Below are 66,870 nucleotides of genomic sequence, written 5' to 3' on the forward strand. Positions count from 1 at the left end.
TATGGACTTAGATGTGGACCAAGAAGGTATTATGCTAAGTGAAATATGTCATACAGAGAAATACTATCTGACTTCACTTACATGTAGAATCTAAAAATCAAGACAAACTAAAGAAACTTCCTCATAAATTGGTTGTTGCCAGAGGGGAAAAAGGTGGGAGGATAGACAAAATAGGTCAAGAGGATAAAATGGTACATATTTCTAGTTATAAAATAAATAGGTCACAGGCATAGAAAAGTATAGCATAGAGAATAGAGTCAATAATACTGTAATAACTTTGTATGATGACAGATGGTGACTACACTTACCAGGGTAAGCATTTTGTAGTATTTATAGTTGTCAAATCGCTATGACTTACTCCTGAAACTAATATGTTATAGGATCAACTGCACTTCAATTAAAATTTTAAAGAAATCTTTAAAATACTTTGTGTGATACTATAATGGTGGATACATGTCATTATACATTTGTTCAAATCCATGTATGCCAAGAGTGAACTCTTATATAAATTATGGACTCTGATGAGTCAAAAGAGGTTCATCATTTGTAGTGTATGTGCCTGCCTTATACGGGATATTGATGATGGGGGAGGCCATGTGTTGTGTGGCAGGGGGAGTGGGTATATGGGAAATCTATGTACCTTCCATTCAATCTTGCCGTGAATCTAAAACTACTCTAAAAAATAAATTTTATTAAAATTAAAAATTTTTGAAAGCAAAAAAATTAGAAATTAAAAAATAAAGTAAGTTGCAGACATCAGTACTCATCAGCCTATCTATATACTTCAGCATGGCCACTAACCAAGGCTCAATATTTATTTACATTTTAGGTAAGACTTACACATGGCAAAATGGACAGATACCAAGCATACCACTTAATGAGTTTTAAGAAGAGCATACATCCATGTGATCCCAAGCCTCTATGAAAACATAGAACACTATCACCCTCAGAAAGTTTCCTCATGCCCCTTCTTTGTTAATCCCTCACTCCCACTCCCCCACCCCGGAGGTAACAACAGTTCTGATTTTTTCCCCATAGTTTAGTTTTGCCTGTTCTAGAACTTCTTATAAATGGAATCATACAGTATGTGTAAACATGGTCCTGTGTAAGGCTTCTCTGACTCAACACAATGTTTTTGCTAATTATCCAGGCTGTTGTTTGAATTAGTAGTTCAGTTATTTTCATTGTTAAATAGTTCATTCCGTTTCATTGCTGAGATATACGAATATAACATTGTTTTCCACTCTTCCACTGATGGATATCTGGGTTATTTCCAGTTTGTAGCTCTCCTTTGACATTTTATTATATAAATGTATAATCATAACTAGACTATGTATTTAATCTGCCTCCAACTTTTATGTCATTGTACAAAGTGATTCAAATAGATAAACAATTTCATAAAATTTACAAAGTATCTCTTCTCTGTATGTTTTTCACATTTCTGACTTTACTACTGTATAACTAGTTACTTCTCTTTACTCAGACGCAATTCTCTCTGGTAAGCTAGTGTTCTAGAATTTGTCTCAGTGATATGAGAGAATCTAATTAGTTGTGTGTTATATACATACACAATAAACTTTCTGATTAATTCATAAATCCCAGAACTAAAACAACTAAGTAAGCAAAAAGGAGAAAAACAAAACAATAAAATATATCCTTGTGGAGAAACCACTTAAATTATATCTTCTTAAATACTGTTTGAGCCAAGGTACTTGTAAATATACTCTTGAAAATAACTTTTATGGCCCTTTCCACAAATATTTTTATTCTCTACATTATAATTTAAGTTTCAACATAGACTTATAGTTTACTATCTCCCTCATCCTCATATCTTTTCACTAAGACCCACCAGATGTTCCTTTGAATTGTCTTCCACATCGACTCTTTATTTTGCATTCTTGCTGTCACACAGACTTCAGGCCATTCCCCTTTACCTCAGAAGTGCCATTAAATCTCCCTCATTTTCACTCCTATTCAATCTTTGCTATGTCCACACTCTCATATCCACCAATTAATCTTCCTAAAATCTTATTTCATCCTATTACGTACCTACCAAAGTCCTGAGCAGCTCATCAGCACCTATAAAGTTTTAGCTCCTATCCTAACATATAAAGAGCTCCCGAATCCATTCTCAAATCTGCTCACTTGATCTGCTGCTGTTCTGCAAGCAACACAGAGTTCCACTTGCCTTCCCCAGCCATGCCGCATGCTTCTCCATTCTGGCACCTATGCCACTAGGACCATCTGGAACACCCTCTTCCTTACCTGCCCTCATTCTGCACCCTTTAAGACCCAGCTACAGGTTTATCTTTGTTACCAAGCTCTCCTTAATTTGCCCTCTCCCTAATCCACGGAATTTAAGACACCTCCTTTACCTGAAATAAAGCAGGGCATAGACAATAAATAAGTGACCCAAAATGACATCTCTCTTTGGACTTCTTTTGCACTTGCCAGCCCTCTCACTCATTCTTTTAATTTACACAGCTGGCTATTACTATCTTTACCCATCTATCTCTTATTTCCCCTATTTTATAAATTTCTTCAGAGATACACTCATCTCTTTCACTTGTTTCTCCCACTATATCTATCCTGGAGTCTTACACATATTAGGTGATCAATCATTTTTTCAGCCGATTCACTTTTATAACTAAAAAATAAAGCAAATCCTTCTGAAGAAGCATTTCCCTTATTAGATGGTCTCATAGAAAGCATGTGTATTCTTAATCTGTGTAATCCTTCATACATAAATTATAAAAACATCAAATGCTCCAGAAATTTTTTTTCTATCTTGTGGGGGGTTTTATACCATGTTAGAGATTATCATTGGCAGACTGCCAAATGACTAAACAACATTAATTAATCAAGACTAACTCATCTAAATTTACAAAATATTTTTAAAAGTTACTTTGTCCTCCATTCCTAACATTTGCTGTAAAGGGCCTGGTTTTAGTTTCCTCAGAAATGTATTAAGTCCACATGTAAATTAAGAATCTTTATGTCACAAAGATTTCAATAAATGTGTTCCTAATTGGAAATACTCTCTTCTTCAAAGTGTGCAATATTTTAATGTTGAGTCTCTTCCTAAGAGTTATTACCATAGCCTTCCTATTTATAACTGAGCTTTCTAGTTATAAATCACAAAGTTCCCACATGGCATATTAGAGTATATTTACATGAAAACAGCATAATATTAACCTAATAACAGGAGTCAAAAGAAAATCCCCACTAAATTCCCCAGCTCACTACCCCAATTAACTGTTACTATTCATTCTAAAGTTATTTATTTTCCCCACACAACTATAATTACTGAAACTGAGTGCTTTGGCCAGACGTGGAACCTCATTGCCCCATGTAGTCTAAGCTATGCAGATGATTATGTACACAAATTATAGCACATTGAGTAAAATAGGTAAAGAAGGTATTCCGGGCAAGGTCAATTGGTCAGTCCCTGAAAGACTAACTACAAATTCAGTAAGATCTTCTTAGCCTGCAGGGAGAGGTGCAAAGTATGTAAGAAAGCACTGTAGGATGCGGGCATGAGAAAAAGAAATCACAATTAGGATGCATGATACTTTCACAAATTTCACTTAACACAGCAAACGATAACCTCTATAATAGAGATATTTTCTCCACCTATAAAAGGGTGTAGAATGACATTTGTCAAGGTATTGTATTTACAAGAACTTAGAACCTACCATATGGAATTTTGTTATAATGTAAAACAAGAAATGCTCAAGCTTGGACATAATGAGGTGCTTCTAAAAGTAAAAGTACTACTATATCAAAGCCAAACCTCAGATAAATACAACCTTCTAGGGGGGCGCCTGGGTGGCTTAGTCGGTTAAGCGTCTGACTTTCGCTTAGGTCATGATCTCGCGGTTCGTGGGTTCGAGCCCCGCGTCGGGCTCTGCTGACTGCCAGCTCAGAGCCTGGAGCCTGTTTCAGTCTGTGTCTCCCTCTCTCTCTGACCTTCCCCTGCTCACGCTGTCTCTCTCTCTCTTCTAGAAATAAATAAAAAAATAAATAAATAAAATAAAAAAGTTTAAAAAAAAATACAACCTTCTAGGATTTAAAGAATAATTGTTTCTTTAAAATGTACTAAAGAGGATTTGTCTTGAGTTGAAAATTTTTTTTTAAGAGAGAAAGAAAACATGTGTGAGGTTGGGGAGGGGCAGAGAGATAGGCAGACAGAGGATCAGAAGCAGGTTCTGCACTGACAGTAGAAAGCCCGATGCAGGGCTTGAAGTCACAAACAGTGAAATCATGACCTGAGCTTAAGTCGGATTCTTAACCAACTCAGCCACCTAGACACCCTGAAATATTTTTTTTAACTATGAGTCATGACTATATGTACGTGCAAACATATACTGGTTAATTTCTCAGTGTAGATCCTGGCCCAAAACAATTGAAAACTGCTAATTTAGACAGCTTCTCAAGAAGTAGGATTTTTTTCTGTGGCGCCTGGGTGGCTCAGTCGATTGGGTGACTGACTTTGGCTCAAGTCATGATCTCATGGTTTGTGGGTTCGAGTCCCATGTCGGGCTCTGTGCTGACAGCTAGCTCAGAACCTGGAGCCTGTTTCAGATTCTGTGTCTCCCTCTCTCTCTGACTCTCCCCTATTCATTCTGTCTCTCTCAGAAATTAAAAAAATTTTTTTAATTAAAAAAAAAAAGAAGTAGGATATTTTCCTAACATTGAGACTAATAAAAGGGCACCAGGTTCAAAATAATTTAAAGAATCTCTTAGTAGTCACCACCAAAACTATCATCATTTATATCAGCATGCAAAGATTACTGTTGGCTTTGTTTTTGTTTTTTGGTTTTTGTAGTAAGCTTACTTTTAAATTGATTTTTTGGGTTTTAAGAGATCAGGGGCATGAGGGCATGCAGAGACACAAACGGGACAAGTGTGACTTTTTTCTCTAATGATAAAATATAAAGAGGACCACATAAATAAATAAAGAGGACCAATATAATAATAGTATTTGTGATATGCCGTTTTTAAAAAATTGCTGAAACAAAGTGAGATTTTAAAATCCACAGTGGAAAAGAGGAAAGGAATTTTAAAAACAACTGTGATTGCCTGTTCCAAACACTTAAACCAACACATTAAACCCCAATCCTCAAGTGAAGGCACCTTGTCAATAAATTCCACCCTTAATTTGCAGTAAGGTTTTCCTAGGACAAGTACAGAATGATGGGATGATGCTGGGAAGAAGAAAGCAAGAAGAACACTAGAAAGTACACTCTTCAGTCCTGGATAGGTACATTTCAGGAATAAACACCACAAATAAGTTCCCTCTTTTTGCCTCCCACGTAGAAGAGGTGGACATTTCATGGTAGACAACGTTCATGAAAAGAACCCAGGTTTCCTGGAAGTCCTCAAGAACCAGACAAGGATCTGGGATAGCAGTGGTCATAGGGAAAGGGATAAGTACTCTGAGGATGAAGAGTGCATAACTGGAGAATCTGGCTAGAAGTGCAGCATGAGTACTAACTGAATCCTCTTGCAGCTGCCAACTTTAGGCCAAAGACAGCACCCCACAAATGTTGTTAAAGAACCAGAAGAGATGAATGCAGATTTTGAGAAGATCTACCAGTAGCTGAGTCCCTTGGGTAGGACAAGTATTGGAATAAAAGTCTCCAAGTGGGGTTGCTTCTGAAAAAGAAATGAGGAATTCACTCTGTGACCACCCAAACCCTAGTATCTAATCCTTGGGGAGCTTTCAGAGACCATTACCTACTCATCTTACTACTGGTTTTTTATGAGAGGATCCCGGAGAACACCAATCAGGGCCAGAACTAGGATCTTAGAGACCGTGTATGCTCTATCTGTTAAGAGAAGTAGAATGATGGGGAAAATGTTCCTTTGAGGAATTTGAATCTACTAAGGAAAAGAATATTACAGAACAGCTTACTGGGATATTAATTTGCTTTGTTTTTAGTGCTTGCAGGAAAATGAGACCTATTTGTGTGTCACACTTTGTATTCACTCCATGATTTTAAGATAGTTATCCAGGTCTTCCTGTGTCAAATGAGATTGCCTGGCCAAAACAGAAGGTTCCTGAAGAGAACATCTCTTCTTGACTTTTACTTTGGAAAACCTAAACTGAATGAGGGGATTCCCTGGGAGAGCAAAGTGAGATAGTGTCTTTCAGGGGGAAAGAGAATGCAAAGCAGCCTCCCACGGTTACAAAAAATAGAAAAAAAAAAAATAGGGATAAAGGAAAAACCCACCATGACTAAGAAGGCAGAAGTCTGAAGTTTTAAGAAGTAGAATGGGAACTAACCACTTCCTCACAATTCACAGGGAGATAGCAAAATATGATGAAGAATGGCCTAGCCACATGATAAGCCTAGAGAGGCTGATCTTTAACTCCAGGGGTCTTGGCCTCAGCAAAGATTTCCATGTTCAAGTATAATATAGGCTCAACAGAGACATCTGCACCCAAGGGACCATTTGGGCTTACACAATCAGTATATCACTAATGTGATGAGTGTAGACCAAAGACCCAGACTATCCTGACTATCCCCCTCCTTACGGGACTCTCCAGGAACTGTTGTACCACGGTTTAGGGAGAAATGGGAGGACACTAGCCCCGATTAATAACTGATATCGACTTTACCATGAAGAAGAATTGGAGTCTGACTTAAACTTTAAGATTAAAGAAATGTGGTATTTCTTCATGCTCTGTCATTTCGACTTTACCATGAAGAATTGGAGTCTGACTTAAACTTTAAGATTAAAGATATGTGATATTTCTTTATGCTCCATCATTTCTGATTCATCTATGATTCATAATGGCATAGATAATGAGGGCTTAAAAAAGGAAACTCCATTAAAACAAATGAAAGAAATATAAAATTGTATATTTGTATCTGCATCTGAATTATAATTTTATTAAATTCCATACAGTGAACTAAAAATTTGAGCAGCTCTGTACTGGACTACATTTAAAATAAAAATAAGTTTGATAATAGGGAATATAGTCCTATTGATGTTTACGGTGTATCGAGCTCCTAAGTTTTACCACTCTGCATCACCAATGGCTTTTGCAAATACATAATCTCTCCCTCCAAAACACATAACACCATCTTTCAAATAGAATTTCCACTTGTTCTTGCTTCGATGAATCTGGAGGGAGAAAAATAGTCTTAATTAATTAATTTTACAAGTTAAAGGATCATTTACAATACTTTGCACATCATATGGGATTGTTCTGACCCTAAATGGGAGTTCTTTAAAAATAAGACCTCCAAGATAATATTGATTCATTCAGCAAATATGCACATCCCTTTGTGTCTGTCAGACATTGTTTTAGGCACTGTAGATATCAGTTTAAAAAACAGAAAAACATATATGGTCATAAAAATTCATATTTTCTGATATATTACTTTGTAAAAACTGAAAAAATTCCTACCTTTGAAAAGTTTACATTTTAGTAAGAATGGGCAAACAGAAACCTAATAAATACCTAAATTATAAAGAATATTTAAAGATGTTAAGTATGAAAAAGTATGAAAAATAGAGCAGGAAAAGGAAGACCACAAATATAGAGGAGGGTTACAATTATAAATAAGAAATCAGGGTGGGCCTGATTTCTGAGGTAGCATTTAAGCAAAGGCTTAAAGAAGGTAAAGCAAAAAAGCTAGGAAGATATTGACTAGAGAGCATTCCAAGCTAAGGGAACAGAAGCACAAAAGCCCTGAGAAGGGAGAGGCCTGAACTGATCAAGAACAGTAAAGAGTTTCGTATGTCTGTGAAGGAATAAACAGAGAGGATGTAGTTTAATATTATCAGGAATTTTAAAAAGTGGACTTTCATTTTGAAGGAGAAAGTCATAGTAAAGCTCTGAGCAAGGTCAGAAGATACAGCTTATAATCTGTTAGATTCTACTGGCAGTTCCTTGGATTTAATAAATCAGCCTAGATATGGACAAAATAAAAACTAGAAAATCCTACTACCTCAAGAGGGGAGAAATCATAAAGTCATTGTTACCTCTGGGTAAACCACAAGTGACTATTTAAAAACCTTAGAAATGTGTGATCTGAAATCAAGGGTAAAAAATTAAACCCACTTGTTTACAGCAAATAGTCAAATCAAAGAAGAAAAGCCTGTGACCAGTATTCAGATGTATTTTGTGAAGCATAAGAAAATACAAATGCTAAAATAATGCTATTTGTGTGGGGAAAGAAGTCCTATTAATGGTAAATTTCTTCTCTGAGTTTGACTCCCAAATTTACCCTAGAAACTATCTCTAAAAGTCACTGGGAACACAAAAGTGACAGAGATCTGAACTCAGCACAGGTAATAATATCTGCCCAGAACCGGAAGAACAGTAGCAGCAACTCATTCTAGTAACCTAATTCTAGAAATAGTGCATAAATAGTACATTTATTCCTGAAATGCAACAATGATTCAGTATTAGGAATTTATTAATATAACAACTGTATTATCAGACCTATGGAGATAAATCATGTAATCGTCTCCAATGACATTGACAAAGTATTTGATAAATTAATGCATTTTAGGTTTTCTTTAAGAATCAAATATTGCATCCTACACACACACACACACACACACACACACCCTACACTTCAGCATAAAAGCTCTCTTAGTGGTTAGTGGGGAACCCTAAATGTAACCGCACTAAAACCCCCAGACAAGGATCATCCAGGTTTTTACTCCAGAGGTCCCAGCTAATACAATTCGGTAAGAGGAAAGTACAACTGGCACAAGCCAATGCCTGTAAACAAGAAGAAAGAAGCAGAAATATAAAAATTGGAAAAGATAAAAAGGATTTGCAGATGCAATGACTGCATGTCTGAAAAACCTAAAATAATCAACTAAAAAATTACTAAGAATTCAGTATTCATACAAAATTAATACACATCAATTCATAGCCTTCATGCATACAAGCACTAGTCAGAAGATACAGAGAAAGAAGCCTTTTACTATAACAGCAAAAGAGATAAAATAGCTAAGAATAAATTTTTTAACTACTTGATCTACTGGCATCATTCAACACTCTCTCATCTTTGAAATATTTTCTTCACTTGGCCTCATGAAGAAGTACTAACTTTACCAGATATGAAAAACCTTAATAATTAAATCAAGGTAGTATAAATCAATGGACAACCAATGGGGCAAAACAGAAAATCAAGTAATAGACCCAAATATAGAGAGAAATTTGGTAGATGATAAAGGAATCATTTTCCTGTCAGTGTGGACAAAATAGGCTTTTTAGTAAGTGGTGTTAGGAAAATCGAGTAGCCACCTGGAAAAAAAATGTCAGAATCATATGTTACATTGTAGTCCAAGATAAACACCAAATCAAACAACTTATATTTTGGGAAAAAAAAAAACAAAGAAATACTAGAAGAAAACATGAGGGAATCCCTTTAAAATCTTAAGGTAAGAAAGTACTTTCTATTATGACTCAAAATCAGAAGCTATAAAAATTAAGGTTGACAAATATAACCTCTGTATGAAAGAAAGAAAAAGCACTGAAAGCAAACATCTGAGGAAAAGTAATTCTGCAAATAGCAAGAGCCAATCTTCCCCAAAATGATATAGAGCTATTAAATATCAATAAAGAGCAAGAATCCATTTTTTAAAAAATAGATAAATGTTATGAACAAGCAATTCACATAAAAGTAAATATGAATGGCTCTTAAAAACAGGAGAAGTTCAATTTTTCACCCAGACATCATTTTTCACTTTTTATAATAGCAAAGATCCAAATATATTATTACACTCTGTTGGCAAGACTGGAAGAAAAGCAGCACTCTCAAACATTGCAGTGGGAGAATATACTGGAATATAGTCTAGAAGAGCAATTTAGCAGTATCTAACCAATTTTTTAAATGTTTTATTTATTTCTGAGAGAGAGAGACAGTGTGAGCAGGGGAGGGTCAGAGAAAGAGGGAGACACAGAATCCGAAGCAGACTTCAGGCTCTGAGCTGTCAGCACAGAGCCCAACTCGGGGGCTTGAACCCACGAACTGTGTGATCATGACCTGAGCTGAAGTTGGATGCTTAACCTACTGAGCCACCCAGGTGCCCCAATATCTAACCAATTTTTACACTTGCCCTGTGACCCAGTAGTCCCACTTCAAGGGATTTTTTTTAAAGATTTTATTTTTAGTAATATCCACACCTAATGATAGACTTGAACTTAGAACCCCACGATTGAGAGTCACATGCTTTACTGACAGCCTGCCAGGTAATCCGCTGGGGATTTTTTTAAGTAAGTATAACTGCGCACATAGGAGATACATTATGGATGTGATCATTCAATAGCAAATGAATGAAAAATATCTCAAATATTCATCAGTTGGGAATTGGTAAAATAAATGTTAGTATTTCTGCAGTAGAAATACAGAAATGTAGTATTTCTGCTATTATTAGATAATAGCTATGAAAATATTAGCACAAAGATCTCCAAGATATATTGTTAATGTCTTAAAAGACAAGGTGTAGAATACAGTGTTGTCTAGGCTATCTTTTAGGCTTGTACTTGAATAATAAGACCCCGTAAATATATCAAGAAACTAATGGATATGGTTACTTTTTTACACTCAAAGAAGGGAAAAGAAACTACTGATAGGAAGCACAAATGGTGAAGGAGTAAGAACCAGACCTCACGGTATGTATACCTTTTATAGTGTTTTGTTTGTTTGACAGATGTGTATGCAGTATCTATTCAGAAAACGAAGCATATATACATATATATATGTAAAGAGAAACATATCGTGTTACATACTTAGCAATTACTTATTGTACCAGCATCTGACAGACAAGACCAAGCTATAAACTAAAGTTTGCTATACTGTTACATGAAGATACAACATATTCTAATGGTTTTACAATGCAGGATAGTGTCCTATTTATGGCATAGAACACTCTCGTCTATAGTAAAAGATTTCATTTCACCATTAATCTTCCCCAAAATATCATAACTTTAACCTTATATTAATCTTAGTCATTCTCTAAGTCTCTGAAATAACATGACTGTATTCTTTAATTCTCACTCAGCATGGTGACCAATGACCCTCATTTAACCCTTTTTCATAACACATCTTAATATTTTCAAAGTTTTCCCCCAATTGTTAACTTATACATTTTAAAGGTAAATTCCATACGGTAGTCAAAGCCAGATAAAATATACTAAAAACAAAAACAGAAACCGCACTTTCCAAAGTTTAATAAGCATGCAAATCACCTCAGGGTCTTGTTAAAATGAACATTCTGATCCAGTACTCTGGGATAAGACTCAAAATCCTACATTTGGAACTCTCCCAGACAAACTATTATTACTGGCCTTCAAAACACACTGACTAGTAAAGCTCTTAAAAGACTACTGAAAAGTATTTCAATTTACTGGACTTTGGTTATATTAAATACTACTTGAAACAAGCCAACCAATGTCCAGAACTGGGAAGTTATTCTTTCATAAAAATCCACTGTTGGCAGTGGTCCCTCCCATTCCTCTTTGACCTTATAGATACATTTTCTTTGCTAGCTATCTTCTCACTTCATCAGTCCCTTTTAAGAACAATTCAATGGCCCCCCAATGCCATGGTTTAAAATATTTAGTACCGTTTTTAAGATAATCATCAATTAGAGAGGACTCTCAGACAACTAGATTTGTTAGCACTATACACCTAATATCACTCCTTTTGTCTAGCCTACAAGGTGTCGTAAGAAGTAAAAGACAATGTAGGAGAAAACACATTGAAAGTACAAAGCACTATGTAATTAATTATTTCCCACAATGCAGTATAACAAAGGATACTATATCCACAATGGTCTAGAAAATTCTCTGACTCTATGGAATGCATACATAACATAGTACCTTAGTGTTTTCTTCATGGAAAGCAACACACTGCTTGTAAGAAACTAAAATAAGTTTCAAACTAAGAAACAGTCTCTTTTGTATTACCTATTTCTTCATATGCTTATGTTTACCAGAATCTAAATTACCATTTCTATCTATATAAAATGTTATAAGGGAGAAAACAATCTTATTTTTAGAGAAAAGAATTTATTTTTATAACAATTCAAAACACCATCCTCTATTTCTCCTGAGTATATTGGAATTGTTACTGGAAAAAAGGCAAAGATGTACATATGCATTAGTCATCAGGGAAATGCAAATCAAAATCACAATGGGATACCACTTCATACCAAATAGGATGGCTAGAATCAAAGAGTCAGATGACAAGTGTTAGTGAGAATGTGGAGCAATCTAAACCCTCATACACTGCTGGTGGGAATGGAAAATGGTAGTGTTACTTTGGAAAACAGTCTAGTAAAACCTCAAACTATTACCATATAACCCAGGAATTTCACTCCTAGGGATATACCAAGAGAAATGAAAATACATGTTCACACAAACACTTGTACATGAATGTTTAAAGCAGCATGCATTCTTTATAATAGCCAAAAAATGGCAACAACCCAAAGGTCCATCAACACATCAACGGATAAACAAAATGAAGTATATCTTTTCAATGGACTAGTGTTCAGCAATAAAAAAAAAAAAAAAATGAAGAACTGTTACATGCTATGACATGGATAAATCTTGAAACACTGTGTTAAATAAAAGCAGCCAATCACAAAAGACCACATATTACAGAATTCCTTTCATATGGAACTCCAGAATAGGGAAATCTAAAAAGACAGAAAGTAGATTAGTGGTTTCTTAGGCCTGAGGTGGGGAACGGAGGAAATAGGAAAATATGGGGGTGAGAACTAAAAGGAATAGGGTTTATTTCTGAGGTGATTAAATGTTCTAAAACTGACTATGTTAATGGCTGCACATATCCATGCATATATAAAACCACTGAATTGTACACTTTAAATATGTGAGTTGTACAGTATATCCCTCAATATACCTCAAAGCCACTAAAAAAAAAAAAGATGTAAATATGCATGAATTAAAGACAAAAGCTGGCCATTCTACTACATAATCACAGAGTATTTAAAAAGAAGAAAAAGGAGTATTACATCTTAGTTGCTAAAGTTAAATTTCTTCTAATTTCATTTCTAGATTTGAAAACTGAAACACCTTCAGCTCTCTCTGTTGATCATTTTCTAATCGCCATCAATCAAGTCCCCATCACCATCTCTGACTCTTCCATGTTCTACACTGCAATCCTTAGCTGCGCTCTTGTTATTTCATTTCTGCACTATCCCTGTTCTTACCATCACAATCCAATTATAATTTTTTCCAGTAACATTCTCAGAATGCTAATGTCTACCAAATCATTTCAATTTCTCCTACCAGGATTCTAGGTTTTCCAATCTGGTGGGAACTCTGTCCCCAGCTCAGCCTCATTTACTAATACATCCAAAAGAAGAACATTTCGTTCAAAGCAGAGCTGTCTCTTCATTGTCCTTTGTACATTCTACATGCATTCATTTCTCTTTTATCAAGCTATTCTATTCAGAATGTCTACTCTCCACACTTATCTATATCTTACAAATCATTTAAGACCTATTTCAGTGTTCTCTATCACCCACGAAGGATTTGTGGAGAACTCCAACTACAAATGATTTCTTGTATTTCCTAGCTACTTTTTGGACTTACTGTCTGTGCCACATATCTTAGCATTTGATTTACATGCCACTCATCTTAGCATATGATTTATATGCCACATATTTTAGCATTTGATTTGCCTGTCACATATTTTACCTTCTGATTTACCTACCATCTTATTGTGCACCATTCTTTTATTACATACAGAAAGAAACATCTTGTTTCAGTAAGATATATCTTGTTTCAATGAGATAGTTCTTGTCTTGAGGAGACCAGACTTTCTTGCTATCTCTGAGACCACACAGCAGTGTTAGACACAAAACATATATAATTAATTAGCTTTTTCAAGATTAACTGTGAACTGTAACTCATCACCGTATTTTCTATCATTTTACGTACCTTTCTACCATAAATGCAATTAATAAACCCAGAGTCTAAAAGATGAATATGGTACCTTGTCATACTGGCAGACAATTACATTATCCGTGTCAAACAGGTCTGGCACATCCTGCTCACTAACATCATCTCCAGAATTTAAAGGGTCCTAAAGATGAAAGATGGTCACATTAAGGAATTTAATGATGCTCTGAATTTTTTTAAAACAGAGATACCTATAGAAATAAAGGACCTTGGAGAAAGAATAGTGTTGTACTTAAAAAGTCAATAGCCTGAGTTTGAATCCCAGGTTGGCCACTTAATAACTACAAGACTGACCTTCATCAATCTACTAAAACTCCTCCAATCTCAGTTTTCTCATATGTTAAATGAGGATGGTAGTAAGACCCATAGATAGGGTGGTGGGAATGTTAAATAACATAAACCACGTAAGACTTAAGTATGGAATGTGGCACATCCATAAGGCCACCATAAACGACAGTACCACTTACATATTTCCTAATTACCACATTCCACAAAAATCTTACTTCATTTACTAGAATCAAATCAGACACTGTATGCTTCTGACCTGGCTGCTTTCTGTACCTCTCCTCCCATCCTTTAAATCTCCCATTATCTCTAGTTAAGACCAACAAATATAGCGGCCAATTCCCAAATACTTAATACTAGTTTCAATTATAGTTTAAGATTAAAATTTGTTTTTTTTAATGTTTATGTATTTTGGAGAGAGAGACAGAGCATGAGCGGGGGAGGGGCAGAGAGAGAGAGAGGGAGACACAGAATCTGAAGCAGGCTCCAGGCTCTGAGCTGTCAGCACAGAGCCCGACGTAGGGCTTGAACTCACCAACTGTGAGATTATGACCTGCGCCGAAGTTGGACGATTAACCAACTGAGCCACCCAGATGCCCCTAAAAGTTTAAATACTAGGGTAAAAATAGGTCTTATTTTAAATGACTAAAGCCAGAGTTAATCTTAATTGTTATCCCTCTTGATTAAAGTATGTTAAAGTACAAAGTATATTGAAATACAAATGTTATAAATTAATTTTAAAAAGTTTCAGCTCAGAAGTGATCCTCACCTCTTCTACCACTTCTGTTTGAGGGTCTTCATTATCACTGCTGTTGGCAGTTGAATCTTCATTTGATATACTGTCAGCTTCTTCTTCAAGCACCTTCAGGTCTCCTGTCTCAATAATCCCTAGAAATTCGTTCTCATCTACATCTCTTGTACTTCCTATTTCATCATTGGAAGACGTATCACCAGTTCCATCTATTTGAATTATTTCATTAATATCATCATCAGTTACCTGATTGCTTAAATCTATCTGAAAATTAGAATCCTAGAAAGAGAATGAAAGGTAATAAAGTCAAAAAGGTATATAACATCGAACCACATGAAATATAAAATTAAACATTTCACAAGTGATCTTAAAATAGATTTCCTATATTTCCTTCCTTTTCTATATACGTTCCCTAATTTTGATTTCTAAAACACTCCCAGAATGTCTGTGCAACATGGGAATTTTTTTTAATTTTTAAGTTTATTTATTTATTTTGGGAGAGAGAGTGTGAGCCGGGGAGGGACAGAGAGAAAGGGAGAATCCCAAGCAGGCTCTGTGCTGTCATTGCAGAGCCCAATGTGGGGCTTGAACTCATGAAACTGTGAGATCATGACCTGAGCCAAAATCAAGAGTCGACACTTAACTGACTTGAGCCACCCAGGTGCCCTGGGAATAATTTTTAAATCATAGATAAAGTAAACCCACTTATACCCTCAAACAGACAATAAATGAGTTCACTAGTTTCAGATACTAATTGCCAATTTTTATACGTATCACCTTAACTTTATAAAGTGCCAACTAGGTTTTACCTATTTCATTTTATTTTAAACAATAATTCAATGCAGCAGAAAGGACAAATGACATCATGCTCAATATATAAATTAAAAAGCATAAAGGACTCTACCAGTTAAAAAGCACAAAAGGTAAAATATAAGAATATAAGTCAAAGTGGATAGAACTGAAAAGAGAAATGGACAAATCTAATTATATAGTATTCAACATTCCTCTTCCAGTGATCAACAGAAAAGTAGATTTAAATTTAGTAAGGATGTGAAAGACCTTAACAGCACAATCAAGCAATTTAACCAATTGACAATAATAGAATACTCCACACCAAAACAGCAAAATGCACACTTTTAAAGAGCACACAGAATGTTCCCCAAGATGGACCATACTCTGGGTTCTAAAAAACAAACCCTGAAAATTTTAACACACACAAACCATGTTCTCTAAGCACAAAAGAGTTAAACCAGAAATCAGTGACAGAAAGATCTGGAAAAATCCCCTAATATTTAATAATAAACACATTTCTCAATACCCATGTATCAAAGAGTAAGTTATGGGGGAAAGCAGAACATAATCTTAATTGAATGCAAACAAAAACGTAACACTTCCAAACTTATGTAATGTAGCTAAAGCAATGCCTAGAAGGAAATTTACAGCATTACATGATTATATTAAAAAAGAATCACACTCAATCAATGGCCTAAAATTCTACCCTAAGAAACTAAAAAGAGAAGGCTGAATTAAGCTCTTGGCAAAAGAGAAAATAATAAAGATTAAAAGTGAAATAAATAAAATTGAGAACAGAAAAAAATTGAGAAAGTTAGACCAAAAGTTCATTCTTTAAAAAGAACAATAAAATTGATAACCCTCTAGCCAGACTGACAAAGAATAAAGGAGAGAGAAAAGAAATGAGTAATACTAGGGATTAAAGGAGTGTTACCATAGATTCTGAAGACATTAAAAGGATGAGGAAATTCTCTTGAGCCTTTCGAGCTGCTATAACAAAATACCATACACTAGGTAGCTTATAAACAATGAAGATTTTTTTTCTTCCAGTTCTAAAGGCTAGAAAGCCCAAGATCAAGGCATCAGTAGGTTCAGTATCTGGTGAGAGCCCATTTCCTGGTTCACAGGCATTGCCTGCTCACATCACATGCTGGAGAGGCTAGAGAATTCTGTAATCTCTTTTATACGGCAACTAGTCCCATTCATAAGAACTCCACTTCCTAATTACCAACACCTTTCAGAGAAATGAACATTCAGACTAATGTAAGTCAGTTTATAAAAATTAATTGTATATCTGTATAGTAGCAATAAGTGAATGGAAACTGAAATTTAAAAACAGTACTAATTAAAGCAGCAATGAAAAAGAAACTCATCACATAGAAGACAGCCTCAATAAGGTAACAAACAGATTTCTCAGCAGAAACTTTAAAGGCCAGAAGGCAGTAGGATAATATATATTTAAAGGGCTAAAAGAAAAGACTGTCACTGGAAACTGTATCTGGCAAAACTATCCTGCAAAAATAAGTGAAATTTTAAGGCATTTTAATGTTTTTTTTGTTTTTTTTATTTTTTTTATTTCTAGGAGAGAGAGAGACAGCGTGAGCAGGGGAGGGTCAGAGAGAGAGGGAGTCACAGACTGAAACAGGCTCCAGGCTCTGAGCTGGCAGTCAGCACAGAGCCCGATGCGGGGCCGGAACCCACGAACCGCGAGATCATGACCTAAGCGAAAGTCGGACGCTTAACCGACTAAGCCACCCAGGCGCCCCTAAGGCATTTTAAGATAAAGGCTGAAGGCATTTGTTACCATTGGACCTGCCCTATAAGAAATACTAAAGGGAATCCTTTAAATTGAAATGAAAGGAAACTAGACAGTAACTCAAAGCCACACAAAAATATAATTTTTTCTTGTAAAGATAAATACATAGACAAATATAAAAACCAGCATTATAATTTTGTTTGTAATTCTACTTCCTGTACAAGACTTAAAAGATAAAAACATATTTATAATTATAAATATATATTAAGGGGAACACAATATATAAAGATGTAACTTGGGATATCGATAACAAAGTGAGGGAGGACAAAGCTAAAGAGGAGCAGAGTTTTTTTATGAGATTAAAGTTGAGCTGGTATCAATTCAAAATAGCTTATAATAACTTTAAGAAGACATAAATAATCCCCATGGTAACCAGAAAGAAAATACCTATGAATACACACAAAAGGATATGAAAAGGGCATCAAAAGTTGTCACTACAAGAAAATCAACTAAATACAAAGGAAGACAGTAAGAGACAAAACGTGAGGCAAAAAAGCTAAAGACACACAGAAAACAAGTAACAAAATGGCAAAAGCCCTTCACTATCAGTAATTACTTTAAATGTAAATGAACTAAATTCCCCAATCAAAAGACACAAATTGCCGGAATGGATTAAAAAAACAGGATCATACAATATGTTGTCTCTAAGAGACTCACTTTAGATCTAAGGATGCACATATATTGAAAGTAAAAGAATGGATAAAGAGACTCTATGTAAATAGTAACCAAAAAGAATTGGGATAGTTATGCTACTATCACACAAAATAGACTTTAAGCCAAACACTATTAAAAAAAAAAAAAAAAGGGGGGGGGTGTCTGGGTGGCTCAGTCGGTTAAGCGTTTGACTTCAGCACAGGTCATGATCTCACAGTTTGTGGGTTTGAGCCCCACGTCAGGCTCTGTGCTGACTCCCTGCCCCTCCCCTGCTCACACTCTGTTTCTGCCTCAAAAATAAACATTTTAAAAAAGTTAAAGAAAAAGAAAAAAAAAAAGAAAAACAGTATGCAATCAAAAAAAGAATCAATTCATCAAGAAGATTTAACAATTAGATACATATCTGCACCAAACATCATAGCTCCTAAATATATCTAACAAGCACTGACAGAATATAAGGGAAAAATATACAGTTCTAAGATAACTGTAGGAGACTTCAATACCCCACTTTCAAAAATGAATAGAACCACTGGACAGAATATCAATAATGAAATAAAGAACTTGAATATTATGGACATATAATACAGACATATTATAGTTGTACCTAACAGACATAAATAAAACATGCCACCCAACAATAGCAGGATATACATTATTCTCAACTGTGCACAGAACATTCTCTAAGAAAGACCATATGTCAGGCCACAAAACAAATTTCAATATTTAAAAAGACTGAAATCACACCAAGTATCTTCTTTGATCACAATGGAAAGAAGAAAAACTGGAAAATAAGCAAGATGTGGAAATTAAACAACAGACTCAAAAAATCAATGGGTCAAACAAGAAATAAACAAACAATCTTGACCATATAGTTGTGGGTTCATTTCTGGATTTTCTATTCTGTTTCATTGATCTGTGTGTCTGCTTTTGTACCAGTACCATACTGTCTTGATCACTACAGCTTTGTAATACAGCTTGAAGTCTTGAATTGTAATGCCTCCATCTTTGCTTGTATTTTTTAAGATTGCTTTGGCTATTCAGAGTCTTTTGTGGTTTCATACAAAGTTTAGGATTGTTTGTTCTGGCTTTGTGAAAAATGCTGGTGGTATTTTGATAGAGATGGCATTAAATGTGTAGCTTGCTTTGGGTAGCATAGACATTTTAACAGTATTTGTTCTTCCAATCCATGCACATGGCAGTGTTTTTCCATTTCTTTGTGTCATCTTCAGTTTCTTGCATAGGTGTTTTACAGTTTTCAGAGTACAGATCTTTTACCTCTGGTTAAGTTTATTCCTAGGTATCTAATGGTTTTTGGTGCAATTGTAAATGAGATCAATTCCTTGATTTCTCTCGGCTGCTTCATTATTGGTATACAGAAATACAACAGATTTCTGTATGTTGACTTCATACTCACAACTTTACTGAGTTTGTGTATCAGTTCTAGCAATTTTTTGGTGGAGTCTTTTGCATTTTCTGTATAGAGTATGTTATCTGCAAATAGTAAAAATTTTACTTCTTCCTTGACAGTTTGAATCCTTTTATTTCTTTTTGTTGGCGATTGCTGAGGCTAGGACTTCCAGGACTATGTTAAACAACCATGGTGAGAGTAGCAATCCTAGTCTTGTTTCTGACCATAGAGGTAAAGCTCTCAGTTTTTCCCCATTAAGGATATTAGCTGTGGGAGTTTTTTCACACATGCCTTTATTATGGTGAGGTATGTTCCCTCTATCCCTACTTCGTTAGGGATATGTCATGGTTTATTTTTTTTTTTTTATCATGAATGGATGTTGTACTTTGTCAAATGTTTGTTCTGCCTCTATTGAGAGAACCATACATTTCTTATCCTTTCTTTTATTCATGTGGTGGTCAGCTCATCTTCAAAAAAGCAGGAAAGAGTATCCAATGGAAAAAAAGTCTCTTCAACAAATGGTGCTGGGAAAACTGGACAGCAACATGCAAAAGAATGAAACTGAAACACTTTCTGACACCATACACAAAAATAAATTCAAAATGAGTTAAATACCTAAGTGTGAGACAGGAAACCATCAAAATCCTAGAAGAGAACACACTGGCTATAGAAACTTATTACTAGATAGGTCTCCTGAGGCAAAGGAAACAAAAGCAAATTATTGAGACATCATCAAAATAAAATGCTTCTGCACCATGAAGTGCAGAGGAAACAATCAACAAAACTAAAAGGCAACCTTTGGATTGGGAAAAGATATCTGTAAATGGCATATCTGATAAAGGGTCAAAAGCTAAAATATATAAAGAACTTATAAAACTCAACACCCAAAAAACAAATAATCCAGTTAAAAAATGGGCAGAAGATCTAGATAGACATTTTTCCAAAGAAGACATGCCCATGGCTACCAGACCCATGAAAAGATGCCCAACATCACTCATCATCTGGGAAATAAAGCAAATCAAACTATAAACTATAAATCAAAACTATAATGATATATCACCCCACACCAGTCAGAATGGCTAAAATTAACAACACAGGAAACAAAAGGTATTGGCAAGGATACAGAGAAAGTGGAACCCACTGTTGGGATTGCAAACTGGTACAGCACTCTAGAAAACAGGAGAGAGATTCCTCAGAAAATTAAAAGTAGACCTACCCTACAATCTAGCAATTGCATTACTAGGGATTTACCCAAAGGATACAAAAATGCTAATTCGAAGGGATACAAGCACCCTGGTGTTTATAGCAGCATTATCAACCATAGCCAAATTATGGAAAGAGCCCAAATGTCCATCCATTGATGAACAAAGAATGAAGAAAGAAAATGTGGCATATATACATATAATGGAATATTACTCAGCCATAAAAAAATGAAATCTTGCCATTTGCAACCACGTGGTTGGAGCTACAGGGTATTATGCTAAGTGAGGTAACTCAGAGAAAGACAAAAATCATATGACTTCACTACTATGTGGAATTTAAGAAATAAAACATATGAACATGGAGGGGATGAGGGGGCAGTGCAGAGGCAAACCAGAAAACAGACTCTTAACTATAGAGAACACACTGAGGGGTGCTGGAGGAGAGGTGAGTGAGGGGATGGGTTAAATGGTGAAGGGTATTAAGGAGGGCACTTATAATGATGAGCACTGGGTGTTGCAGGTAAGTGATGTATCACTTAAGTTCTACACATGAAACTAATATTACACTGTATATTAACTTGAATTTAAATAAAAACTTGAAAAAATACAAAACAAAAAAATAAAACATCAGTCTTTTAAGATACAAAATATATTAAGACAAATAAAAATGAAAATGCAACATAGCAAAACTTATGGATGCAGCAAAAGCAGTGCTAAGAGCAAAATTTATAGCTCTGAATGTTCACACTAACAAAGAAGAAAGGTCTCAAATTATCAACCTCAATCTCCAGTGGAAGGAACAAGGAAAAGAAGAACAAAGCCCAAAGCTAGCATAAGGAAAGAAATAATAACAATTAAGGCAAAGATAAATAAAGAACAGAAAAACAATAGAGAAGCTCAACAAAACTAAGAGTTGCTTCTTTAAAAACAATCAAAACAACTGGTAAGTTTTTTGTTACATTGATGAAGAAAAAAATAAAGGCTCAAATAATTAAAATCAGAATTGAACAAACCTTACTACTGATTTTGCCAAATTAAAAACAATTATGAGATACTACTATAAAAATATTTATGAGAGAATATTATGAACTGTATATCAACAAATTGGATAACCAAGGTGAAACAAATTCCTAAAAACACACAACTTACCAAGAATGAATCATGAATAGAAAATCTGAATAGATCTCTAAGAAGATAGAATTAGTAATCAAAAATGTCTCAACAAAGAAATGCCCCGAACAGATGGCCCCACTGGAGAATTCTACCAAACATTTAAATAAGAATTAACACCAATCCTCAAAAATCCTAAACAAAATACTAACACAAACAGGATTCAACAGCACATTAAAAAGATCAGACACTGTGACAGCGTGGGATTTACTCCTAGAACACAATGATGATTCAACATATGAAAAATCAGTGTAATACAATATATTAACATAATGGGGAGAGGGGACATACAATCACCTCGACTGATGCAGAAAAAGCATTTGACAAAATTCAACACCATTTCATGATTTAAAAAAAACCACTAGGAATTGAAGGAAATTGCCTCAACATAATAAAGCCATCTATGAGAAACCCTCAGTTAACAGCATACTCAATGGTGAAAAACTGAAAGCTTTTCCTTTAAGATGAGGATCAAAGCAAAGACGCCCACTCTTGCCACTTCCATTCAACAATGTACTATAAATCCCGGCTAGGGCAATTAGGCAAGATAAATAAATAAATAAATAAATAAATAAAAGGCATCCAAACTAGAAAGGAAAAAGTAGTATTATCTGTTTGCAAATAATCTCATTTATGTACTATCTCAATTATGTGTGAAACCCTAAAGATTCCAGACACCTAAATATATTAGAACTAACGAATGAATTCAGCAGTCGCAAAAGACAAAAGTCAACATACAAAAATCAGTTGCATTTCTATATGCTAACAATTAAAAACCTGAAAAAGAAATGCAGAAAACAATTCCACTTATGATACCATCAAATAGAATAAAATACTTAGGAATAAACATAACCAAGGAGTCAAAAGACTTGTTCACTAAAAACTGCAAACATTCCCAAAAGAAATTAAGCCAGATAAAATGGGAAGATATCCTGTGTTCAGGTATTTAAGAGTTAATATTGCTAATACCACCCAAAGCTACCTACACATTCATTGCAAACACTATCAAAATCCAAATAGCATCTTTTGTAGAAGTGGAATATCCATATTAAAATTCCTATGGAATCTCAAGAGACCCTGAATAACCATAACAATCTTGAAAAAGAAGATGTAAGTCGGAGGTCTAACATGTCCTGATTTTAAAACTTACTACAAAACTACAGTAGTCAAAATAGGGTGGTGTTGGCATAAAGACAGACAACAAACTAATGGAATAGCATACAGAGCCCAGAAACAAATCCACACATATGTGGTCAAATGGTTTTTGACAAGAGTCACAAGACCAACCAATGAGGAAAGGGCATCTTTTCAACAAATAGTGCTGGGAACACTGAGTATTGACATGCAAAGAAATGGAAGTTGGACCCTTACCTTATACTATATACAAAAATTACCTCAAAATGGATTAAAGAGTTAAACATTAGAACTAAAATGATCAAACTCTTTAAAAAAAAAAAATCATGGGGGAAAATCTTCATGACATTGGATTTGGAAATGATTCGTTAGATATGATACCAAAAGCACAGGCAAAAAAAGGCATGGGGCAGGGGGAGATAGATAAAATGGATTGCAACAATGTTTACCTTTGTGCATCAAAGGACATTATCAACAGAATGAAAAGGCAACCCACAAAATGGAAGAAAATTTGCAAATCACATATGTAAGAGTTAATACCCAGAATATATAAAGAAATCTTACAACAGCAACAACAAATGATTTAAAAATGCACTTAAGACTTGAATAGAAGTTTCTCCAAAGAAAATATACAAATGGTCAATAAGCACATTAAAAGATGTTCAGTGTTGCTAATAATTAGGCTTTGATGCACATCAAAACCACAGTAAGGTATCACCTCACACCCATTAGGATGGTAGTAATCAAAGGGGAAGAAAAAGAACAGGAAACAAGTGCTGGTGAGGATGTGGAGAAATGAACCCACGTGCACTGCTTGGTAGGAATGTAAAATGATACAGCTTCTATGGAAAACAGTATGGCAGTTCCTTAAAATTTTTTAAATCGAATTGCCACATGGATCCAGCAGTTCCACACTTGGCTATATACCCCAAAGAACTGAAAGCAGAGACACAAAACATTTGTACACCCAAGTTTACAGTAGCATTAGTCACAACTGCCAAAGGGTTTAAGCAACCCAAGTGCCCACAGAAGGATGAATGGATAAACATAATAGGGTACATACATAATATAGAGTATTAAACCTTAAAAAGTTAGGAAATTCTGACACATGACTCAACATGGATAAACGCTGAAGACATTGTACTAAGTGACAATGGACACAAAAGGACAAATGCTGTCTGATTCTACATTTATGAGGTATCTGAAGTAGTCAGATTCAGATTAAAAACAGAATGGTGGCTGCCAGGGATGGGGGGAGGGAAGAATGGGGAGTTATGGTTCAATAGGCATAGAGTTTCAATTTGGGAAAGCAAGTATGTTCTCAAGGTGGATGGTGGTGATATTTGCACAGCAATGTGAATGCACTTATTGTCACTGAACTATACAGCTAAAAATGGCTAAAATGATAAATTTTTATAAGAGGGAAAAAAAAACATCAACGGTGATAATGAACTGTCAAGTATGTGATAAAACAAACTGATACATGGGGCACCTGGGTGGCTCAGGCAGTTAAGCATCTGACTCTTGATTTCAGCTCAGGTCATGATCTCGTGGTTTGTGAAATCGAGCCCCGCATTGGGCTCTGTGCTGACAGCATGGAGCCCACTTGGGATTCTCTCTCTCTCTCTCTCTCTCTCTCTCTCTCTCTCTCTGCCCCTTCCTTGTGCACTTGCATACACGCTCTCCCCCAAAACCAATAAATAAACTTAAAAAATGAATAAAACAGAGTGGTACAGAGTGCTGGTAACAGGAAAACTGGCATGACCTCTTTGGAAATTATTGTGGCAATATACGTTAAAAACCACGAAATTTTCGGTTTGTCAATAACACTACCTTTAAAAACTTATTTTTAAAAGCAATGAAAATGAAGCATAAAATATGAATAAGGTTCTTTATAGTATCTTTTAGTACTATGTACAATTGCACTTAAAACCATAAAATACTTAAACAAAAAATAATACATACAATATGTGCATGCTGAGAATTACAAGACATTAATGACAGAAGTCAGACTTAAATAGAAAGTGTGTCATATCTATGAACTGGAAGACTCATTGTGATGATGTCAATTCCTTCCTCAATCTATAGATCCAACACAGCTCAAATCAAAATCCTAGCAGTTTTTTAATTGACAAGCTCATTCTCACATTCCATACATTCCATTTGTATGGAAAAGTAAAAGAATAACCAGACAACTTTGAAAAAGACAGAGACTTGTACTTTCTAACATCCAGACACACTATAAAGCTACGATAGTTAAGACAGTGTGGCACGAGTCAAAAAGACACATGAATTTATGAAACAAAGTCCAGAAATAAACCAACACACAGATGGTTACTGATTTTCATTAAGGGTGAAGTATTTTAGACACTCGGTGAGCTTCAGACAGTGATGTTACAACAGCTGAACATTCACATGCAAAAAACAAAAGAACCTAACCTTGTACTATATATAAAAATTAACCCAATATGGATCACAGTCTGAAACGTAAAACCTAAAAACATTTTTAGACATGTGAGACCTTTGCAACCTTTAGTTGGGTAAGATACAGAAGCAGAAATCAGATGGAAAAAATAAGTAAACATCAAAATCACAAACTTTCCCTCTCCAGAAAATAGTATTAAAATAGCATGGATGTGAAATAACTACAAATATTATAAACTGCTAGGAGAAATGCAAAATCCTACCATACATTGCTGGTAGAAATATAATGGCTTTGGAAAAGAGTATGGCAGTTTCTTATAAGCATACCTGTATCATATTACCTAGAAATCCCATTCCTAGGTATTTACTCAAAAGAAAAGAAAATCTATATCCACACTAAAACAAAACAAAAAACTGCACATGAATGTTTTTAGGAGATTTATTCACAAAAGCCCCAAACTGGAAAGGATCCCCATGTCCAAATGGTGAAGGAACAAACAAGCTGTCGTACCACTGATATATGCAACAACATGGATGAATCACAAATGCATTATGCTAAAGTTACATGTTGTAGAATTCCATTTGCTTGACATTCTGGAAAAGGCAATCCTATACCAAAAGGAAACAGATCAGTGAATGGATGAGAGGGACTAGAGGTAGGAAGAATACTGACTACAAAGAGGAATAAGGAACCTATTTGTAGAGGTGTAGGTGATGGAAACATTCTGTATGTGAGCTTGGTACTGGTTATATAACTTCTATTGTTTGTCAAAATTCATAGTGTACACCATAAACTGTGTATCTTAAAAAGTATGAATTTTATCGTATGTACATTCCACCTCAAAAAATCTGAATTTTTAAGTAAATTGATTAGGTCAGTCCTCGGCCCAAACCACACGGTGGAATTAACGCTTTTGTTTTAATAGTGACAAGTACTGAAAACCTCTTACTACAAGATCTTTTTGTTGCAATCAGAGCTCTGAGTACTTTCCATGAAAAGTTTAGGCTTATTAAGAAATATTAAAGATTCTAAGACTCTTCTGATTGAATTAATGTAGCATCATCTTATTACTTAAATCAGTAAGGCCCTCTTTACTTTGAGAGGGGTAAGATTACAAATCCAAATTTAATATCAGTAACTGCGAAAGAGTTTTGTCGTTCTCAACTTCTTCACAGAAGCACTTCCACCAAGCAAAGTTCATATGCTTTTCTGACTCCAATCTCCTCTTCTAAGGTGGTGATTTGACCAAAACAGCTGGCAGTTTTGTAGCAACACCCAAAACTGATACTGCAAGATCATGAATAGAAAGATAATAAGTCTTTCATGTGGCCAAACATTTACAACACAGATCATCAACGGACTTCTCCCTGTCAAACAGTTAAAAGGGGGTTTTCATTCTCTCTCAAAAATAATCAATGTCTCCCCAAGGATCAATTAAGAACTTCAAGCATTGTCCTTTGAAAAGCCAGAAAAATTCTGCGTGAAGAAGAATTTAACATTTTGCCCACATTTTCTGACAAATGCCTTGGAAAAGGCAATAATTCAATACTTTCGCTCTAATGTATTTGAGTTTCATGGCAGCCGATGAGACTTCTCTTAGAATTATTGGCTGTGTCTTAGCATTAATGTACGCCATGTGCTGAAATAGAGAGCAGTGCTCTCTTTACTGAAGCAGCAAAGCCATTTGTTGCCAACCGTCTCAGAAGTTCAGTCAGTATAGACAGTACCAAATTGTGCTAAGAAAATATTATAATAATAATGCTTCACAAGAGAGCAACTCTCTTGATGGTACCAATGTGCAAATAATGATTAAAATCAAATGCTACCTGCCCTGAGAAGCATTTGTATTTTTATTGTGCTGAATGTTAAAGGCGAGTTACTGCTTATTATTCTATGAATTCCAGCTGAATGCAAAGAAACGTCAACAATTCCAGTACACATGATGTCATCTGAGAGAGGCACAGCTTCCATTTTCTTTCTGTCTCTAAAACAAACCAGCTCAATAATTTCCAAGATTCTCAGCTTCACTGAGGTCTCTTCGATTGTATATGGCTTCTGTGTCTGGGTAGCACAGTAAGCATATGCATAGACTGCTTCAAGATAAAGCTTTGTTTGCCAAATCCTGCTTCCAACCCTTTCCATTTAAGCTGTCTTCTAATTAAAGAACAGTATTTTTCCAGTGGCTAGTAAGGACTGGTAGAACTTCACACTTATTATGTGATGATAAATGTAAAACAAGAGAAACCTAAGCTCTCACGTACTTTCTTTTCACATCTTCAAACTAACCTCTGTGAAACTGAATTGTCTATAATCATAATGGCAGGGCACATCTTCTTTAATTCTTAACAGAAATTTAATCCAGATACTTACCATAATGTAGTGGCAATAATGATTATGTATTACCTGACCCCGTACAGTAATATCCCATGCCACTCCACTCTTACTTGGCATAAAATACATCTTAACATAGTTTGATAAATACAAAAAAGTATTTTGTTAAATTGGGATTTTTTCTATAAATAAAAATATCACATATCTTGTTTAAAAATCTTTGATTTAGAGATATTAATTTAGGACTGACATGTAGTGACTCAAAAAAACATTTGATCAGTTAACTTAATTATGAATTCAAATAACGATACAGCTTTTTATCTTCTGAGGAGTATTAGAATGGATTTGAAAGAAATATTAAAGCTCTTGAAGTTATATATTCTCTCACCCCCTCACTCCATCCATTTTTCATTCATACATTGACTGTGAGCTAAATCAGTGAGTCTTCATCTTAACTACGTTATTACAAACACCTCAGAGAGCTCTTAAACACTCACTAGTGAGTGGACCCCATTCCAGAAAAATTATATCTAAATCCCTTGAGGTAGACTTAAACATTTTTTTTTAATGGCCCAGCGATGCTAATATTTAGCCAGAGTTGAGAACTACTAAGCCAAATCAAGTAATCATAGATCTTGTTCTTCAAAAGCTTAATTCTAGGGGTACCTGGTTAGCTCAGCACGCAACTCCATCTCAGAGTCATAAGTTCAAGCCTCATATTGGGCACAGGGCTTATTTTAAAAAATAAATAAAATGGGTGCTATTGGAGGGTATAATGCTAAGTGAAATAAGTCAGTCAGAGAAAGACAGATAATGTATGTTTTCACTCATATGTGGAATTTGAAAACCTTGACAGAAGGCCAAGGGAGAAGGGAAGGAGAAAAACAGTTACAGAGAGGGAGGCAAACAATTCAAGACTCTTAAATACAGAGAACAAGCTGAGGTTTGATGGGGGTGAGGGGTAGAGGAGCAGGGAAAATGGGTGACGGGCATTGAGGAGGGCACCTGGTGGGATGAGCACTGGGTATTGTATGTAAGTGATGAATCATGGGAATCTACTCCCAAAGCCAAGAGCACACTGTATACACTGTACGTTTGCTAACTTGACAATAAATTTAGAAAGAAAGAAAGATAGGAGCACATGTACCCCGATGTTCATAGCAGCACTCTCCACAATAGCTAAAACATGGAAAGAGCCTAAGTGTCCATCAACAGATGAATGGATCAAGAAGATGTGGTTTATCTATACCATGGAATACTACATGGCAATGAGAAAGAATGAAATCTGGCCATGTGTAGCAACATGGATGGACCTTGAGGGTGTTATGCTGAGCGAAATAAGTCAGGCAGAGAAGGACAAATATCATATGTTTGCATGTATAGGAGGATTAGGAGGAACTTGACGGAGGACCAAGGGGGAGAAGAAGGGGGGAAATGGTGGGGGAAAGGGAGAGAGGCAAACCATGAGAGACTCTTGAATGCTGACAAAAACTGAGGACTGATGGATGTGGGGGGGAGGGGGCGATGGGCATAGAGGAGGACACTTATGGGGATGAGCACTGAGTGTTATGTGGAAACTAATTTGACAATAAACTATTTGTAAAAAAAAGAAAGAAAGAAAGAAAGAAAGAAAGAAAGAAAGAAAGAAAGACAGACCAAAGAACACATACTCTACAAGGCACCAAAATGTGAAAGGCTATAGTTGCAAAAAATAAACATATGTGCATTTTTTCCTCTTTAAAAACAAATAACAATTAAAAAATAAAAGCTTATATTCTAGTACACATGAATGTGTATATATTCTTAGGTGCTATGTATACAAAGATTAACAAAATGTACCTGTCAGTATAAACAGGCCACTTTAATATATCTTTTAACTATGTTATGACACACACACGTTTAAGGTGCAATGAGAACACAGAAGAGATCTAGCCAATCCAAAAATGAAGGGGGAAGGAGTAGGTATACCGGCAATGAAATAAAATTTCTGGAGGAAGTATTAAGTGGATAAGCAGTAATTAACCAGAGAAAAGAACGGGGGGGAGGAGAGAATTCAGGCACCAAGCAGAGGGGTAACAAAAGTAAGACAGAGGTAGGCTACAAGGTTAACAGAGAATTACTCACAATCTGGTGTTGCTACCAAAGTAGTAAGCATGAAACAAAGGAAAAGTAAGTAAGAAACTCACAGAGAGAGCATGGAGGTCCTGGCATATCACATCAAGGAGGCTGAACTTTATCTGGCAGGTGATAGGCTGTCAGTGACATGTGTACCAGGCTGCATTCGGGGTAAATCTCTGGCAGCTATAAGAAGCCATGAGATAATAGCTAACACCTCTGAACACAGCCATGTGCTAGGCAGTGTGCTGGTGAGCACTTTCCCCTGATCATCTCCTGCAATCCTCCCACAGTGACTCCATGGTAGATACCTCTACCTTTTTTTTTTTTTTTAATATTTTTATTTATTTCTAGGAGAGAGAGAGAGACAGCGTGAGCAGGGGAGGGTCAGAGAGAGAGGGAGTGAGGGAGTCACAGACTCTGAAATAGGCTCCAGGTTCCGAGCTGGCAGTCAGCACAGAGCCCGATGCGGGGCTCGAACCCACGAACTGCGAGATCATGACCTAAGCGAAAGTCAGACGCTTAACCGACTAAGCCACACAGGCACCCCTAGATACCTCTACCTTTATTGTAAGTGAGGAAACAATAACTTGCCCAAATCACACAGTTATTAAGGGAAACAGAAGGGATCAACAATTCTGACCCTGAAAGCCTACACTTTAACCTCTAAAATGGATGGCCTGGGAAAAGTGGAGTGAAAAAAAAAGCAGAAATGATAGATTAAAAAATTAGTTAGGAGACTATCATATTATCCCAAATGAGAGACAATTAGGACAATACCAAGAGATGGAGAAGAAGGAAAAGATTCCTCAAATATTTAGTATTAAAGTTACACATAAAGTTATCAAAATGACAGGATTCCGTCTTAAAAGGGAATGAAATTCTGACACATGCTATGACATGGAAAAACCTTGAAAATCTTCTGCTAAGTAAAATAAGCCAATCACAAAAGGATACTTTAGGATTCCAGTTATGAGGTATCAAATTCATAGAGACCAATAGTAGAATGGAAGTTATCGGGGGTGAATGGAGTGGGTAATGGGAAGCTATTATCTAATGGGTACAGAGATTTGGTTTCAGACAATGAAAAAGTTCTAGAGATGTATAGGAGTAATGGCTGCACAACAATGAATGTACTTAATGCCACTAAACTGTATACCTAAAAATGGTTAAAATGGTAAACTGTATGTTGTATATATTTTACAGCAATTTAAAAGAAAAATTTTTTTAATTTTAAAAATCTCTTTACATGATATAAAGAGAAAGGGGGGGGGGGTTGAGAAAAGGTAATTGTAATACTTAGGATGGGAGACCAGCTAGGCAGTGGTGCCATGCGGTCTCTCTGATGAGCAACAATGAAGGAGTGTGACAGTCCAGTAGCACTGTCTAGAAGGCAAAGAGACATGAGAAAGAAGCTCAAAGGATTAACAGGGTTAGAATCGTAGTCATCAGAAATAGGTGGTAGTTAAAACCTAATAATATCCATGAGATTGCCCAAGAAAAACATGAAGTAAGTAAGAGGAGATAAGGTCTGAGGACAGCACCTTAGGGAACAGGAAGAAGACATAAAGAGGATCTCACCAGGAAGGTTAAGATGATGCAGTCAGACAAGTAAATAATTAAAAGATAAGGCAGCAGAAATGACGATATTGGAAGTGGGGCCATGAGCATGATGGGAAGGAAGGCAAGACATAAAAAAGAATTAAAGTAGATACATGACCCTACCATTTCTCTCCTTCTCCTACTTTCTGAAGTTCCCAAGAAGACCTCAGTTTCTATAGCATTCTGAGATTATAAAACAAAATTCCCACACTGAAGAATAACCTAACGTTGTAATACATACCTTAAAATAGGAGCACATCAAAAATTGTCAGGAATATATTTTATACAATAATAAGAATGCTGAACCTATAAACCTACATAGGAACTTTACATCTCTGGTAGTCTACACAGGACAAGCAAACACGTGTACTTCACTGCACACGTGTAACTTGCTTTAAGCAGTAAGAATTTCTGAAAAGCTACTTAAAAGAGAAAATCTGTACGATTCTGAGAATTTTATCAGCGTAAATTTTACCAGATTACTGATAACTATTTTTAAAGGTCCCTTACTGTATATTAATAAACAACACCTTATAAAATAAATACTTTTGACTATTTGGATTTTTGTGTTTTAATATAGCTCTATTTCAAAACTAACCAAAGAGTCATATGGAACGTTACCCAATTTATCACATGCCCATAAGGCACAAAAGCACTAATCTAAAGCTTACTGTGGTGCCAGAAGCTATTAAAACCTGTACAAATCATCTCTGATAATTCTAAAAATTATGAGGCTGGTTTCATGCCTAGTGTATGAACTATAACTGAATTTCAGACAATTACATGACATAGCTTGTTTGTAAATGGTGAATCTGGAATTTGAACCTATTGTGGCTTCCAACTTAAGCTCTCGACCACTATCCCCTAAACAATTCTTGATAATCCCCCTTAACTAATCTATTTCCCCATATCAGAACAAAGTACAAAGTGACATCTAATAAGCAACAGCAGAGAAAGTCCTTGAATCATCACACCAAATATCTGCAAAATTCATACAGAGTTCAGGCAAAAAAAGTCTCCAAAAGTTTTAAGTGATAAAAAGAAACACTTTTTTTAAATGCAGTTATTTTTTTCCTCGAAAACAAATGTTTCATAATTATGAGTTTAGCCTACACTTCTTCAATTTTATAAATAATGTGGAAAATACAATGAAAAAAAAAACAAAAACAAAAAAACATTTGAATCTTTATACTCTAAATCCAAACTCAACTTGCTAAAGAGACTTGCTAAAAAGCTTTTGAACAGGCTTCATCAAACATCTGAAACATTCTAAAACAGGTCAGTTTCTGATAGTCATTGTCTTCATCCACTGCCCTTCACTGTACCCTTGATCATTCCCTCCTACTAGGAAAATGTTAAAGTAGCACTTAACTATGCATTGCTACAGAACTGTACAGCAGTTCTAGAGAACCACTAAACTACTAGCTACAGACACAAACATCTAATTAGTTGTCATAGGTCACTTAATTGTATACATGGAGTTAGCTTTATTACATATTTTATATTTATAAAAAGAAAGCAAGATTTTTTTAAATTTTACCATCTAAAATTCTCCATGAATTGGTTTTCCTTCACTATGAATTCCTTGAAAATTAATAATTCAAACCTGTTTTCCATATGCAAAGTTAATTAGAAGCTATTTTTTAGAAGTCTCAATCTCAAAAACATTAACTGGTATTTCAGCAAACAGAGAAATAAAATATTAGCAAGATAAGGGAAAACTTTCATACGGGAGTTGCAAAAAATTTTGTAGAACAATTAAAAAAATACTTTGGCCCTCTTTCATGTATTAAGTACCACAATGAATGCAAACAAACGTTCTCACAATGTAAGGAAGAGGTAAAATGGATTACTACTTTAAAACAAATCCAATTTTCTTTAACGAATAGTCTAGTTCATTAACTGAAATTAAAAGTGAAATGCTGGGCATAAATACTTTTAAGAACTGATAACTATACTAAAAAGAATAACAAACAATCTTCTGGAGGAAAAAACAGAACACATGTACTTCTGAGTACCTTACAGTTTAAAAAAAAAACAAACTCAGGATGTCAAATCACCAGCCACGGTCTGTCCCCAGTACCATTACGCTGAACACAGAACTACCTTCTCTGAGACAGGTAGGCTGCTGGGCTCCTCTGTATTTCTTGGCTGCTTTACAGAATCACATCCAAACATCCTATTCTTAAGAACATGAAGCTGAATATCAGACACATGCTGGTGCTGGGCCCCCCGTTGGCCCGTGGAGAGGGGCCCACCGTTTAGATTTTGAGTCATGCTGGCTGAAACACTGAGCGTTGGCTCCACAGGACAACCTGTCTGAGAGACCTGCAGAGGAAACACAACACCTGGCGCCCTGATACACTGAGAGCTTTCCAGAGGACTCAACAAAGCTTCAGGCATGGCTTCACGCTCGTTTCCAGCGGGTACAAGTCTGTCACTGGTGGCATTTTCAAAATGTTTCCTATCCACTAGCCCAGAATGAAGAATTGGAGGTTGCTGGAGCACAGTTTCTATTCTCTGAGATTTTTCAGTAGTTGCTTGGAGAGAACATGGGTTCAATCGTGGAACGCTGGTCTGTATCATGGAAGGATGCCCCAGCTGCTGAAATACTTGCTGAATTGGATGAAGAATACTAGCTCTCCCAGAAGTCTGTGTCACCATAATGGGTACACTGACTTTATAAAGGTGACCTCAAAAAGGAGAAAACAAAACCGTGAGTAGGATAGAAACCTAATTTCCTTGAGAAGACCTCAGGCATAACAGACTGGCAGGCAATACGTCAATATGTTAATAAAGGATTTTTTATTAAGATTCTCATATTTTCTACAATAAATATGCATTCGTCTATTTTTAAAAATTAAAGAGGTCTCACTTTAACTCTAGCCTTTTCTCACTATTGCTTATACGGCAGATTTTGAGATACATACAGGCCACCAATATTTACACCACGAAATATCCCATTGTTTGATAAATTACAATGTTACCAACCCATACTGGGATTTTAACAAACATAATCATAGAGAATATATTTCAGATGTTTAAGATATACCATGTAACAAGGCTATCCGAACAAGGCTATCAACAAGGCTGTGCTGACAGCTCAGAGCCTAGAGTCTCCTTCAGATTCTGTGTCTTCCTCTCTCTCTGCCCCTCCTCCCCAATTGTGTTCTGCCTCTTTCTCTGTCTCTCTCTCTCAAAAAATGAATAAACATTTAAAAAATTAATAAAGTAAAATAACACTAAAAAGGAGGAGGAAGAAATTATTTTTTTGAGCACGAAGTTAGGTGCTTTAAACTTTGCAACAACCTCAAGAACAGGTATGATTCTCCTTCAAATTCAGAAACAGTACTCTGGGGTGCCTGAGTGGCTCAGTTGGTTAAGGGGCCAACTCTTGATTTCACTTCAGGTCATAATCTCACAGTTAGTGAGTTAGAGCCCCTCAATGGGCTTGATATTCTCTCTCTTCCTCTCTCTCTGCCCCTCCCTCTCTTTCTGCCCTCCCCCCACATGTGTGAGCTCTCTCTCTCAAATATACTTTAAAGAAAACAAGGACAGTATTCTGAAAACCAAAGGTTGATTAATCTCCAAACTTCTTGGATATTCTTTCTATTATACTATACAATCTCCAGTAAGAACGGAGGCATAGGTTGATCAAGGTAATGTTTAGTTTTTCCTGATTAGAGCTAGCAGGGACACAGACATGTTATTTTGGATTTGTCAAACTTTTTAAAATATTTATTTATTTTTGAGAGAGAGAGAGAGCGTGAACACGGGAGGGACAGAGAGAAGGGGAGACACAGGAGCCAAAGCAGGCTACAGAATCTGAGCTGTCAGCACAGAGCCTGACGTGGGGCTCAAACCCATGAACTGTGAGATCGTGACCTGAGCCAAAGTCAGGCACTTAACTGACGGAGCCACCCAGGCGCTCCATGCCGAGATTTACAAAATTGCCCTGAACCAGAGAAACATATATAAAGCGTCTTACATGAGGTTAGGAAAGAGAACGGGGAATAAGTTACAGGACGGCCTGCTACAGTGTCTTTTATGGCAGAATGCCTCCATAACAGTAATAAGCACCTTTTAGTATTACTCTTAAAATAAGTTGTATTAAAATTTCCTTTAACTTCAGTGACTTCCAGCATACAGTTTATTAAAAATCATGAAAATGAGGGGCGCCCGGGTGGCTTAGTCGGTTAAGCGTCTGACTTTCGCTCAGGTCATGATCTCGCGGTTCGTGGGTTCGAGCCCCGCGTCGGGCTCTGTGCTGACTGCCAGCTCGGAGCCTGGAGCCTGTTTCAGTCTGTGACTCCCTCTCTCTCTGACCCTCCCCTGCTCACGCTGTTTCTCTCTCTCTCCTAGAAATAAATAAAACATTTTAAAAAAATTCATGAAAATGAATACCCAGTAGTCAGCACCGATGCTAAAAGCAATTATTTGGGGCTGCACTCTTACCAGATGCCGTCTGCAGTGTCACACCCGCTGGTACAGGAATAGGATAACCAGGAAAACTGAAGCCTGCACTAGAGTTTGAGGTGCCCTAGAAAGGAGAAACTTAATTAGAAAGTTAGAAAAGGGCTTACCTTACAACTTTTTCTCCTCATACCGTGAGGGTAAAAACATAATCTGATTCAGGATCAAAGGATGATGGCTGGACAACACTTAACACTAGGGCTAAGTTCTCTGAATAAAACTGCTTTTCAATTTTTGACTTGGATTATCTCAGCAAGGATAAAAGGAATTCTGTTCTACAGCTATTAGCAATGAAGCCAGTACGTCTTAGTAAACAGCAGGAACACTGACTCATATAACGTGCCCACTACACAGCTTTGCCTGAGTCAGTGATTCTCAAAATGTCAGGTACCAGGACCACAGCTGTTCACAGACTCCGCTAGTCAGTAAGCTGATCGCTACTGATATTTTAAATTAGATAATACAATCGTGTAGAATTTTCATTTTAGAGTAATTAAACCTCAGTTTTCCATTTTTTGATACTAAATCAAAAGATAAAAAAGTTTTTGCCTACCAGACATGCAAATATTTGAAAGGACTGATGAACAACATTCAATGTTGGTAAACACGTGATAAAAAGCAGTTTTCTCAGACAGCTGCTTACATGAGTGTGTGTGTGCTATCCTTTCAGAGAGCGATTTTGCAATATATAAGAAAATTAAAAATGTGTAATCTTTGACCCAAAAATTCCACATCTAGGAATATATCCTGATTACCTGATTATCACACAAATTCACAAAAACAGATCTGCAAGTATAATCAATGGAACGTCATATCAGAAAAAAATAAAATAATTTAAATGTCCATTAACAAAAGATCAATGAAACTGTGGTATATCCACTATGGTTAATCAATATTTAACTGACAATGAAAAGGATCCACCTGTATCACTAAAAAAAAAAAAAAAAAAAAAAATTTACAGGGGCACCTGGGTGGCTCAGTCAGTTGAGCATCTGACTTTGGCTCAGGTCATGATTTCACTGCTCATGGGTTGGAGCCCCTCATCGGGCTCTGTGCTGACAACTCACAGCTCAGACCTTGGAGCCTACCTCATATTCTGCCTCCATCTCTCTGCCCTTTCCCTGCTCACTTACTCGCTCTGTCTCTCAAATATAAATATTTTTTAAAAATTACACAAACAGTCCAGAGAATGAGCCTACTTTTACCCTGAAAATTAACTTTCATCAAAGAAGGCTAGATGGATATACCTCAAACAGTTAAAACGGTTGTCTCTGGGGTACAATACCGCAGGGCTCTTTTACTTTTTACTTTATAGATTTGTTTTTACTGTTTACAAGTATATTACTTCTTTAATCTGGAGCACAAATAGTTCCAAACATTTCAAAGGCAGAGATATTTTTCTTTGGTCTCTTACCAAAAGCAGCACCATTCTTCCCAAAAATCCTATAAGGGCTATGGCTTTGTTTTTAATGAAGACATGGAAATTAATGGCCCACCAAACCTTTTGCCTCAAAAAGAAGGTTGAAAGAAAATGAAAACCAGTAGATTATATACAATCAGAAGCATGGAAGAAAGCTAAAAGAGAAAAAGTGCTATTTTTCTCCACCTGAAAACTACTCAATTTTCTAGATACAAGTTATAATTTAATTTTCTGCCCAAAATCTTAGGGGGGAAAACTATACTCTAAACCTCTACAACAGAAAGGTAAAAAATGACCAAAATATTCCACTTAAATAAAAAGAATTATTATGTGGCTCAACTTGGGTTAAAAAAAAAACACAAAATAAAACACCAAAATCATCCATTCAGGATCTCCTCGGCATATAACATTATACGGTGTGTTAAAGCTCCATAGAATTTAACTTCAGAAATTTCCTAACCTTGGCAGATACTAACAACTACTCTGGAAGACAGGACAAGTTGATAAAGAAAACGTCAATGCTGAAACTCCAGAGTTTTTGCAACATCTACGTTATAGAGGTTTTTCCTGTCTCCCCATCCCTGAATATACCCTTTCCCATTCACCTGAGGGAATGTGAATTACATCTATGCCCAGCCTTCTGTGACCATTCACTAAAAGTGAGGCATACATTTAAAATATATCCTAAATAAGCTACATACCAGTTCTGCTGTAGTAAAACTGGGAAGAGGTCTACCAGCAGGAATAACTAATGATGCTGTACAGAAAACAAAATAAACATTATACATCCAATTTACCAATTTAATAAAATTGCTAAGTATAGCTTATTTTTAAAAACCTTTTTCCATCACTAACATGTTTGACCATGGTGAATTCCAAAATTCCTAATTCCAAGTGAGGTAAAAGAATTTAATTATATTTTTCCCCAACAGCTTCAGATAAAGACTTTACAACAAACCTATTTTGTTTGTACCAAAAGAAAATATCTCATTGTAATCAAGTATACTGTAGTATAGAACTCCATAAGAAAATACCTAGGTTGTTTTTATTAAGTCAGTGTAGCACTAAATCTCCCTAACAACTTTTCACTGGGAAGAAAAAGTACTATTTATTCAAGTAGCACATTTCCAAAGACTGTACTATTGAGCAAAAATATGTACCCCAAGATAAACCATTCTAAATTTTATAGACTCAAAAGAATCTCCAGAGGTGCCTAAGTGGCTCAGTCAGTTAAGCAGCTGACTCTTGATTTCAGATCAGGTCATGATCTTATGGTTCAGAAGATCAAGCCCTATGCTGGGCTTTGTGCTGACAGTGTGGAGCCTGCTTGGTATTCTGTCTTTCTCCATCACTCTCTGCCCCTTCCCCACTCATGTGTGTACTCATGCTCGCTCGCTCTCTCTCTCTCTCTCTCTCTCTCTCTCTCTCAAAATAAACATTAAAAAAAAAAAAGAATTTACATTTCATGAAAAGTGATTTACAATACTTTGGCCAAATAAACCAGCACAGCTACAAAGTGTTAGGAAAAATGATTAGGAACATGTCTATAGACGTCTTTGCATGAAACAAATGTGACTACTAAGCAAATTACAAGAGAACAAATTCTTAGGAGAACATCAAGCCAACCTGCATTAAAGCTGCCCTCTCATATATCTCTTCTTTATTATCTACCAATTTTCTTGGCTATCCCTTTGTTTATAATACAGCTAAAAGGCTGGCCTAATGATTGTGAATGTAAGCATTAAAAAAATAAGTGTCAAGAACAAATAGTAACTCCAACAGAAAAAGACCTCAGTTCACCAAAGTAACCTTAAACTTTGCCCCAAGGATCATTTTACCTAGCTGAACATGACTCTTAAAGAAAAGGCAAAATGATATTCTATTAAAAATAAGAACATCTTAGCATGTTTATGCAGCACATATACATTAAATGTAATGTTTATTATGGTCTTTTTTCACATACCACATTAAATTGTCCCAGAGATCTACTTTTGATACTAGAATGACTCCATCATAAAGAAGTTCAGAAGAGCAAGTATTTTCTTTAACCTAACCATTCTTTCCACATTAAGACAACAGAAGTGAAGCTACAGAGATTGATGATTAATGAAGTAGAAAATTATTTTTATCCTCTGTTCATCTATGGCTTTGCTTATTAACAGGCATACTTTTAGAAAGGCTCAATTAGAAAGAAGTGGTGTGGCAAGAACACAATAGTATTAGTCTTAATTAGCTGAAGTGAGCGGAGCTTAAGCTGGTACAGCTGAAGCCATAGCCTGAGAGGAAACAAAAATCTGTTAATACACTGTCTGAAGCAATTAAATGAATTTCTTGAGGAAAAATAGCAACAATCGCCCTCTTTTAAATACCTTGCAATAAATCCAAAAGGATAATTTTCTATACTTACATAAATCAAACAGAGCTATAAGAGAGTTTTAAGAGGCCTTTATAGCCATCAGAATAAAAGCTTTGAACACTTTTATAGTGAAGTTTCTTACAGCTCCTACTTAATTTGATACTAATTGCACCATTTACATAGTTTCACAAATTATATATACCATTATATGTGCCTGAAACATGCTTTTTAAAATATTCAAGATGGTTTCAATAACCAATTAACTTTTAACTGAATATGTGTTTTTACTTAAAACTTAAAATGTTAGAATTTTGGTCTTCATGTATATATTCTAGAAATATTAGATTCCCCAAACAATAGGCTTTACAATATAGAAATAATTTGATCCCACAAATGTAATTTAAGAAATTCTGTAAAAAGATATTACCTAATACCATTACTAGTGTATTTTTTCCTACACACCAAAAAGTTTTTGATACATTAAGGCAGTAATTTCACAGTTCTTGGTCCTGCTTTGAACCATTCCAAATCTTAATATCCAAGTCACATGACTCAAGAAGTGCAAAAACTGGTCAATATTCTTCTTTGTCACTACTCATTACCATATGCATGTCTCCTGATAACCAAACTGAATATTCTAACTCGATTCACATCAAGAACCAACAGCACTGCTGAAATTTTCACCAGATTTAAGTTTTGGAACAACTGGACATATAGTTTGTACCTGAAATTTGGGAGTTTTAATGCTCAAAGATGAAAGGCATGACAAACCTCTCAAAATTCCAATTTTCCTTGTCTTATTCCCACAATGACTAATGTGATTCATCAAAAAGACTGTGACATGAATACCAAATAGCACAGACTGATTTGAACTTCCCTAGAAATAGGGCAATCATGGACAAAGTGTCTCCATGTCCCAGTTTACCCAGGACAGTCCTAGTACATACCTATCATTCTGAGGTTATTATTAGTGGAATCCCATTTCTCTGTCAAAAGTGGACTACAAGCAAAAGACCCAGAATAGCCAACATGATATTCAAAGAGAAAAACAAAGTTGGAGGACTGATACTACCCCACTTCATGATTAGAAAGCTGCAAAAATCAAGACGATGTTGGCACTGGCAAAAGAACAGACAAACAGATCAATGGAACAGAACAAAGAGCCAAGAAACTGACCCACCTAAATATAGTCAACTGGTCTTTAACAAAGGAGCCAAGGCAATACAGTGGCACAAAGATATTCTCTTCAACAAATGGTGCTCTAACAACTGGCTATCCAATGCAAAAAACAAACTACACAGACTTTACACCCTTCACAAAAATTAACTGAAAATAGATCAGACCTAAATGTAAAATGCAAAACTACAAAATTCCTAGAAGATAGAAGAAAATTTAGATGATCACATGACAATGACTTTTTAGAGACGACACCAAAGGCACACTCCATCAAAGTAATAACTGAAACAGGGCTTCGTTAAAATATAAAATTCCAGAGCAGCTCAGTCAGTCAAGCACCCAACTCTTGATTTCAGCTCAGGTCATGATCTCACAGTTTGGGAATTGGAGCCCAACACTGGGCTCCGTGCTGATGGTGTGGAGCCTGCTTGGGATTCATTCTCTCTCTCTCTCTCTCTCTCAATACGCAAACAAACTTAAAAAATTTTTAAACTCCTTTGCAAAAGACAATGTCAGGATAATATTAAAAGTCACAGGTTGGGGGAAAAATGCAAAATACTTATCTGATAATGGGCTGTTATCCAAAATACACAAAGAACTCTTAAAACTCAACTACAACCAAATTAAAAATGGGCCAAAGACCTAAACAGACACTTCAAAGAATATACAAATGGCAAATAAGCATAGAAGATGCTCCAAATCATGTTATCAAGGAAATGCAAATTTCACAGTGAGATACCACTACGTGCCTATTAGTATGGACAAAATCAAGGAGACTTGATAACACCAAATGTTGGCAAGAATCTAGATCAACAGGAGCTCTCTCTATTGCCATTGGGAATGTAAAATGGTACAGTCACTTTAGAAGACAATTTGGCGGTTGCTTACAAAACTAAGCATACAACTTAGCAAGCACTCTCCTTGGGAGTTGAAAACTTAAATCTACAGATAAACCTCCCCAAAAATGCTTATAGCAGCTTTATTCCTAATTGTCAAAACTTGGCAGCAATCAACCAAGACGTGCTTCAGCAGGTGAACATTAAATAAACGGTGGCACATCCAGAAAATGGATTATTATTCAATGCTGAAAAGAAATGAGCTATCAAGCCAGGAAAAGACATGAGGGAATCCTAAAGTCCTATTCCTAAGTGAAATAAGCCAATCTGGAAAGGCTACATTCTACATGATTCCAACATGAAAAAGGCAAAACTATGGAGACAGTAAAAATATCAATGGTTGCCCTGAGTCAGTGAGGCAGGAAAGGATGACAGGGAGGAGCACAGACTTCTTGGAAAATGAAAATACTCAGTGTGATACTATAATGATGGATATGTGTCATTATAAATTTGCATAAACACCTAAGACATGAAACACCAAGAGTGATAATATAAACTATGGACTTTGGGCATTTAGGATGTGTCAGTGGGGTTCATCAATTGTAACAAATGTACCACTTCAGTGGGAGATGTTGATAATTGAAAAGACTATGCATGAATGGGGGATAAAAGGTATATGAGAAATCTCTATCCCTTCTCCTAAATTTGTTGCCAATGTAAAGTTCTAAAAAAAATTAGGTCTTCTTTAAAAAGTGGATTATAAACTATATATAATCACCCGAAAAATAGAACAGTTCACACAAATTAGACTACGCAAACTCCTGGGGATCCATGAGATGTGTCCACAAAGTCACGGTGTCCACAAAGTCAAAACTATTCATATAATACCAAAACAATACAAATTTCATTTTTTCCATCTCTCACTAAATTTGTTTTGCACTTACAGCGCAAAGCACTGATGAGTAAAAATGAAGGCACCTTAGCATGAATTAAGGCAGCAGCACCAAACCTGACCTGGNAAAAAAAAAAAAAAAAAAAAAAAAAAAAAAGACAAAAAAATAATAGCAACAATAAAACTGTTCAACTAAAGAAGTTCCTTAATGCAACCATAAGCAATTATTTTTATGAAATTCCAACACCCAAGTGTACATCCCTTTAATATTCTGTGGGATGAAAGTGGAAGAACACATTAAGCATTTCTGCAGCATACACCGGTACAAGGAAGTACACAGAAAAGCTCTGGTGCTTTTAAGTTGGGAGCTGATCTAGCCTCTTTGTATTAAGAAACACTGTTTTACTTCAAAGTATGACACAAACTACAGTTATTCAGACATGGATATTCGGCAGACAGTTTTTTTGAAAATGAACTAAGTTGTCCATCACCTCGAGGAAACTGACAGTATTTGTCGGGCAATCATAAAATTCAAGCTTTCATCCCCAAATCTTAATTTTGTAAACCTTATATCCACCACAAGAAGCTTGATAGCTTTCCAATACTTAAACACTTTTCTAATGAAATATGTGGAGATATTAATATGATTTTTTAATCTTGCATAACTCAGTGAGCCAGTTTTTTTCCAAATAAGCAAGGTATGTTACAAAATTACACACAGCTTCAAGAGTCATTCAAAGTGTAATGAACTCTAACATTACAAAAAGTCTTTTGGTAAAGTTTCAGATTCTACCCTGCAGCTAAGTTCTCAGAAACTACCACTTGTTGAGTTTTAGTGTAGTATCAAGTTATGTGAAAATGCTACTGAAATACTCCTCTTTTTCCAATTATATATCTATGGGAGGCTCAGTTTCCTTCATATACTTTAGCCAAAACCACCTATCTCAACAGACAATTCAGATATAGATAGGAGATATTAAAGAGATTTGCAGAAAAGTAAAACACCACCACACCTCTCATTAAATATTTTTTTATTCTGGAAAATACTTACTCTTAACAAATATATATTATGTTAACATATGATCAATTTTTTAATTTATAAACCAACTTTTTAAAAAATATTTCTCAGCTTTATTATTATTTTTTTTAAGTAGGCTCCATGCTGAACTCACAACCATGAGCTCAAGACCTGAGCAGAGATCGAGTCAGATACTTAGTCGACTGAGCCACCCAGGTGCCCCTAAATTTCTTAGCTTTAATTTCTATTATGGTAAATAGACACTTACAACCTTCATTAAAAAAAAAAAAAAAAAAAAAAAGCTCTTTGAGGTCCTCAATTTTAACAGTATACAGGGGTCCTGAGACCAAAAAAAGGTTGATAATTGAAGATAAAGGAAATTTTTAAGCAAATGGATAATACAAAGAAAATAAAACAGGGCAAAAATCTTCAAAGCTGGAACAAAGGCAAATGACTTACTCCATTGTAGTTTAATTTGAACTTGTTATCAAGAGATAAAAAGGTTGTAGAAGTAAGTTAGTTTGGGTTATTTTAATCAGGCCTTTAAAAGCACACAATGAGAAGGTATAATTAAGAAGTGCTTCAATTTTATGAGGCTATTTACTTTAAGATTCTTATTGTAGGGAACCCAGAAAAGAAGAGGGATAAAAACAAGGCGTGTAATGCATTTTTAAAGGATACATGTACTTCCTCCGAAACCTTTTCATTATAAATGATGTAGAAGAGAATAAAAACTGTCTTGTTTAAATGTAATTATTTCTATTATTCTAACTTTCAAGACAGAGAATAAGAATCAAGTGCTGAGTGAAAGCCAGCCAGACATATTAGTTGCAAGACTATTTTGTGATTTAAATCACTGGTAATATTACCATCTTGCGGCAAAATCAAGTATTGCAATTTTGAATGACAAAGAACCTGAAAAGTGTTAACTGCTTTTGATAAAAGACAGTCAAGTCTTTTACTCCTCCACGCTGGCCACTCTCCAAGTCACCCCTTGGTAAAACATCTTTGAAGTTCTTCAAGAACAAAGAATGTTATTTCAATAGAGAAATAAAAGGACTAACCTAATAAAATAGTTGAAAACAAAAGCATAACCAAAGCCTAGTAACTGATGTAAAATGTTTCCATGCTTCAACTTGGTTAAAACTGCCATGGTTAATTCTTACAGAGCAAAGTTATACTTTATAAGCATAGCATTAGATAAAAGCTATGTTTGGTAATTCAATATTATTAACTTGTTTCATTTTTATAAGTTATAATTGCTGCCACACTTAAATTCTCATTTGTAATGAAGAAGGTACTAGCCTCCTTACTATTTTCTCTCCCCCTTGGCCCATTTGATTTCCTTTGGCATTTTCCCAAGGATGCAACAATCTAGTTATTACTGACACTCTAATCCAAAATCTACCCTTACTTCCTGCAGACATTAATCTATTTAATTTCAGCTAACCTCAACAAAACCTATGTCTGTGTGTGTCTGCACGCAGACATATAAACACACATACACATTAGGATAGCATAGATTGTAAAAATCAGAAAAGAATAAAGGCATCACAGCATTGTTTATCTCTTCTTAGCTACTTTTTTCCAGTTTAAATTGATATGCAGAATATGGGAAATTATTGCCCTTAAAAACAGAGGTTTAGATAAAGTCTAAGAATAAAGACAAAACGTGTAGGGTGAATTTCTAGCCACGGTTATAGAATTTCCAAAACAGTGAGGTAGTCTGAATAACCTCTGTATCCATGTTAACTCTCCATTTGCTTCCAAAACAAGAGCAGATTTTTAATATAAACAACAAGCAAGAGAGAAAGAACGCACAACCATGGCACCACCCATTCTTCCCTCTGCTTTTCAGCAATGGGGACTGGTTTACTCCTTGACTCAACCCAACCGAATTCTCTGAAATAACCAATGGGTACTCTCCAGAGGCCTTAAACTATGTAACTTGTTTCTCCAAAGTAACACTTGGTCACCTCTGTAGACTTCAAAACAAAAAACAAAAAAAAAACTAGTTTGAATAACCTAACTTTGTTGCCAATAATTCCACGGGATGATGATTTATTATGTTTACTTAACAGTAATGATTCTGAGGTCCAAGCCCTCTCACCTTAAGAACATTACCCTAATTCAAAACCACCATCAAATAAGAATTTCTTCTGGGGCGCCTGGGTGGCTTAGTCGGTTAGGTGTCCGACTTCAGCTCAGGTCATGATCTCACGGTTCGTGGGTTCAAGCCCCGCATCAGGCTCTGTGCTGACAGCTAGCCTGGAGCCTGCTTCGGATTCTGTGTCTCCCTCTCTCTCTGCCCCTCCTCCATTCATTCTCTGTTTCTGTCTCAGTAATAAATAAACATCAAAAAATTTTTAAAAATGAGAATTTGTTCTGAAGATCCAAACAGTTCTAATTTACTAGCTGTATCCAACCTGTTGATGACTGTAATGTTGGGTGCAAGCTGTTTGGCAACTGAAGGGTGAACACAGGTGAATGGGTACTATTTCTGAAGAAGTCTTCTGTTGCTTTCGACTGCAAAACCTTGGTTTCCCAGAGCTGCAGAGAAAAAAATGTTTGCTTTTTAAAAATAAATGAAACATTAAGCCACATCAGGCTCGCTGCTGTCAGTGCAGAGCCCACTTCAGATCCTCTGTACCCCTTCTCTCTCTGCCTCTCCCTTGCTTATACTCTCTTAGAAATAAACGTTTTTTTAAAAAAAAAAAAGTCAGCCGATGGCAATTAAGGGGTCAAACAATTAAGGGGTTAAACCTATAATTTATCAGTTTCTTAAGATGAAAAAAACAAAAAAGGAAACTTGTATTGTCTACAAACCTGCTTCAAGTCTTTTAAAACTTGTTCCTCTACACCTTCTTCAGCAAAGAGATCCCGCACTCCTTCAATTACATCTTCAATTACAGATCTATAGAGTTTAGGCTACATAAAAGCAATTGTTAACATTTTAAACTCTCAAGTTTGAATGTATTCAGCCTTAAAAGACACACAGTATACACTTTCTTATGCTTTAAAGAGAAACTGCCATAACGATATTTACTAAGTGCCATCTACCCCCAATATAGTTTCAGCTGTCCATAAATTGTGTCCGCTTCTGACCCATAGTCTCACAATCAAATGAGACAATAATCTTATCAAGAGGTTAGGTTACAGTTGGGTTACTTGGTTTTTCTGTTCAAATTTAACCCCCCTCCTCCTTTTAAAAAGGGAAATTAATTTAAAGCAGATGGAAATCAACCTCTGTCTTCAATTTACTTTTTTTCTCAAAGGCCAAAGGACTTTTTATAGAGTTCACTTTATTACTTCCACAAATGTAAATAAATTACAAGTCATAAGGTCGGAAGAAGCACTGACGATAGAGTAACCAAAGCCTACCCCACTTTCAAAGTATACATAGTCCAAAAAAAAATATTCTGAACCGCTTCCAAGGAAAAGTACAACTGCACCGAAAAGGAGTCCTAGGAGAAAGTAGGGAGGACATGAATGAACCATACCCTTCCACAAGATTGTGCCAATAAAAACTCTGACATTCGAAGACTGCTCCTTCATACTACCCAGTAGATACTCTAAATACCCCTGCTCACACCAAGAGTAGCTAGATTTTAAGCTAACCCTTTTAAAGATCCAGGGGAAGCTTATAAATAGACCAATCAGTAATATTTAAATAATATGTTGTTCACAGGCATATCCACTAAAGATTAAGTGCCCTAGATTAGTTGCTTCTTCGAAAACCGTTTACCCTGATAAAGGCATATACTAAATTGAGGCTTCAGTGTTAGTCCCAGCTAGTGTGATCACATTTAAAGCAAGAGGAAAAAACTCCCGGGGGCTAAAAACTTCTTTTAAGATCTACTTTCAGAGTATAAGAGGGCATCAAAAACAACCCATTAGAACACAATCTTTCAAAACCAAAATAGGTATTGAACATACTTTCTCTTCTGGAACTACAGTTAGTCTTTATATTCTTTCCCTGTTACCTTTATTAAAACTATGTATAGTCTGGGAAATCCATCTTAACCTCTTGTCTATCAAAAAAATATATATATCCACACCTCCCTTAGGGTTCATCATCAGATAAAATGGTATACATGGTAAGCTTATATTCAAGCCTGAGTATTTTACATACCTTAAAATACATTAACATCAAAAATGGATACACATTGAAATAATAACATGTCTCTAAAAATGGACCCTTTTGAAACAGGAGTGCTGATGCATAGGGGCACATGGACCCCAATGTTCATAGCAGCACTCTCAACAACAGCCAAAACATGGAAAGAGCCTAAGTGTCCATCAACGGACAAATGGATCAAGAAGATGTGGTTTATCTATACGATGGAATACTACATGGCGATGAGAAACAATGAAAACTGACCATGTGTAGAAACATGGATGGAACTTGAGGGTGTTACGCTGAGTGAAATAAGTCAGGCAGAGAAGGACAGATACCATATGTTTGCACCTATAGGAGGATTAAGAGGAACTTAACAGAGGACTATGGGGAAGAAGAAGGGGAAACATAGTGGGGGAGGGGGAGGGAGGCAAACCATGAGAGACTGTTGAATGTTGAAAACAAACTGAGGGCTGATGGGGGTGGGGGGAGGAGAAGGGGGGTGATGGGCATGGAGGAGGGCACTTGTGGGAATGAGCAATGGGTGTTATATGAAAACCAACTTGACAATAAACTATTTAAAAAAAAATAGAATAAAAATGGACCCTTTTATGCTGCATATGTATACCTGAAACCCATCAAATAACAGATCTGGACAAGCACACCATCTTTTACCAAGTGTGAAATTTGTTCAGGTGAACTGAAAATAAAGGTGAATCCTTGTTTTTTTGTTTTTAAAGATAATTCAGGTTTTTAAAAGTGATAGAGTATTTCACAAGTGCCATTTAGCCTGTCAATTCTCATTGAGTGGTTTAGGTACCTCTAAGGATAGGAGAACAATGCTGGTGTTTAATTCCAATGGTACATTTAAGTATTAAGATGAAGGATGGGGAAATGGAGGGGAGGGGGAGGTAGGCAAGACCTCAAAAAATATGCAGTAACATGGAAGATCACATCACTTGTTATTTCAGATAAATAACATAGCTTAGAATCCACAGTGGCCATACCAAAATTAAGAACTGCAGTTAGAGTACAACTGAATTTAGAGATTTTTCTAAACACACAGGAAACTAAGAGCGTGAACGTGAGTTCCAGGTCTAACCACTTCTTCCAGACAGCCTCAGTGAGGCTGAGGAGGGAGGGGGGAGAGGCCCCGCTTCCTCCCCTGGGAGCCAGTCCCAACTTCCGGCTGAGTTACTGGTTCTCCTCGACCTCCTCCAACACTGACCAGCACAGTAGGGGCCACTAAGGGACAGGGCTTCTGAAAGTCTGTGAAGGGCCAGGAGGGAAGAAAGAGTGTGTAGAGCCGGGCCACCGTGAACCCGGTGGATCACAGGCCGAGGGGCCAGGCTGATCCTCCTTACCACGGGGTTGACGCACGCCATGACCGCGGCTCCAGTGCCTCTCCCCTCGCGCCTGCGCAGCACGCGAAGCTCCGCCGAGACCCACGCCCCTCACGCTTTGAACGGGCGAGCGCGTTGCTAAGCAGGGGCACTGGGGGTGGGGCAGGGGAGGAGAGAAAGTGGGCTGAGCAGAGTGCACTGAAGAGAGGGCAGAGCTTGACAGGCATGAATGAGCAAAGAAGCCAGCTAAAATGGGCCCATTAAGTGCCATCTAACCAGCTTTTGGCCGTTCAGCTGACAGCTGAAGAACCTTTCTTTTCTCACTCTGTAAAATAAAAGCTAAGAAAATAAGGGGGACACGATGCAGTGGTAGATTCCAGTTCACCTTCAGCTGGGAAGGGGGTTGGGCCAGGACAGTGAGGAAACTAGTAGCACCTGCCCTCAACTTTTACCAATTTTCACCCCTGCCCCTACGCCCCACTCACAGCTGAACTCCAGTAAAAGTATAAGAGAGGTGAACTCCTCTAAAATTGATTCTCAAAGTGTAGAACAGCAACAGTAGTATCATCTGAGAACCTGTTAAAAATGCAAATTATTGGGTCACACCCTAGACCTACTGAATCAGAAACTCTAAGGATGGGGGCCCAGCATTCTGTAACTTTAACATGCTCTCCAGACGATTTTGATGGGTGCTGAAATGAGATTCACTGTCCCAAGACAAAGATTCTCAGCTTTGGCTGCACGTTGAAATCACCTGGAGAGTTTAAGTAAACATTAGGCACCTGAGTGTCACCCCAGAGACTCTGATTCTACTATGCAGCTTAGGTTGAAAACAAGTCAGCCCCCCGCTACTACCCAGGGTCTTTTCCTCCTCAGGGAAAAATCACTATCTCCTGATCTGCAATAATTCCCTCCCTCCCCTGAAAGGCAGAGCATCTAAGAGATACCTTGACTATGGCTGAGGGTACAGCTAAGCATAGATAATGTGGAATCTTAAGAGAGAGAAAAAGTCATCTATTGTCACTACTCTGCCTTTTAAATAGGCTTTCTAGTCTGCAGACAGGTCCAGACTTAACCAGATGACTGTTGTTTAATTATTAAAAATCATATCAGGTTTTAAATTGGATGTTTATTTATTTGTTTAAGTTCAGTACAGCTATTTATGCCCTATGCTCTGTATTTGCTTTGCCTGGGCCAGGTACCTTATGATTTATGAGTTTCAAACAGCTGATTTATATGGAGCCCTTCAGAAGGTTTTCTGAAATTAAAATCTATCTGAAATTTCTTTTACAAAAAGCCAATAATTTTTAGAGTAACTTTTAATGATTGTATCTCTACCTGGCAATTTACTACCAGAAGTATGCAATATGACTTATCTGTCACCCAAAATAGAAAAGCTAAAAGCAGTCATTGATTCCTACTGATATTATAAAATCCAATTAAATTATTCAAGCTGAGAAATAAGAAAGCTGAAAAGTCTCTTGTTTTCCAAACTTTCATAGCCAAGTTTTAAAACCTTCTTCTTAAATGCGTATTATTGGTAACCACCTAAAAACATATTATTTTATACTACTTCCTTGTATATTTTACCCTTCTCAAGACTATATGATAGATCATACATACTTCTGAAATTAAATTTGGACCTTAATACCCATAAAAAGTGTGACTAAGACTTGAATTGTTATTGCTTAGTATACTTGGTAGACTCAAGTCACAGAGCGGTTATGTATCTTTGGCAGAGAAATGTCATCAAGTTTCCATTTGCCCCTTGTGATCTTTCTGCATGATCACTAGTAGGTTCAGATGTAATTTGTTCCCAATAATAAAGAATGGCTTTTAGAAGAGGTATACTTTAACCTGTGTTCTAGGTGAATCCATGCTGTAAAATCTGCTCTGGATCTGTGGTGGACACCACTCAAGATGGCCCACAATGATCCTCACCTCCTGGCACTCACAACTTTGTGTTGTCCCTTCCCACACTGTACCATGGTTTGTCTGGGTGATCAGTAGGATAAAGCAGAAATAATGTTGTATCACTGCTGAGATTAAGTTAAAAATGACTGTGGCTTCCTTCCTTGAGATTCCTTCAGATCACTCACTTTGGGAGACAGTAGCTGTCATGTCGTGGGGACATTCAGGTAGCCTGTGGAGAGGCCTGTGTGGCAAGGAACTGAGACTGCAGCCCATAGCTAGCAAAGATCAGAAGCCTATAGACAGTCACATGAGTAAGCTTGGAAATTGATTCTTCCGCCTTTAGGTGGTCAAAGGTGACAGCCTGACTGTATTCCTTTGAGAGATCCTGAAACAGAACCACCCTCTAGGCATCTTGTGATTCCTAGTCCTGAGAAACTGTGTGAGATAATGAACACATGTCATTTTAAGCAGTTAAATGTGGGGATATTTTTTAAAATATATTTTAGAGAAAGAGAGAGTCCACGCAAGCAGGGGAGAGGGGCAGAGGAAGAGAGAGAATCCTAAGCAGACTCCACGCCCAGCATGGGGTGGGGAAGTTGGATCCCACGACCCTGGGCTCATGACCTGAGCAGAAATCAGATATCAAGAGTCTGATGCTCAACTGACTGAGCCACCCAGGCTCCCTTGGGGATAATTTGTTACACGGCATGAGATAACTAATACGGGGCCCATTGTCTGATTGGATTGTGACTAGTGAAGGCTTCGTTTTCCCTCATTGTAATCTCAGCACTTAAAGTTTTTTGAATACCCTCATCAATCAAAAAGAACATTTGAAAAGTATGTAAAGGAATCTTTATAGACTGATATCTGGTGGTGTTGACCCCAGGTTATAATCAAACAAGCAAACTCTTACAGTCATGTAATGGTCATATTTCTTTTGTCAATTTTTCAAACCCACTGGGGAATTGTGTTGCATACACAAAACACTTTTGATGCTAAAATTGAAATTTCAAGATCCCAAAACTTCAATGAGGCAAGTTTCAGTGACTATTTTTTATGTTAGTATATAAAATGAGAATAAAGAAGGAATGCTGAGCTTTGGTCCTTCTTTGAGTACTCAGTTCTTTGAAATTACACCTGTGGCAGAGCCTAAAGCTCTTCCCTAGCTGCCCATCACAATTCAGAGCACCAGATTTTCATTTTGTCCTGCTTGACTTAGGGACTATAATATATAATATTTCATTTATAATCAATGCCTGTTTTGCAACATTTAAGCAAATCTAATAATCAGATTAATTTCTTTGTATTCCGTATACTCTCGTTATTTTTGCCCAGAGGTCTCAGTGCTGCTATTACCAAAGTAAAGAAATTATTACACTTTGCTCATTGTGAGAAAAGGCCAGATCTATAAAGTCCTTTCTCCGAATGAGAATGTTTTCTAAAAAATGTATTTTAGAGACAGTTCATTATCTTTTATGTATTAAATTTTACAGTCAAATGCAGAGCATTTCAGTAACTGTACAGGCTCTATAATATATTTAATCAGTAATGAAAAATACAAGTTACTCTATGAGCACATGGCTTAAGGCAGCAACTATTCATAATTAGTTTCTGAACATTTTGCAGCCAGTGCACTAAACCCAGCAGTATTGTGCTTCTCTACCTGCTTCATCCTTCACGTCTTCCAGGAAATGAAAATCCAGATAATCTCTGCCTCACCTTGTAACTTTGAAATGGTTACAGGCAGTTCTGATTTATGTATATTCTGCACTTGTGTAACATTTTCCATTTTCTAATCCAAAATCAACTTATGTTATTTGAATGTCAGATATTGCTTCACCATGATGAATTCCCCCTCCCTACCCCAAAAGGATTTCAGTTAAAATGACTGTGTCACACTGCTATGGCCAGCTGGTGACGTTATCACACAATGTAATGCTGTTAGTGATCTGCCTATCTCAAAATGTTTTCACATGAAAGAGATGTACATGTGGTGCACATCTGAAAATTAGTGATTATAATTAACTCACCCAAAGTATGGAGGATGACTTCCAACACAATGTTCCCCATGGCTACTTTTTCAACATTCTCATCAGGGGCTGATCAGGATTCAGTGATTTCCTAGATAACAAATGATTCCATTTTTGTTCTTCAAATCACAATGTGTATAACCATACGTGAACATGAATTATTGCCAAGGATAATGTCCATTGTCTTCAGTTAATTTTCCAACCTACATTTCTACTTAGAGAAGATGGAGGTAAAGACCACTAAAACTGAACTTAAAGTTATGATTCAGAGAGAACAAACTAGCTTTGTTCCCATAGTACTATACTTCTCATCTAATTTGTCTCATTTTATGAGGTAAATGGCAGCATCTTGAGTATTCTATATTGTTATCTTAGGTGCAGCAAATATCAGGAAAGGCAGGGAAAATGTGGAGTAGACACACTTCTTCCTATTCCTTCTACTAGATATAGCTAAAAATTCTGGACAATGGACATAAAACAAGCATAAGAAGACCATGATAAGTAGAGAGACTGAGCACAGACTAGTTAGGGACTTTGCAACCCAAAGAATGACACAGCAGGGAATTCCCAGGTTTTCTTTTTGCCTCATGTATCCCGAACCAGGTGCTGATGAAGCTGGCAATCCAAAAACACCAACAGTCACAGAAAAAGGAACAAAAGCCCTCTCTTTCTAGCCAAAGAACCAGGAAAGGGGCAGCAAGACAGAAAACTCTTTTTTTTTTTTTAAGTTTATTTATTTATTTTGAGACAGAAGAGCATATGCACTAGTGGGGTGGGACAGAGAGAGAAGGAGAGAGAGAATCCCAAGCAGGCTCCAAGCTCTCGGCTCAGAGGCTGATGCTGAAATCAAGAGTCAGACACCTAACCAGGTGTCCCCAAAACAGAAAACTCTTAAACAATTGCTCTACTAGAAAAAATTGGCCACATCCTAAACCTGTCAGGGAAGGCAAAGCAGGGACTTCAGACTTCCACTCTTGCCCACATATAACAAGGTGTAGCCATTCCCATGATGTCCCTGGGTACCCCATAGGATGCCTGGACTTGCATTCCACCCAGTGTAGAGAGACCTTCCCACCACCCACTGGAGTTGTCAGAGATGTCCAAGGTTTTAATTCCTGCTGGTGATAGAGACAGGTCTGCAGTGTAACAGAGGCCATGTGAAATGAGCAACAAGTCACCATTTCCTGTCTCAGCTGGGGTGATGTCAGTGGAAGCCTGCTGGGGAGCATGAACTTCTCCCCTACCCAACAGTAATGAAAGTTCCTCCTCCCCTGAGGTGTCAACAGAGGCTGAGTGGAGAACTGGCCCTTTGCCTCCACCTGGAAATAGCAAGATGGCATTCTCACCTTCCCCCACTGACCCACTGTCATAGGAGACCTGCTAAAACAGTTTTAAATGAGACCCAGTCTCATAATAACCAAAATGTCCAGCATGCAACTGAAAATCCCCTGTCGTCCAAGAACCGGGAAAATCTCAACTTGAAAGAGAAAAAACAATCAGCAAATACCTGAGCTGACTAAGACATTGGAATTATCTGACAAGGATTTTAAAGCAGTCTTACTAAAACTTCTTTAATGAACATTTAAGCAAGCAATTAAATAAGCACTTTAAACAAATGAAAAAATAGAAAGTCTCTACAAAGAAATAGAAGATATAGAGAAGAACCAAATGGAAATTTTATGACTGAAAATAGAACAATCAAAATAAAAATTCTATGGAATGGCTTGCTATGGGTTGGATTATATCTCCCATAAAGGTATAGTGAAGTCCAAACCTGCAGTACCTCAGAATGTGACCTTATTTGGAAATACAGTCATACCAATGCAATTAGCTAAGAGGAGGTCATACTGGAGTAGGGTGGGCTCCTAACCCAATATGACTGATATCCTTTTCAGAGAAGGACAAAGACCCACAGAAAGAAGACAGCCATGTGACAACAGAGGCAGAGATTGGAGGGATGCATCTGCAAACTAGGAATGCCAAAGATTGCCAGCAAACACCAGACTCTAGAAAAAGCAAGGAAGAAATTCTCCCTTACAGGTTTCAGACGGAATATGGCTGGGTCAACACCCCAATTTCAAACTTCTAGCCCAACTTCAAATCAAAATAATAAGCTTCTGTTATTTTAATTTACTCAGTTCATAGTAGTCTCTTATGGCAGCCCTAGAAAACTAAACAAGGCTCAGCAGCAGAATGGAGAGCACACAGGAAAGAATCAGTAAACTGGAAAACAGAACAATAGAAATAGCCCAATTTGAACAACAGAGAGACAAATGGACAATGCAAATATAAGTGTCTTTCTTGTCAGGCACCATAAAGGCCAGAAGGAAGTGGGCTGAAAAGAACTGTCAACTCATTATCCCAAATGCAGTGAAAATATCCTTCAAGGAAAAAAGGGAAAATCAAAATATTCTCAAATGAAAGAAAACCAAGATTATTTATCACCAACAAAGCTACCCTAAAAGTATGGCTAAAGGTAGTTCTTGAAATAGAAGGGAAATGATAAAAGGAGGAATATAAGAAAGAAAGAAAGAAAGAAAGAAAGAAAGAAAGAAAGAAAGGAAGGAAGGAAGGAAGGAAGGAAGAAAGGAAGGAAGGAAGAAAAGAAGGGAGGGAGGGAGGAAGGAAAGAGAAAGAAAGAGGGGGAGAGAGGGAGGGAGAAAAAAGGGAAGAGAGGAAGGAAGGGGAGTGAAAAGTACAAAATGCATAAATGTAATAGACATTCTTCTCTTGGCTTTTTGAATGTGTTTGACCGTTGAAGCAAAAATTGTAACATTGCCTCATATGGTTCTCAAAGTCTATTATCAGTTGGGGAGGATAGAGGGACATAAGGTTTCTTCAGTCCACTAGAACTGGAAAAAACACGGACAATGATAAGTTATGTATATATGATGTAATACCTAGAGCCACAACTAACAAAAGCTACAAACAGAAATACATTCAAATATACTCTAGGTAAATCAAAATGGAATTCTAAAAAAATGTACAGTAACCAACAGGAAGGCAGGAAAAAGAAAAGAGAAATAAAGAACACAGGGAGCAAACAGAAAGACAGGCACAAACCTGTGTTGGCAAGAATGTGAAGATAGTGTAAATGGGGCAGCTACTTTGGAAAACAGTTTGGCAGTTTCTTGAAAACTTATGACCCATAATGACCCAGCAATTCTACTCATACCCAAGAGAAATGAAAACATGTCCACACAAAGATTGGTCCATGAATGTTCATAGCAGCACTGTTGATAATAGTGAAAAAATAGGGAAAACCCAAATGTCCATCAAACGATAAATTGGTAAATAAAATGTGGTATAGCCAGACAAGGGAATATTATTTGACAATAAAAAGGAATCAAGTACTGATACGTGCATGAACCTGGATGAACACAGATACACAATATGAATGAGCCTCAAAAAAGTAATAGTGGGGTGCCTGGGTGGCTCAGTCAGTTGAGCGCCCAACTTCTGCTCAGGCCATGATCTCACGGTTCGTGGGTTCAAGCCCCACATCAAGTTCTGTGCTGACAGCTCAGAGCCTGGAGCCTGCTTTCGATTCCATGTCTCCCTCTCTCTCTGCCCCTCCCTCCTTGTGTTCTGCCTCTGTCCCTCAAAAATGAATAAACATTTTTAAAAAATTTTAATGTTATAGTAAATTAAGGAAGCCAGAGACGAAAAAACTTCTATTGTTGACTTCTATTTATATGAAATGTCCAGAAAAGACAAATATTTAAAGACAGAATTTAGTTAGTGGTTGCCTGGGGCTGGGATGAAAATAAGAAACAACTGAAAATGGGCTCCAGGAATTTTGAGGGGGAGATGGAAATGTTCTTAAATGGATTATAGTGACATGATGGTTGTACAGTTCCATGGATGTACTATGAATCTTGGAATTGTACACTTAAAACAGGTAAACTTTATGAGGTATAGTCATCAAGAATGTTGTGGAAAGGTATCAAGGCTTCAGGGAAGGCTCTCTTCTGTAGGGTGGACCTAACTTTTTAAAAATTATGGTAAAATAAACATGGGGCGCCTGGGTGGCTCAGTCGGTTAAGCGTCTGACTTCGTCTCAGGTCATGATCTCATGGCTCCTGAATTCAAGCCCCACATTGTACTCTGTGCTGACAGCTCAGAGCCTGGAGCCTGCTTTGGATTCTGTGTCTCCCTCTCTCTCTGCCCCTCCCCTGCTCACTCCCAGTCTCTCAAAAACAAATAAAAGCATTAAAATTTTTTTTAAATAAAGATGGCAAAATTTGCCATCTTAGCCATTTTTAAGTGCACAGTTCAGTGGCATTAAGTACATCTGCATTGTTGTGCAACTGTCACCACCACCCATCTCTATCAGTCTTATCATTTTGCAAAACTGAAACGCTCTGTTTCAGCTTGGCACTGCATTTTATCCTTGTGTGGACAGGTTTAGGAAATTAGGCAACTGGTATTGTTTCAAATGCAGGGAAAGAACTTTCTGAAGCTACAGAGTGTTTCCAAAATATGTTTAACAAAAGACAGATACACTCATTTCACAACAAAAAATACCACTCCTGGGGCACCTGGGTGGCTCAGTGATTTGGATGTCCGACTTCATCTCAGGTCATGATCTCATAGTCTGTGAGTTCAAGCCCTGCGTTGGGCACTGTGCTGGCAGCTCAGAGCCTGGAGCCTGTTTCGAATTCTGTATCTCCCTGCCCCTCTCCTGCTCACGATTTGTCTCTGTCTCTCTCTCAAAAATAAACAAACATCAGGAAAAAAAATACCACTCCACTGGATGCTGGGTTTTCAATGAGAAAACACGACCCCTAGCACATTAGGCTAAAAGCCCAAATAAAGGCTTCTTTCTTCACTTTCAGCAGCTTTTAAAAATAAGATGGAATCAAATTTTAAAATAAACACTTTACTTTTTTCAACCCCTTGAAGATAAATGTCTTTAGTAAGAAAAAGTATATTTATATGTGTGATAGATTTTAAATTTCCTGAAAACTGGGGCTGTGTATTTTTATCCTTATATGCCTCCATAGTATCTCCACTACAGAAAGCATTCATTAAATGTTATTGATTTGAATTTTTAGTTAAACTGCTATAAAATGAGAGCGCCTGAGTAGCTCAGTCAGTTAAGTGTCTGACTCTTGTTCTCATTTCGGGTCATGATCTCACAGTTCGTGGGTTCAAGCCCCAAAATCAGCCTGCGTGCTTCAGTGCAGAGCCTGCTTGGGATTCTCTCTTTCCCTCTCTCTCTACCTCTCCTGTGCTCATTCTCTCTCTCTCTCTCAAAATAAATGAATAAATAAACTTAAAAGATTTTTTTTAACTGCTATAAAATGGAATTCCTAGCCTATCTGTATGGGGAAAAAATAGGGACCAAAATGAAATTACCCATAGGAGAAGTAGTGCGTTAATCTTCATTCATTCATTCATTCAATATTTTTTATTCAACAAATAGGTCATAAACTCTAGCTAAGGAATCAGCACCATAGGACTGACACTGATACAATCATTGCCTACCACCACTCCTGTCCTTGGGCTTCTCCCCAGAAATGGGAAATTACTGTAGGCAGAGTCACCCCAATTAAAAATCCCAGGTGGGGAGAGAGGAAAGAAAACTACACAAGCAATTACAGTGTAATGGGATTAGCAGGCAAAATTATTTATGAGGAGCACCTAATCTGAACAGAGAGAATCAAGAAGGCTTCCGGGAGTAGGGCTCCTCAAGTTAGACTGTGGAATGAGCAAGGGATAAAGGAAGGGGGCAGGGAAGATGTCCCAGGAAGAGGGCGCTGTACAAGCGGAAGCTTGGCCAGCCTAGGAAGGACGTGTGGGTTTGAGGAAATAAGAGCAGGTCAGTTTGGCCAGGGGATAGAGAACAGGGTAAATTTGGGCAAAGTTAAGGCCGGCTGGTCAGTGTCAGATCAGGTGCTCCCTGTTATGCCCAGATCGCGATCTCCCCAAGGAGTCCGAGTCACGTATGCAAAAGCAAAGGGCTTTATTACGGGCTTAAGCTCGGGCTCCCAGACCTCACCAACGCAATGGATCCATGCTGAGAGCCCCGAACAAGGGCGGAGTAGGGTTTTTATGGGGTTTGAGACGGGGGAGTTACAGAAGTTGTGACATGGGAACAGTGATCCAATCATAATTATTCAACAGCGGGCTTGACCATACACATAGTCTAGAGTATTCGTTACTTTTGGCGGGATCCAATTACAACATTTAGAGTACCTTTAAATTCAACCAATCACAGAGCGAGCCTAGGGTCTTGTTCGGCGACTAACGGGTTAACTTTAACATTAGGTAACAGAGTCCTATCTATAGTTTCTATCTCCAGACCTCTCCCTTAATAATGTGGAGGGTGGTCGCTGGCCTTTCCTGATTGGGTGTTGCAAGGGTGGTTTCTCCTGCCTTGGGCAATGTGTAACTGCCTGATAGTTTCAGGGAAGCTGAAACTCAGGCCTTCTAGTTCGGAGGGGAAACTTAAAGCCTGTCATGGAGTCAGTTTAGTATAGATATTTAGACTTGTGGCCTTACACTCCCCACTGACTGCAGTGAGGAGCGTGGATTGGAGGACCAGCGCGCCAGAAGCAGAGGAGCAGTTACAAGTTTCGGGGGTAAGAATTAGCAGCTCTGTTTGAAAAGCCCGCAGCAGACGCACAGGAAGAACAACGAGATTGACGTTGCTGATGTGTGTCCTTTCCTGGTGCTCAGCCACATAAGACAAAGAGGAAGAGAGGGGTAAGACCTCAAGAGACTCGAGCAAGTTTCGGAGGCAGGGGTGGGGGGTGGGATGGCAGGTGGAGATCAACCAACAGGGAAAAAGCAATAAAAAGAGGGCGACAAACATCATCTAATTCACAGTTTTACCCAAGGCCACTTCTGGTCCCAGTGTGAGTTTAATATAGAATGTGTCCTTTTCCACAATGAGTACTTAGCAAAGCCTTTGAAAAGTGTTTCAGAAGGTCTCAAAATTATCCACTAGAGAGGCAGGCTCTTGGCATTTAACAATGCCACTGTTCAAAGATGCTCTTTCCTTGTCCTTTTCATGGCACTTGAGGACCTTGGGGTGGAATTCTCTCTGAACAGTGTGAAAATATAAAGATAAAACCCTGCAGAAAAGGACAATCACTTCTACTGGCGCCATCGCCCACCCCCACACAGCCACTCACAGTCCTGCGGCATCTCTCTCAGAGACGAGAAGCAGAAAAGGAGTAAATTCTACAACGTCCTCAACTGGGTTTCCCCCATCAGAACATGTATTCTTTGTAAGCAGGATTAATAATCTTCAGTGCCAAAACCCCAAGAATTTCACCATTTGGATCAGTATAGTTGATATTCAAGCATTACTGCAAGTAAGGAACATAAATTGAAATACATGACCCAATGAAATAAAGTTAAAGTCAGTCTTAAAAGGCCCTTATAGGGAGTTACAGATACCCCTCCTCTGTGAGAGGGTTAACAGTTTCTGAATGCAATTCCATTTCTGGGGGGAAAAAATAACTAAAAATGATACCTTGGATATATATATAGGCCTGCTTGCATTTGTACCCATAAACTCTGCCTTCCCTCCTATTGCAACGGGTAAATTGGTCATGCCCTTACCTAAATCAGCACCTTGCTAGCATCTTGGAGCCTGTCCCCACTGTCTACTCAGATATATGACCCTAGCAATTTTCTCTGTCTGTCTTTGGCATCGTCCCTTTTCCTTTAGCCACTGGATCACTGCCAACATGCAGACATCCACCATCCAGGGGTATAGGAAGGGTGCGAGAGAGGGGGTGGTCAGTCATGGGTGCAGTAATAGCATATGCATTGTCTGTAGAAAATTTACATACAAGAATGAAACTGACTTTTAGTCTGGCTGCTTTCTCTTTCGCCACGTGCTGGCAATTCTAAGCAGTATCTGAGATAGAATACCACTCCTCCCCACCCTCGCAACTTTTCATTGGTATAGTGTTCTAAACAACAGCTGCAATCACTGTTGAGTTTTAATAATACACATGTAAGCTTCAAATCAGCATATTAGCTTCTTACCATTTCATGAACATTGTTGTCTGCGTAGAAGTTAATCTGAAAAGGGGCGCCTGGGTGGCTCAGTCGGTTGGGAGTCCGACTTGGGCTCAGGTCATGGTCTCACATGTGTGAGTGTGTGGGTTCAAGCCCCACGTCGGGCTCTGTGCTGACAGCTCCGAGCCTGGAGCCTGCTTCAGATTCTGTGTCTCCCTCTCTCTGACCCTCTCCCACCCTTACTCTCTCAAAAACAAAAAAAATAAAAATAAAAAAAAAGAAGCTAATCTGAAAAAACCCCAGTTATACAGTTGAACCCAGGACATATGGGGACTCGGATGTCTATATTCATTTGGGGAATTCCTAACGGTCCAGAGTGATCCAAACGTGCTTCAGTTCCTGTCTCCATTCCCTTTGGAACTACATATTCGTAGGTGGAAACTATCACAATAAACAAGGATCAGAAAGTGAAGAAGTAAAACTTGAGTTGCTTCATTTTTGTCATTCTGTGTGACCATTCTGTGTGCAATTGGTATCTTTAAATTTAAAAGAATGAAACAGTAGGACGCCTGGCTGGCACAGTAGGAAGAGCCTGCAATGCTTAATCTCAGGGTTGTGAGTTCAAGCCCCACATTAGGTACAGAGATTACTTAAAAATAAATAAATAAACAAAATTAGAAGATAAATACAAGTAAATAAACAAATAGAGAAATACAGTGTGAATGGCAAGATGTAATGCTTTTTGCTTGAGAAGTTTTGTTTGGTTACTTTACACATGAAATATTTCTTGTATTTGAGTAATAATACCTTTAAAATTGAAGTCTATTCTTCTATTTTAATTATTATTTTAAAACTGAAGAAAGAATTAAGAAAACAAAACATTTAATTAGCAGTTGCCTAGACTGTTCCTATTGCAGATATTTTTGTGTTATCAAAATTCATGTATTAGTTACTGGACAGCTATTTACATAGAATGTTATTACACCAGACTGTAACATAGAACCAAAGTAGAGACTATTGGGTAGATATAAAAACTACCGAATAAATACTTGTGTTGTTTTCATCCTGCAGGAACCTGGAGGAATTTGTGGGTGTTCACAAGATTGTGAAACCAGCAACTAATTCATAACCATTCTGAATTTTGTAACAAAACCTGAAGTGAGATCTCCATACCAACATGAAATAGCACTGTCTGGTGGAGACTAACCCAGAAAAATTGTAAAGCAAAATAAGAGGTGATTGAAGCAATGGTTGGATTTATTTCAAAACCTATAATGCCTCCAACACCACAAGTACGGTTAATGGAAACTCTGAAGAACGCAGGCGGGCATATCCAAAGCACCTGATAGACACAATGAAAGATTCAGATGACAGGGACTGAAAGATGACAAGGAATCATTTTCTGAAGTATTGACAATGAGGAAGAGGAGGAGAGTGAAATTTTAGTAAGAGTCAACATCAATCAGATTTAAGAAAATAGTGACAAAGAAAATGGACTTTGGTCTCAAGGGGAAAGGGTTTTTAAAAAGATCTCATCCGCACCAGCTACTGTCCCAATGTTCTTATTTACAGGAAAACTCAAAAAAACCCTTCTACTCACGGTCTCCACTCCTACTTGAGTTGTCTGTCAATGTCACTGATGATTTCTACGTTGCTAAATCCAAAGGCCAATTCTTAGTCCTCGGCTTATATACCAGCAGCATTTCAGGTAGCTGATTACACTTAATTCCAGTGAGGTGCTCTTCCTCCATCTCCTTTACTGGATCATCCTCATTTTCCTGACCTCTAAATGTTAGAGTCCAAAGGCTCAGTACCTCGCCCGCTTCTACTTTTTACACTTACTCATAGACAATCTTACAGCCTTATAGCTTTCAGTGCTAGGGTCTCTAAACATCCCATCGCTGGCCTGACCCTCTCTCCTGACTGGTGTGTCTACTTGGATGTCTGCTGGGCATCTCAAAGTCCAACATACCCAAACCTGCATTTCTGATCTTCTCCCCAAACTTTCTCCTGTAACACTCTTCCTCTTCTCTAAAAGACAGCTCCCCCTTTTAGTTGCTCAGTCCAAGTCTGGGAGTCCGCTTTTTTCCTTCTTTCCACCACACTGGGGGCCCAATCCAATCCATCAGCACTCACTATTGTATTTCAAGCCTGTCTTGAGTCCAACCATATTTCATCCCCCATTCCCACTCCCAGGCACCATCACCTCTCACCTGGATTATTGCAATAGCCTCCTAACCACGCACTGCTTCTGTCATTACCCCTTTTTATGTCCACAGAATTGTCTTCACATGTAATTCAGCTCATGTCGCTCATCTGCACGAACATTCTAATGGCTCCTGTCTCACTCAGAATAAAATCCAAGTCCTTCCCAAAGACTACAGAGCCCTGTGTGATCTGCTTCCCTCACCCACCCACAACCTCTCTGATCTCTCCCCCAGCCATCCTCCTGTTCATCTGCTCCGGCCACCCAGCAGCCATCTGCCCTCCTTGGTGCTTCTCTGATAGGCTAAGCACACTCAGACTCAGTGCCTCTGCAATAGCATTTCCCTCTGCTGGACACACCCTCCTCTGGGAGATCTTGGTCACTTGCTTCCTCACTTCTTTCGGGTCTCCTCTAGAATGTCATCTAATCACCAAGGACTTCTGGGGCCAACCTATCTAAAATAGGTTTCAATTTTCTGCCATTCTGTTGCTTTTTCCCACCCCCTGCATAGCAACAATCACAACACGGTCTCTGTGTATTGTCCAACTTCCCCACTACTAAATATCTTCCACGAGAACAGGAATTTGCTGTTTTGTGATTGCTTATCCCCCGTGCCTAGAAAAATGCAAGCACACAGTAAGCACACAATAAACATTAGAGTCAGCAAGACAACTAATTAGAACAATGGTTTTATAGCATTTTGAGGCGATTCAAAGTGACCACTTAAAGCAGCCGATGTCAAGCAAGCCTTCTGTACTTGAATGTGGAAGACACCTTTGGGAATGCCTGATGTGTTTAGCCACATTCATACACTTACTCATGGAAAAATATTGTTCTAACAGGCTTTATAAGAGAACGACAACATCTACCCAGAAAGACTTCTGGAAGACAGTGCCCATCTTAAAGAGACAATGTTCATTACTGGTCTCACTGCACAGGGTGAAGACTTGCCCCTTAGTCAAGGCAGCATGGTATATTCTCCTGAAGGCATACATTTGTTTACCTAAGAAACTGAAAGTACAATCCTGTGCTAGAGCTTTTTACAGACCACACCCAACTTGATACATGGCAACTGAAAGCTCAGAAGTCAAACAGGATGGATTCACTGTAATATTTTATAAATATTTTAAAGCAGGTTCAGAGTTTATTAAGTCTCATTAAACAAAAATTGTTTGAAATCTGTTGAGAAGCAAGGCACTATTTTTCTGTCTCTGTAGTACTCAGACATATTGAGAGATAAGCATGGTATTTAAATCTCTGAGATGTGTAAAATTGTATGCAACAGCATTTTTCGACAGGGCATTAAGAATACTTAAAGTGTTTGTCTACTGCATTAATTTTAATTATACTCCACTGGACTCACAATGCTTTGAAATGCTTTACAAAATGCCCCCAAGATCTTCTATTAATCATAATACAAGCACCACCAAACTCAAATGCTCAAACTCTGGGTAGCAGCAGCTTTACCTGCGAGCGCCCTCTTCTGTTTCAAAACTATATGGAAAATTTCATTACGTGGAATTCACAGCAGTTCTGGGCAGCACAAAATGGAATTTTCAGGGAAATGTCAACATACACAATCATATTTAAATATACTGTCCTCCCACCTGAGGTTTTTCTGGCTGTTCTGGAGCAGATAGAGGAAGGGAAGATGAGGGGAAAGTTGCAACCCCAGAAGCTAATAGTGATTTGCATTTCACCCCCAGGGAAGTCTCTGAGAAATGAACTTTAGTCTAAAACATGGAGCAACTAGTCTAATCTGTTTTCCTTTTCCTTACAGACAGAATCCGATTTTATAGGCAAAGTATTACCTGCAGCTTTTATATAAGGTATTCTCTGTAACTCAGCTATTTGTTTTTTGACCAGAAATCCTGCCTTGCTTTAAAACTTAATGTACAAATTCATATTTAGATGCTAGTTCTAAGCAGGAAGGTACTAATGCAATTATAATCAGAAAAACCTTTTGTTTCCTATAACTGGGAAAATATGCAGGGAATGAGGTTGAGCTCTATGAAATTGCCATTAAAAATAGGTAAATGTTACCCATTTGATATGGTTCAATCAAATGCACCCAGCCCTGTGCTTTAGGACCCTGGGTAAGAGCTCTAATAGGGTCTGAGAGAGACAAAGCAAAATCTAGTGGAATCATGGTATGTCCACACACAAAGTGGGCTGGGTAGGCTAGCTGGAATTGAGATAAAATGGGAAAGAACTGATTGATGCGAATCTGAGGGATTTTATTACAAATATAATCAGCTTATGCTATTTGATTCTGTTGTTGTTCCTGCAGAATGAGCCAAACCCTGTTCATTCCAGTAGGGGCTAAAACAGTGCTTAATGATCTGGCCACTCTGAAGTTTATTTACTGATGCAGTTTTGAAATTTAACTTCTATAGCTAGATAAAAATTGAATTTTAACACATGGCAGCTTTCTTATAAAAAGGGCAAGCAGAGAGGTTGTTAGGTTGGTTTTTATTAGAGCTGATGTGTCTTCAGATCTTTTATGGCCTCCTACCCAACACACACCTTATCTGAAATATATTCTGTATAGTTGCATAAAAATCATTTATGAAAGTGAAAAAAGATTGCTTTAAATGAATATCATTCTATAATACTGGTTGCCAAAGTTTGAAAATTCCTTAAAATTCTCCTGTAGACAAAGTTTGTATTGTTGTCGGGAAAAATTAGGAAAGACTTTTTTTTTAAGATTTATTCATTTTTGAGAGACAGAGTGTGATTGGGGGAGGGGCGGAGAGAGAGGGAGACACAGAATCTGAAGCAGGCTCCAGGCTCTGAGCTGTCAGCATAGAGAATGACACAGGGGTTGAACTCACGGAGTGTAAGATAGCGACCTGAGTTAAAGTCAGACACCCAACCAACTGAGCCACCCAGGAGCCACTAGGAGAGACTTTCAATAGTAGGTGCCCTATGAGCTCATTTATCCAGGTTATCAACACCTTTTGTTTTCTTTACTTTTCAACTCTGTACATTTTAAAAAACTGGTATTAATGTACTTGATCCTTGTCCATACAAATACAAACTAGGGGCTCCTGGGTGGCTCAGTTGGTTAAGTGTCCTACTTCAGCTCAGGTCATGATCTCGTTGCCCATGAGTTCGAGCCCCATGCCAGGCTCTATTCTGACAGCTCAGAGCCTGGAGCCTCCTTAGGATTCTGTGTCTCCCTCTCTCTCTGCACCTCCCTGCCCTCTCACTCTCTCTCTCTCAAAAAATAAATATTAAAGAAAATTAAGTAAAAAAAAATGCAAATTAATTGTGTGGGGCTGGGCAAACTGATTATTGATTGCCCTGTGGATAGGTCCATGTTTGCAAGGATTTATAAACTGATTTCTCTGCTGTTTGACTTGTCCTTGGAGCCAGCTGTAACATTGTACCAGTTCCCTCATTACTTAATGAGCTAACTAAAACCTTGGGCATGTCCTTATATTTTGTCTTTATGAGAG

The 66,870-nt window shown here is 37.3% G+C and overlaps 1 protein-coding gene across 2 annotated transcripts; it reads right to left on the minus strand.

Annotated features, from left to right (window-relative positions):
• Window positions 1–6,884: 6,884 nt before the first annotated feature.
• On the minus strand, window positions 6,885–49,346 carry GTF2A1L (general transcription factor IIA subunit 1 like). Of its 2 annotated transcripts, XM_039245932.1 has the most exons (9): window positions 49,301–49,346; window positions 46,646–46,747; window positions 46,246–46,369; window positions 38,243–38,298; window positions 36,104–36,188; window positions 33,755–34,341; window positions 15,018–15,278; window positions 13,998–14,087; window positions 6,885–7,134 (listed from the first exon to the last, which is right to left on the minus strand). In XM_039245932.1, the coding sequence occupies exons 1-9, from the start codon at window positions 49,319–49,321 to the stop codon at window positions 7,027–7,029; spliced, it is 1,434 nt and encodes a 477-aa protein (XP_039101863.1). In that variant the 5' UTR covers window positions 49,322–49,346; the 3' UTR covers window positions 6,885–7,026. The 2 variants fall into 2 exon arrangements, with proteins under 2 accessions (XP_039101863.1, XP_039101864.1); XM_039245933.1 differs by lacking the exon at window positions 46,646–46,747 and having other exon boundaries at window positions 49,301–49,323.
• Between the last annotated feature and the right edge of the window lie 17,524 nt (window positions 49,347–66,870).

Source organism: Hyaena hyaena, unplaced genomic scaffold (genome assembly GCF_003009895.1).
Source record: "Hyaena hyaena isolate Hyena2069 unplaced genomic scaffold, ASM300989v1 scaffold_274, whole genome shotgun sequence".
NCBI lineage: Eukaryota > Metazoa > Chordata > Mammalia > Carnivora > Hyaenidae > Hyaena > Hyaena hyaena.

Bases quoted from the DNA above. Each gene is read 5' to 3' on its own strand.
- GTF2A1L (XM_039245932.1), bottom strand. From the start codon at position 49,321: ATGGCGTGCGTCAACCCCGTG. The intron at 46,748-49,300 runs GTAAGGAGGATC...GCTTTTATGTAG, and splicing joins TGGCGTGCGTCAACCCCGTG to CCTAAACTCTATAGATCTGT. The intron at 14,088-15,017 runs GTGAGGATCACT...TTTCATCTTTAG, and splicing joins AAACAGAAGTGGTAGAAGAG to GACCCTTTAAATTCTGGAGA.